The following is a 63,200-nucleotide window of genomic DNA, read 5'->3' on the forward strand; positions in this document are numbered from 1 at the left end:
GCAGCAATCGTGCATTTAAAGATACATACAAAAGCGGTCTCTTTTCATCAGGGTTGGTGTTCAAAAAAAGTTTATTACTGTTGAGTTACAACTTAGCCAGCGTTATACACGTGGTCAGTGGTCCATAGTTTATGTATTTAATGTGCCTGCAAAAACACTAATATTCCACCCAACGAAAGATGTTATGCTAAGGAATAACTGTGTCTCGTTGATTTGCGAGTAAGCAATCACTAGTTATGAACATGAAAAAATACGCATCCATATTCACTATACATTGTACAGGAGGTCACATCATATAATGGTTCATAGCTCCTACATAAAAACTCGCAAATAACTGTTATTTCACCTCGTGGAAGATGTCATGCTAAGGGCTAATGTAAGTCACGTCTCGTTGATGTGCGAGTTAAGCATGCATATTCACTTTAATGTGTATGTCACGTAATGGTTAATAGCACCTATATTTGTTTTTGTTCACATCGAATTTCTCAAGCATTGTCATAAGACTTGCTGTATATGCAACATATTGGGGCATCAACAAACATGCCATTTCTATATAAATTCTCTACATTTTAAAAAAACGTTTTGTTGTTTAGTTATAGGAAAATCATCAAGTTTTATAGCAAAACCTGGCTGCTCCTATTCTTCTTCCTCTTCCTCTTCCTCCTAGTAGTGTTGTTGTTGATTGATGCTTTTCTTGCTGTTCTTGTTCTTATCCCCATTCTTGTTTTGTATAAAAAATATACATTTCCTCACACTTTAACATTATAAACCACAGGAGGGACGCCCTGGCATCTGCAGTTCTTTAATGGGTGGAAGCGATATCAAAAGTATGCGCGCATATATATATATATATATATATATATATATATATATATATATATATATATATATATATATATATATATATAGACAGACAGACAGACAGACACACACATCAAGAATTAAGAATTAATGCATTTTGTCCATTTGCTGCAAAGGCACTGCATTATATTCGCTCGCGAGTTTGCACATTAAAACAAAAAATGATGCAGACTATGGCTTTTAGCTTCTATATTGCGTGTTCATAAAACGAGACTAATAACAATGCAACATGTCTGCATGAAGTGGCATTGTATTGCGAGTTTATATGTAGGAGCTATGAACCATTATATGACGTAACCGACTGTACAATGTATAGTAAATATGTACCCTTTTTTCGTGTTTATAACTAGAGATTGCTAACTCGCAAATCAGCGAGATGTATTAAAATGGATGTGCGTCTGGGTGGATATAGGATTCGGATTCGGCGCAAAAAGTAGGTATTCGAGCCGAATTCGAAGCAGAATCCTGGATTCGGAGCATCTCCATTCATAACTAGAGATCGCTTACTCACAAATCAACGCGACATGGCTTAAATTACTGCTTAGGATAACATCTTTCATTGGGTGAAATATTAATGTTTTGCGCGAATATAGAATATCCATCTGAATATGCAATATCCAATATCATCCTAACTTCACCGGGGTTGAATATATACCAAGGTTAATGAATAATAGCTAACCTTCAAAATTATCACGACAATTTAAAAACCGCTAATCATGCAACCATATGGATAATAATATAAAAAAAAAAAAAAAAAAAAAAAAAAAAGCATGACTATTACATCAGATTTTTCTATTGTTTTCACTAGGTAGGGCAAGGATAGACTGTATACTATTTCCAATTGGATGTGGAACCAAACACAAATATTATCAGTTGTCTGGCTTCCCAAACGTGCTAGATGTAACAGATTACACCCTTGCGATATTCCCAGATTCAAGGAATACAAACATCATTCTTTAACTGTGCAAGTTTTAAATGATGCTCTATGTATTATCACGGATGCAGTTTTAAATGATGCTCTATGTATTATCACGGATGCAGTTTTAAATGATGCTCTGTGTATTATCACGGATGTAGTTGCCAGGAACCTTGGCTCATAACATGACTCATTTATCGTGGAGACCAGCGCCTTGTTAAAAAAAAAAAAAAAAAAAAAAAAAAAAAAACGAACAGAGGCTTAAGTGGAGTTTGGCTCATTTTAGAATATATTAAATACATAATTACCACACATTACCATTTGAAAACATATGTAGCAAACGCATATTAATGTTTAACATTATTATTATTTTCACCAACATACATACACAGTCAGATATTGCATGTAAATATGAATATTGTACCAGAGAATACATCGTGATATTGAAATAAATTAAGGATTTTTTTTTCTAAAATAGGGTCACTACTGTTATTATTATTGTAGGGTCACAAAACAAAGTGCAGAAATGTCAGAGACACTCAATCCCCATCGATTGTTGCATCAAAGGTTTATTGCAGTGGTCATCAAAATACAAAGCGCTTCGGAGAATAACAGTCACTTCATCAGTAACTAGTGTATTCTGCCGGGGTAAAGCACATACATGGGTTATATATATTTCACACAAAATTCCTTGCTCCTATCAGGATTTGGCACGCAGTACACAATTCCTTTGTCCTTACCCCCTAAACCTGTCACCTCTCTCAGTTTAACCAATGGATAGCAACTATAGGGCTTGATTGCCCCCTCCATTGCATTTGTTATGTTCATCTCAGACTAGGTTTTATGATCTAGCAAGCATTTCATGGTTGAGCACACATTCCAATTCTCCTTCTACCCTCTTTACGGTCCCGGACATCTGACCCAACCTAATGGTGAACTGGAACATTTTGCCCTTCCCTCCTCCTTTCACAAATTCCTCACTAAACATTGCAAAACTGCACCCAATGATTGTTGGTTGATCCTGTTCGGTTCCTTCTATTATTATTGTTAGGCTTCCTAGCCAAAGGGTGGGAAGCCTATTGTTAGTTTAGTTTTTTTATCTCTTCCCAAAAGTTTAAACTGCTGTCGCTTCTCAGCTGTGTGCCTGATCAGGTTCTGACTTGGCAGGGATCAAGCTGAATTCATTGGCTGTCAGACGCTGAAAAAATGTTGCTGCTGCATCTTTGCAGTTGGCGCTGTGACACATTTTTTGATAAAGCCTTTTGAAATCTTATTCCTGGGAGCCGGTGAAGCGATTGATCTGAAACTTGGCATAGCATCAGCATCCAAACCCTCATCAAGTTTCTGCGATAATTGTCAAAATGTCTGCCACAAATCTTTTTACGATTTACTTGAGTAACTCAAAACTTCACAAGCATCATTCTTGACACTGTAGCAACACAACTGACTTAAACTCACGTTAAACAAGATGGCTGCCCGATGCATTTTTGAAAAAAAAAAAAAAATAATAATTTCAAAATCTTCTTCTGTGGAACAGTTGAAGTTGCTGATTTTAAACTTGGCACATTGAGAACAAAATAATAACTCTACAGGCGCGTACACACATCATTCAGGTGCAAATAGCACCCGTTTGCTGTTAAGGATGTGTTTCAGTAAGACTTGTGGCAGACAAAAACCTTTAGAAACTTTTTAAAAAGGACTGTTAAAACTTGTAAAAATTGCTATACAATTATTTTCCCAGTAAAACAATCTCAAAACTGGAATTTATTTTTTTTTTTTTCAAAAAAGGTAGAGTGCATTTTCCATTCCTAAGCAGATACAGCATCAACTGGTGCCGTGTATAATGTTTCTCTTCTAGGTCAGCAGCAATCTCCTGTAAAGGGATGACATCTGCAATAACATTGGAAATTTAAACAAAGCACTTTTTTTCCGTATTCAGTATTATTAGCATTACAGAAATGGGGATTTTGAACGTGATTTCTAACATGAAATTAATCTTTAACACAAAATAATAACTCTACAGGCGCGTACACACATATATTCAGGTGTATGTTGGTTTAAGAGTGGTGTTTTATTGAATTATTGACAAATCGTATTGTTAACTTTTAAAACGGCTTGTATAAGTAAAACTTTTTTCCCCACTCCAAGCAAAAAAAATAAAAAAAATGGAATGCCATTAACAGATTCCCAAGCCATTATTACAAAGATGCAACAAAATTAATAATGGCAATTATCATAAAATACTGGATTAATTATTAATATAAAATAATTACATTTACGCAAACTGCAGTAAGGCAGCGTCATCTGACATTCACACAAACACGGAGTAGGGAAGTCAAATGTTATTTTGAATAAAAATAACTTTAATTAATCTTAAATGAAGGTACATGTCACAAATTTTTTTTTTTTTTTTTTTTTTCAATGACGTGCAGCATTTTTGCCAAAGATTTTTTAAATAGTTAGTGAAAATAATGCATTTATACATGTACATATACAGGGACTTTTGGTACGTTGCACAAAAAATAATGCATTATTTTTATTTTACTTTGAATGTCAGACGATACAGTCATACTGCTGTTTGTGTTAATGTCCATACTTTATAATACTCCAGTATTTCACAATCGCCAACATTTATTTATTGCATCTTTGTAATAGTGGCTTGATGTGGTAATCTGTTAACTGCATATTCCATGTTTTTGTACCATAATAACTGCTGACTAATACAGAAACATTTATTTAATTTTATTTATTTAGCTTGGTGTGGAAAAAGAAAAGAAATAGCTTTGTACTTATACAGCCCATGTTTAAAGTTAATAATACTATTTTTCAATACAATTTAGTAAAACACCACTCTTACTCCAATGAACAATAAAAACTCAATCAGTCAATAATAAAACAATTTTCATAGGGCCTGTGAACAGGCTTGGCAGTAGTTTGGCCTTGTGCCCCTTTAAGAACGTGACTCAGAGATAAAACTTAGAATTTTCAGCGCTTACACGCTGTAATTCAAAATACAAAACAAAAACAAACAAACAAACCCCTAGCTTCCTCAGAGCACTAAGTAAACATACACAGGTCCCTGACTAACACGCAGGACAGCTAAGCTGTTTACCTGACATAGTCCAGACAATGACTGCAAATAACAAGAGTCGTAAGCAATGGGTGAATAGGAATTCGCTTTAGTAGCACCTGGGAGTGGTTCTTTCTGATCAGGGAGAGATCAGTAAGGCAGAATACCAGAAGGAAATAAACTACAACCACAGTAATATACAGGGCAATGAACATCGCTGTATTAAATACAGGTGAATAACTATATTTAACAGATAGGATACAAAGTCACGACATGGGGTTTGCACTATTCAATAAACAGCTAATTATAATTCAAGAACAAAGTGCAGTGCTACTCAATACGATCGCGGTGACGGTTATTACTAAGAACAACAATAAAACTTTATTTAATACTCCAAAAATTCTGATGGGCCAGCACTCCTTAAAAATCCACAATGCCTTTTAAGATAGTGCTACTTTACTCTAAAAATAATTCTAAAACATATTTGTTACAAGGGAGACAGGAAGCACAGCAGGAGAAAAAAAAACATTCCTAATTTGGCTGTTTCTTTTTTTACTTCCCAACCTTTCTTGAACACAAACAAGTCTTCATTAATGTGAGTGCTCCTACTGGCTGTGCGTCCAAGATCCACTCCAGACAAACCCTGGTTCACACCCATGACAATATCCAATCTCTCAAAAAGCTGTATTAAGGAATGCTTATATAAGGTCTTAGCTTCAACTCTGGGATATTGTTATCCATATGGTGGTCCAGGGCTTGTTAGCAAGGCATGTTTGAGAATCCAAGCAATTAATACATAACAAAATCTAGTAGGAAAATAGGTGCCAAGATAAACATGCTCTATACTTCAGCGACACAAAATCATGCAAATCCTTTATTAAAAAGTGACTTGTGGAAGGGGTGTGGGTAATTCACAATAAATACCTAACAAAACTTACTAGGAGGCTTATGTGAGGAGACAGACAGGTGTATAAATGAAAACACCACACAGGTGCCCAGTTTTATTTTTAGGACCAGTTCTTATTTTTTTCCGGCAGAGGGCACTGTTGAATGTTGACCGTGGGCTGCCTATCAACGATGATAGACAGCACCACGGAAATACCACAGCTGGTACACGAACAGCAAATGCACTCGCAGCTGTGCTCAAAGAAATAATAATGTTAGCCTGAAAACAGAAGGCGAAAAGAACAAGGGAAAAGCTCAAACACAGTACTTAGCCTAAAACTCTGAATAACAGATGCTGCACTCGGCAGTTGTTATCCCGGTCATTCGCTACTTTTGCAAGAGACCCGGATCAACGTCCTACTCTAGTCCAGCTAACAATGACTGCAAATAACAAGATACAATAAGCCGGGGTCTGCCCAAGAATTCCCGCTTTCTCTCTGTCTCGGAGTGGTTCTTTCTCTCAGGGCTGATTCCTAAGGCCTAATACCAGCTTTAAAAATCCGCACTCTCACAGTGCGTCTAACAGGGCAGACCTCGCTGTAAACAGCAGCAGCGTTATTTTATAGGACTAACAATCAGCCCACAGACAAGTCGCCTACAAAGCCATTCAGACAGGGGGAAAGTCCACACACACCCTTTCCCACCTCCAATCTCTCAACTGCCATGAAATCAGGAACATTTATATCAGGTGCTCAGCTTCTTCAAATTACCAATTGACACCTATAGGGGCTTTGAACAGGAGAGCAGCAACGTGCCCGTGGGATCCGTGCAAAATCTACAGAAAGAAAGGTGCCAAAAATAAACATGCTTTATACAAGCGATAAAATCAAAAAGAAATCATGAAATAAAAAGTGACTATATAAAAATAAACAGTGAGTGGCAGATTGAACATTGAGTGCAGCTCCTAAAGTGCCAAGAGAAGCGTACAACTATTTATTATTACAAATGAAGACTTATTGGACAACAAATATAAATATACAGAAATAATCGCGTCTAAGGAAATGTGCCAAAGGGCTTCTGTAATGACAGTATGTGGGAAACAGGAGCCAGGTATAAAGGTCTATCTGTATATCTGTGCACATCAGAAGTCCAATACCTATTAAACCTAAGCTGACACTGATTCTCTCATGTATAGGGGTCTCTCAGCTCACAAGGTCTACACACAGTGATACTCTCAGCTCTACACTAGTCTCAGACACACTGATACTCTCAGCTCTACACACAGTGATTCTCTCAGCTCTACACACAGTGATACTCTCAGCTCTACACACACTCACACAGTGATACTCTCAGCACACACACAGTGTGTCTCTCAGCTCTACACACACACTGGTACTCTCAGCTCTACACACACTGATTCTCTCAGCTCTACACACAGTGATACTCTCAGCTCTACACACAGTGATTCTCTCAGCTCTACACACACTGATACTCTCAGCTCTACACACAGTGATTCTCTCAGCTCTACACACACACAGTGATTCTCTCAGCTCTACACACAGTGATTCTCTCAGCTCTACACACACTGATTCTCTCAGCTCTACACACACTGATTCTCTCAGCTCTACACACAGTGATACTCTCAGCTCTACACACACTGATTCTCTCAGCTCTACACACACACTGATACTCTCAGCTCTACACACAGTGATACTCTCAGCTCTACACACAGTGATTCTCTCAGCTCTACACACACTGATTCTCTGACTGATACTCTCAGCTCTACACACAGTGATTCTCTCAGCTCTACACACACTGATTCTCTCAGCTCTACACACACTGATTCTCTCAGCTCTACACACACTGATTCTCTCAGCTCTACACACAGTGATACTCTCAGCTCTACACACACATGATACTCTGATGATCTCTCAGCTCTACACACAGTGATACTCTCAGCTCTACACACACTGATTCTCTCAGCTCTACACACACTGATTCTCTCAGCTCTACACACAGTGATACTCTCAGCTCTCTGATTCTCTCAGCTCTACACACACTGATTCTCTCAGCTCTACACACACTGATACTCTCAGCTCTACACACAGTGATACTCTCAGCTCTGACACACACAGTGATACTCTCTCAGCTCTACACACACTGATCTCTCTCAGCTCTACACACACAGTGACTCTCAGCTCTACACACAGGCGTGATTGGGCTCTCAGCTCTACACACACACTGATTCTCTCAGCTCTACACACAGTGATACTCTCAGCTCTACACACACACACTGATTCTCTCAGCTCTACACACACATCTAGTGATACTCTCAGCTCTACACACAGTGATACTCTCAGCTCTCTTACACACACTGATTCTCTGTTATTTTCACAGTTATCATGGATTTCACCCTTTCTGTGAAATCTTTTCATTGCTGTGTGATATGCAGTCCCCTGTGAAAATGTCTGAACGAAGTATACACGTGTTTTATCACTTAAAAATAAACACAGCTAACGTTTGCCTTATTGATGCAGTACCTGCTACACTGCATTTAGAAACCTGGCAGTCGGTTTAGTTTGCTTCTGGTAAATGATTAAACACGCACTGCACACAACTGCAGGATTTCTTTAAAATGTCTTCAGCTAAAAAGTCACCAGCTGCATCAAAGATCAGAAATATTTCTGCTATAGATCGCTGTGTCCAGTACAAGAAGGCAGCTTCACACGTCGTTATTTTACATGCATTTCTGTTTTTTTATTTGGTTTGATAATTCACTGCTTGTGAAAATGGAATGTCTTTGAAAGGAGGACATAAAAGCGATATATTCTTGAATTTATCATTTTCTGTTTCTCAGCTAAGCAATTCAATATTTGAGGGACATTTGTTGTATATAATTCTAGAGACAATTCTTCACTTCAATCGTGACAAAGCTATTTGTTCTACTTTAGCACCTCTTCAAATATGTTGTTTTATGCTGTGCAATACTGAGAAACAACTCTAATAACAACAAAATGTGATAATCAGACTTCCACCTGTCCTTGCTTTTGATATCAGGCATCCACCTATCTCTTGCAATTGGAGTATCTCTTTAATTTCCTTCCATGCACAGCTGTTTTCACATGTCTTCACCTCCTACACTGTCATACTGACAATATTCTTTTTCACACTTGAGCAAAGTTGATGTGGGACTTGTTAGTGCAGCCTCGCTCACACTACAAACTGATTGAACACAGTTATTTTACTCTTCAGTGTAGACACACTAGAGCTGGCGTGACTGCACTTCTTTGATATGCTTGTGTGTAACATCTTTACGCAGATGACACATGCATGATTAAAAAAGTAAGTTGCATTCTTTTTTAAGTGGCTTAGTTTCTTTTCACACGCTAATGCAGGCTAAAATAACTGGAATCTACCTCAGGAGTTGGATTAGTTAGTCCAGTAGTCAGCCACATCCAAAGACACATTGAGATAAGTGTGAACAGAACAGGTTGCGAGTCTTGCTTCAGTGCACATTCAACACTCTGAAGTGACAGTGTGAAAATGGGGTCATTTATCTGCACGATGGGGTCATTTTTCTGGCTGCTTATAAAATAAATGCAGTTTTCTTGGTAAAGTAACTGGGTTCAGATAATACACTAAACTGACATTTGACTAAATTGGACTAGATAATGTCTCATTACACTCAAATTGATAAATGTTAAAATTAACATAAAGAGAAATGCAAATGCTTTTTTATGGTGGGGGTATGGAATGGGCTACCTAGTCATGCTGTTGAGACAGAATCACTTGGATCCTTTAAGACCCGACTTAAGTTCTAATTTACAGTCGTGGCAGGGATGTATGTTACTGATATCTTATTTCTATCTTCTAGGAATCATCTCATCGTTGGAACAGAAGACTTCAATCAAAAGGGTTTCAGAAACACCAGCTAGGGCTGCTTATTGAATACATCCAAGAGAAGAAGAAATATGGGTGGCAGTGCTCCTAGTAAAGAGTACGTTAAAGTATATCATTGTTGCAGATGTGGCTGCCAAATCACTGGTGATTATGGCACGCATGGCAATGCAGTTTACTGCAGATCGTGTCATAACGCTGAAACAGCAGAAAGGGCCAGTGCAGAAGCGAAAAGACAAAATGAGCAAATGGAATTCCAAAAGCAACAACAAGCACGACAAAATGAGATGGAGGAAAGACAACGCATACAAGGAAAAGCGTGAAAGTGAAAGCAGTATAACGAAAAAGCAGCAATAATACCTTCTTCAGCTCAGCAGAGAGACACATGCATTATTCCTGCTATATGAACATACAGCTTGTTCTAATGTCTTGATAACCCACACAATTAAAATAAAGGATTACAGCCTTCTTGTGCTGTATTAAAGAATCTTATAAACTGTTTCATTAGAAGTTCACAATGAGTTAATACTAAGGCAGCACCTGTTTTTTTTTACTCTACACAGATAACCAAATATTTATTTTAAAAAGCTTCAACACATAACTCCTGCATACAAATAAAGAGCTCATCCATGCAGTTGTTTCTGGCTATTTTTGTAAGAGCATTGCTTTGACAACGGTGGACGGTTAGTGCTAAATGCATTGTGAATAGAGTTTGATGTGTTTTATTATCAGCATCACTGTCTTCATACTTATACTAATACATTGTTTCAGTAAAACGGTTCAGTTGTTCAAAGATTGTACACATTGCATACATTTCGTTTTCAAGAAATGAATTCTATGAAATGGTGCCAGGCTTCAGGCTGTCTTTGCTGTATTGGGGAACAACTACATAACTGCATACAGGGCTAAAACACAAGCTAGCACAACTACATAACTGCATACAGGGCTAGAACACAAGCTAGCACAACTACGTAACTGCATACAGGGCTAAAACACAAGCTAGCACAACTACATAACTGCATACAGGGCTAAAACACAAGCTAGCACTACTACATAACTGCATACAGGGCTAAAAGAAAAGCTAGGCTAAAAGAAAAGCTAGCACAACTACATAACTGCATACAGGGCTACAAGCTAGCACAACTACATAACTGCATACAGGGCTAAAAGCACTACATAAGCTAGGGCTAAAACACAACTAGCACATAATAACTGCATACAGGGCTAAAACACAAGCTAGCACAACTACATAACTGCATACAGGGCTAAAACACAAGCTAGCACAACTACATAACTGCATACAGGGCTAAAACAAAAGCTAGCACAACTACATAACTGCATACAGGGCTAAAACACAAGCTAGCACAACTACATAACTGCATACAGGGCTAAAACAAAAGCTAGCACTACTACATAACATACAGGGCTAATACAGGGCTAAAACAAAAGCTAAACTACATAACTGCATACAGGGCTAAAAGAAAAGCTAGCACAACTACATAACTGCATACAGGGCTAAAACACAAGCTAGCACAACTACATAACTGCATACAGGGCTAAAACACAAGCTAGCACAACTACATAACTGCATACAGGGCTAAAACACAAGCTAGCACAACTACATAACTGCATACAGGGCTAAAACACAAGCTAGCACAACTACATAACTGCATACAGGGCTAAAACACAAGCTAACAACTACATAACTGCATACAGGGCTAAAAGCACTACAGGGCTAACATAACTACATAACTTCATACAGGGCTAAAACACAAGCTAGCACAACTACATAACTGCATACAGGGCTAAAACACAAGCTAGCACAACTACATAACTGCATACAGGGCTAAAACACAAGCTAGCACAACTACATAACTGCATACAGGGCTAAAACACAAGCTAGCACAACTACATAACTACATACAGGGCTAAAACACAAGCTAGCACACGATTACTTTCAAAACTTCCAAAGACAAGGTAGTAATTGAAAGGACTAACTGGTTAAACAAAGCTTTACAATTAAGCACTTTCAATGTTGTTGCTTGTGTCTGCCAGCAAGCCTTCTCCTTTAACGCTGATCTGCCTGTCTTTTAAACAGCTCAGTCAATTCCCTTAAGGAATAGCAGCTGTAACTGACCAATCAGAGGTCCTCCTGGCTGATATTGTGCACTTGGCAAGTGGCAGGTCATTAGGTATCTAAGTCAAGGGCCACAGCTAACGCTTTCCTGGGTCCAGGTAACAGACAAAACCAAAATTAGCAGCTTACACCTTTCAGAAAATGATTTCAAGAGCTTTCTGCTCATTGCTAGCTAGTCCAGGTGTTCATTCTCTCTGGCTATTCTTTTCCCAGTAGAAGATGGTACAATACAATGTAATAGAGATGTAAACATATTTATACATATAGAGGAGGTCTGTGTTGGATTAGCTTAATGCACTCCCTGTTGTGTGTTAATGCTTACTTCATTGCATTAGCAAATACACATAAACATTTCAAACCAGGCAATCTCAAACCACACCAGTGCTGAACACACAGGCTTTGCTTTCTCTAAATAGCAGTTCATTGGCTTTATAGCTGAAATATATCTATTTAGTATACACAGCCTGTGTATATTTGTAATCAAACCACATGAGCTAGAAGCACAGTGGTGGGGTGGAGAGAACTAGATTGAGAGACTAGGCTTGCGTGCTGCAGCGCTCCCTCGATAGAACAGGTTAAAATAGTTTAGAGATGATTGTTAGACTGGGGACACAGCACAGGCATTCATTAAAGGGCATGACGAAGCTATACTGTTACCACTTATAGCAATGTTTTTCTATTAAAGAAGTCTGATTCTCCAATGCCATGCAAACTGAAAATAAAATATACACAACAGAGCATGCTATAGTAGCTATACTTCCCAAAGAAAGAAAATAACAGTGATTCCATGGGAATTAAACCGATGGTCAGTTCTTGCAGATTGAATTGTGTTGGCATATATAGGATTCATTTGAAGAATGATCGCACACCCAGGAATTCTTTCCTTTTATTTGTATTCAATTTATAAGCAAGATACAAATCCAACGTTTCGAGACTATATCAGTAACTTCAGCAGGACTAGCTATTACCATTTGATTGCACATCACATATATACTGGTACTTCTCAATTAACAAAACTAGATAACATTCATTCAAAACAGCAAGCGCAATCATTACACCAATCTTTTTTATTTTATTTTTAAGTCAAATTAAGAATTGTCAATCCCTATTTAGACCATTTCATTGGTAAGTAATTACTCCACACAAGTCATGTATTTATAAATAGCTAAAATGTTCGAAAATACAGACAAACAATTCAAATAGACCAATGCATGCACATATATCTTGCTTATTATACTGTCCATCAAAAAGACATCTCAAAATATACAATATGTTTTACAACACAACAAAGTCTTACAGCAAAGAAGCTTTATAACTATTCAATAAATTCAATTGATATAGCAAACATGTATAAGAAACACTACCCCTGGTGACTGATGATGGGTATGACAGGTGAGTGTTCCCATATTACCTGAGCACAAGACTGCATTGTTAATGTGTTTGGGGCAGGGTGAAAAGTCGTTTCTGAGCCTCCCTCTCTGTAATGTATAATGTTCTGTTTGCACAATATATGTAAGTACACAATGTTATGATGAACAGGTTAGGGTTAAGGATAGGGTTAGAGTTAGGGATAGGGTTAGGGTTATATTGTGCAAAAAGATTTACACATTAAGTACATTGTAACCATGCATAATAACATTGTAATTATGTGTAAGTACACATGTATTTTCCAAGTAAATACACAGTAATTAGAGGCACTTAATGTGAAGTGTTACCCTCATTAGATACACCAATAAATTATAAAGCAACAGGAGCAATAAAGGTGAAAATATGTGTGCTAAAACATAAAATAGATAATTACTGTACCTAACATCGTCTATCAGCAGCATTACTTCTCATTAAGTACTATTGAATAGTGGTAATAAAATAAAACATACGAATGAATATTTTTGGAAATCACAGCATAATTCTAGAAAGGACAATATTCACTGTCCAATTTTAGATTTAAAATGAAGAACCTTCAAATGAAGAACGCTGGGCTCCCAACAGTGCTTGAGGCATGTTTGTATAAACTGATATCACCACTGCAAGGAGACCTGTGTACTTCTCAATGTGAAACCAGCAGACTGGGGGGGTTAAAATAAGATAGAGCCATTTTCTATTGTCGGAAACAACCTTGTTAACCAGTTCTGTAGGAGCCTGTGCGAACACACTCAGTACAAACACAAAGCACACACACACACACACACACACACACACACACACACACACACACACACACACACACACACACACACACACACACACACATAGCACACACACACACACACACAGGTCCAGCACTTTTATTCTTTCATTTCTGAGCTTCAAGTTTTGGACTTTGTTACATCTTTAAAAAATTAATACACAGCAAGACGTTGCACAAAATATGCACCAGACAGTTCAGTTAAACCTGTTTTGTGAGTATCTATCTATTTGTAAATGTTTTGTCTGTTTTTGTATTTATATATGCAGATATACAGCAGAAGCTACTGATAATCATTAAAACATCTCTAAACAAGGCTTTGTTACATAGATCTTGAGGAAAGCTTAATGTGCTTTTAAAAAGATGCATTGTTAAATATTTAACAGATCATCGTCGTCATCATCATAATGATATGATTATGTGTTATTTGTCTTTCAGTATTTGCAGTTGGAGTTTGTAAAGGTATGTGTGGATGAGTTTATCTTATAATAAATATTGCACAGTATTGTTTTCAGGAATAACATCTTCTACGTGAATTGGTTGTTAAATGCCATGTTATTATTTTGGCTGAACACATCTCTCTGCTGGGTTTTAGATTGTTTTGTGAAAATGTAGTCTTCTAATAACATATTTCACCCACTTAGAAAAAGTGTCTTGTTACATTCTAGTATTCACACTCTTTGCAGAGCTGTTTCACCCAGCAAGCATCATTCTGATGCAGGAGACTGTGAACACTGGAGACAAAGTCACATTTTACTGTAAGATGCCACCAGACATCGAAGCTCACAGGACCTGGAACTTTTACCTGTGTAGAAACGGAGAGAGCATCATGCTACAAAAGTGGAGCAGAGCAGAGTCAGGGGTTACATTTGTGATTAGTAAAGTAACCAGCGCAGATAGTGGAAGCTACAGCTGTGTGTGCTCAGAACAGAAAGTGGAGCCCGGCATGAGGATAATGACCAGAGACAATGATTCGGTCAGCCTCCGAGTCACAGGTAAAGCTGTTGAAGTGTTTATTATTTACTTATGAATTCCGCTATTAAATTATATATTGAAGGGATTCGAATGAACAGTTTTGATAAACAATTTACAGTATTTCATAATAATTTTACATACTGATAAGTCTTACCATGAAGTGAAACTCAGATGTGGACGTGTGCTTACCCATTTCTACCAAACTAATGACTCTGGCAATACCTTCTGGACCTGGAATTAATGCTGAACTAAAACAGATATAAAGCAAAGAAGTGATAACACTTGGGATCAAGAACTCGTTTAAGGTTAACTTGCACTGGAAAATTATACTTCACCTCAGAATTCTGCTTCATTTCAAATTAAATAAAATGCATTTAGAGTATACCATTATCTCTGATGGTTTTAAACACTTATTTGTAAAACAATTTTACCAAAGTCAGAAAATTCATTATCAAAAAAGAAAAATACATAAATAAATAGATTAAAATAACATTATAGACTGGAACTGACAAGAATCAGGAAATGGCTCCGCACATACGATGCTGCTGTATCCAGGTAAGACTTTGTCATTGATTCTGAGATGTGTTTGAGAAGGGGAGCAGTGAACAATGCCACTGAAGCCAATGCACATGTGTTTCTCTGAAGTTTTGCCAGGACAACTTCATGAACACAAAGTTCACACAAACTCTTTTAAAACTTGAAATAACAAAATCATGACGAAGGGGATATTTATAGTCTATCAAATATATTAAACCTCTGCATTTAGCGTTTTAGATGCTGTTTTTGTTATACTGTTGTTATACAGTTTCTCCCTCAAAGAAATGTTATTATTTTGTAAGCATTAGGAGATAACTGCACTCTGTCCGAGGGTACAAAGAGTATATCCGTCTCTTTTTCAGCGTCTCTGTTTGTGGAGTATGCAATGCGGCACTTCCTCTCTGCAGTCATCAGCCTTGTGATTCTTGGACTGCTGTTCAAGGTCTGCAGGGCCCGAAGGCATGCACCAGGTATTTCAAATACAGTCTTTTGCTTTTGAATGCTGTGCTAATTGGGGTCTGTGAAACCAGTCGAAAGTGTTACAGAACACCCTGCAAAATGTAGAAGAAGTGCATAGCGGTACCATGGCTGGGCCCCGTGTGGTCTGTATCGTAGAGTTACATTGCTTTTCTGTTCCCACTCATTTCAATCAGAGCACCAGCATTGTTGCAGGAGGAAGCCTGACCTGGATAAACAGCGATGTTTATAAAATCAGTCTCTTTCTCCTGGTGAAAGCACCCAAGCAAAGGTTAAAAAACAGTATCTCCCTACTTTATTAAAAAAAATATATATAAAAAATGGGAATATGTTTTGCTGGGATATGGAGACCACAGGACACAGCAAAGGCAAAGCAGTGTGTTTCTTGAGCACTGCACAGGGTGTGTAACACTTTAAATGGATAATGAAATAAGTGTAACACTTCTGAAGACAATGTGGCTGCAGTGTTTAGAATTGTATTGCTATTATCCACACTAGAGAGCAGCCATTAAAACAAGGACTTTACCAGAAGGGCTTCCCAGCACTTGCAGACCACACACGCATTCAAACCCTATGATACTCCCTTTCACTTGAATTCTAATTCAGTGACATCTTTACATATTTCATTTCCCCAGGTAACATAGAAGAGGAACGGTAAGAAGAACAAGACAATGCATTAGACAATCACATCTCCACTTTGAATTTCACCACGATTGCAACACAGAATGATGATGAGAGAGACATTTTTTAAAAGCTGTGGTTAACAATTTACCGAAGCTGAATCATTTTGCCTATGAGCAATTTTTAAAGAGACACGTGCGTTTTTCATCTATGTTCATTATAAAACAGACATCCTACTACACTGGGTTAAAGGAAGTTTTCAGTTTGCTTGCCTTGCCTTCCAGGACGTCTGTTATTGATTCACTTCCTTGGTCATTTCCCCCCAGCAATGTCTTCTGGGTGAAAGCATGTTGTTGGCTGAAAGCATGTCAGTCAATTGGGGAAGCAGCTGATTAGTTATTGACAGGGTAGAAGTCAGTGAAGGGGGGGGGTAATTTCACTCTCCAGGTGAAATGATCCAGGACGTGGAAGGCAGTCTGGCTTGTGCAAACAGAGATTTCTTTAACATGGTGTATAACCAGATAGCATGTTTTCAAATGAAAATAGATCAGTGTGTTTCTTTCAAAACGTGTACAGTTACTTGAAACCAAGTTTAAAAAAAAAACAAAAACAAATAAAACATTTATAATATATTTTGGCCCGACTCTCTGGCACTCTCTCCCAGCCTTAGTGCGTGCAGCTCCCACAGTCCCTCGCTTCAAATCAACTCTCAGGACCCACTTGTTCTCTCTTGCTTTCAATGCTCTTTAAGCCTGATATCTGTTATTAGCTGTTGTCTAAATTGCTATTTCAGGTTTTTCACTCCATCTTATTCATATGATTCTGTATGAAACACACATCCACAATGTTTAGAATTCACATCCTAGCCTTGTACTTAATGTACTATGCCTGTATTTAATGTATTTGCATTATTTTATTATTATTTTATTACTGATTGTATTTAATGTACTATGCCCTGTATTTCACTGTATTTAACATATTATGCATTGTTCCTCATTATCTTGTAAAGCACTTTCTGATGGTTGTCCACTATGAAAGGCGCTATATAAAGTATATACAGTGCCTATAGAAAGTCTACAGCCCTGTGAGGCGAGAGTGTATTAAATGGAATGTCCAGACAGTAATTTATGTGTACAGAAATAAAATAATTTATTTTTATTCTCTATACACAACAAAATGATTAAATAACAAAAGAAAACAAAATGGTGTGAGGGAAGGAGTGCAGGGGTGAAATCCAAAACAAACCGTGATGATTCGTCTTTAATTGTCTTCGTGGCGACCCATACATAAACAAAAAAAGACCAAAGAAATGTTAGTGTTTTTTGTTTTAAAAATCCCGCTGCACCAAACCAGTCTCTCCCTCCACCCGTTACTCCTCCTATTTTACTTTCGGACCAACCCCGAACACAGTAGTACGTTCCCTTTAGTATGTAATGTCCCGCCTCTGTAGTCAGTGGAACACCAATCCTCAACTGACAAGTGTCCTTATCCTTCACTTGACTCCAGTGGCTGGAATTTACATACTCGTACTTCCGCCCCTCACCAAGGTGCCGCCCCTCAAAAGATGACTTTTGCCATGGTCACGAGATCTTGGTAAGGGAAGTCCTGGGTTGGTTTGATGCCATCTACTGTCGGCAGGCTGAATCACAGACCGAAAACCCTTTGACTCATCACAAGCCCCTTTCATAATTTTCATCTTTTGTTGCCTATAGCCTGGAATTAAAACTAGTTTTCTTTTTCAATTATCTGCACATCCTACCCCACAACTTCCAAGTGAAAAAAATATTCTATATACGGCATGCTTCACTGAAGAGCTATTTGGTGAACTACAAGGACCTACATTGTGCTTTTGTTCTTGTATTATGATGCACATGATACATGCCTCTATGATCATGTTACGAAAGTAAGAGGATTCATCAATACTCAATGAATCGTTTCAACCCTAGTCTAACGTCCCTCTTCAGTATGTATGAGTGTCTTGTATTTGATTTTACTCTTCTTGGTATCCCGCATTCCCATTTTTTGAAATTATTCTCATCCATTTATCATACTTACTATGTGCTGTTACTGGCCTTTACTCATATAAGCAAATATTTGTAGTATTAATGAACTGCTCTTAGTCGAACTCGCTCTCAAATGTAATCATTTACTATATTCTTTATTTTGCTTTTATTTAAATTTACTCTTTTTTGCTACTTTTATTGTACTTTTTAACTGCTCTTATCTGTATATGATATTTTACACTGTGATATTCTCTAATGTGATGCTTTGTACTGTGATATATTGTAGCAATTATAAGTCGCCCTGGATAAGGGTGCCTCCTAATAAATAAATAAATAAATAAATAAATAATAATGAGGTTTAATCGTTCCAACCCTAGTCTAACGTCCCTCTTCAGTATCATGCACACATTAGGAGGTGAACTGCCACTATCCAGCAGCAAAGAAGAAGCAAGCACTTTCACTCATGGACTCATTAGGGGTTGTACATGCATTTACACAAACTGAAAATGCAGGGGTGATACCAAGGTGATACAAAAGTGTATCGTTAACCAGGGCAGCAAAATCCAGCTAAGAGAAATACAATCTACATGTACACTGAGGCCAAACAACATATTACACTGCGGTTAACAGAGTGTGTGATTCACTGGACAGAGAACTGAAATCTATTGTGCATCAAGAGCCGGTGAGTGGCTTTTAATGACCAGTCAGACTCAGCTTGAATGATCAATCAGACTCAGCTTGAATGATCAATCAGACTCAACTGTTCTTGATATTTTGGCTGTCATGACTTGTCTACTTTTATTGTGTGACAATGATAGACACAATGGAAACTCTTGTTTCATTCTATCTTCAGGGGCTCGATTCCTTCCACTACTTTATATATCTTATATATATATATATATATATATATATATATATATATATATATATATATATATATATATAATAGGTAATATATATATATATTTGAAATTAACGTTGTAGTAGAAGTAGTAGAAGTAATATTTTTCATACGCACTTTTATTATTATTGAATTATTATTATTATTATTATTATTATTATTATTATTATTATTATTATTATTATTACTATAGGTCTGGCCAAAAGTTTTGCAATACCCAATAGAATGAACTACTTCTGCTTCATAAAGTTGAATGAGATCTGCTGAATAACGTCATGTAACATATTGCATTTCAGACCGCATTGTAGTTTACCTCATAGTTAATGAAAAACTGACAAAGAAATGATGCCTCAATCATAAAATTGTAGGTGATGCAACACATTTGGTCACAGCTCTAGACTATGATGCTATTATTGTTGTTTGCAGGTTTTGCAGTTGCAGAAGTTTTGTTGGTTTCCACAGGTGTGTGCGTCTGGAAGATACTGGAAGCTACACCTGTGTGTATGGAAAAGAGAAGCTTGTGAACTCAGCAAACAGCAAACGCAGTCCCCCAGTCTACCTTCATGTGACAGGTATTCCTCTTATCACTTTGTGGCACTTTATTTATTTAATAAATATTCAAGGTAAAAACCTCTCTATATTTACATTATATTTTCCATTGGCCCCGTGTATGGAACAATATATTTATCTTGCTAAGTTATATTCTTGTAAATTGCCAAAAGCAGAAACGTACTGTATATTTTGATGGCATGTTAGTTTGTTAACACTTTATATTAAGGTGCTGCTTATTAATGTTTTATAAAGATATAATATATGCTTAATAACTATGTTATAGAGTATTAATAAAGCATTATATATGGTTTATAACCATGCAATAGCCATAGACTGAATTATGTTTAAACATCCCAAAGTACAATAGGTGGCTAAAAACTGTCCCCTTTATAAAACTGCAATTCTGTCTGTGGCTATTGCATGATTATATACCACCTGTAATGCTTTATTAACACTATATAAAATAGTTCTTAAGCAGCTATTGTATATTCATAAAACATTAATAAGCAGCACCTTAATATAAAGTGTTACCGTTAGTTTATACTAAGATAATAAAAATGTTTTCAGTCATCCATACATAAGCTAGACAAACAGAATGCACTTGAATGAAAATAGGCAAAGATTTTCTTAATCTCTGTAAAAAATGGAAACTGTGTCGATTCACAAGCTGTTTCCAAAGGCTTACCCGGAATCATGTTCTCTGTATGTCTAGAATGTAGATTCAAAACATCATTCATAGATAATGTGTGGATCGCTGGTTGTGAAACTCACAGTTATTCTTTTAAGACCGCATCCTGTTATTTGAACCAATCTGTTTTTATTGAGGAGGTTATACTCAGGTAAATCAGTTCTGAAGGAAAGAAGATTGTATTTTCTCTTGATTAAAATAAAACAATACAATGAAATGTGACACGTGGGCTGAGCATATTTAGTACAGGTGAATATGAAAAATGTCGCTGCTTATGTTCCCACAGAATACACCACAATGCCAACCTTATCTGTCAAAACCCAATGGAACAGTTCGACAGGCCAGTGAGGTGTAATGTTAAATGAAATTAAATGTCATGGTTTGTTCAGTCTAATACAGGAGATTGCAATGGGATCCTCTCTGCTATTTCTAAGATTTTTGCAATTAGAAATACATTGAAGAGACAAACACGCAGATTTTTGGTTTTCATACCCTTGGTGAGTAAAATGCTGCTTCAAATGATCTAAATGGTGACTGTATTTAGATCCACCGCTTTGTATATCAATAGATCAGACCTCAGTGTTTGTTACACAGAAAGCTATGGACAAACGTTTAGCATTGCCTAGAATTTCAACATTGAGACATAAATATATATATATATATATATATATATATATATATATATATATATATATATATATATATATATATATATATATATATATATAATAAAACATATGAACATAATTGAGATATTTTATTTACATTGTGTAATCAAAGAAACAACACAATGATATCTCAAAATTTTACCGAAGCCATTATAGTAATACCAGTAATAATAGCATTTCAAAATGTCACGTTTTTCAATTGTTTTTTTAGATTTGGAAAACTACAACGTGGTACGTGATTCAATATGTTAATGTAACATTATTCAGTAGATCTCATTTAAGAGTTAATTCTATAGGCTAAAGCTAAATCTTTGGCCATAGCTATACAAGTCTGTTTAGATGAGTTGAATAGACCCAGGTGTTTCTTGCACACACATGCCTTCTTTATCCTCCTTCCTAGATTTTCAGCTACCTTGTGTTCATTGGTGTGTCTTCATCTTCAGGGTTTTTTTTATGACACATGTCTCTGAAATATAGCGATGGTTCATTCACTGCTTCTTTTAGAGATTAAAAAACAGTACAGTCATTTATGGAAATATTTCCGGGAGAAAATATTCCTTGTCACGATCTGGACACTTTATATATTTGAAATCAGGTTCACAATGAAATGAATCTGAATAAATGCCATGTTTCCATGCAAGTGTAGAAAGCATCACCCGTTTACAAAGAACCCTCATTGGGATAGACTCAGCTATTAACTGCATGCTGTTAGCAGGGCGTTTTTGTTGGAATTGAAGCAGCAATTTAAATTCTAAAATGAGTAAGAATAAATTTCAAGCCCATGGATACATTAAGATTGTCTGAGTCTGGTTTGGTATTTTAAAGCACGCATCATCTCAACACTCTTCAGGAGTTGTTTTTACTATTACAGATTTAATACAGTCATTCCCTTATATAATTCTCATTAATCAGATTTAATACAGATATTTCCTTATATACTGGTCATTAAAACAGATTTAATACATACATTTCCTGATATAATTCTCATTAATACAGATTTAATACAGATAGTTCCTTATATACTGGTCTAGTGTCCACACACCCTCTGTGGAGTCACTCAACTTTTTTTCTCCTCAATTCAGAGTCGTACGGGCTGGGGAATGACATCAGAATCTTCCTGTCCCTGGGGATCCTTCTTGTGCTCTCAGTTATTGTGGGGGGAAGACTGCAGTAGCAGACAGAGGAAGCACCGTGGGGATAGTAAGGAGGGTTTCATTTCTTCTTTTTTATGCATGTGGTTTGGTTACACTGAAAGATCTGCTAAATGGAGAACAAAAATGTGTTTCAGGACACATTTGGCTAGACTCAAACTCGCAGTTGTCAGAAAGAAATATAAGTAAGTATATATATATATATATATATATATATATATATATATATATATATATATAGAGAGAGAGAGAGAGAGAGAGAGAGAGAGAGAGAGAGAGAGAGAGAGAGAGAGAGAGAGAGAGAGAGAGAGAGAGATACTGGTATATATGTATATTACAGGAAGCTGTGAGTTGTAATGAGAGCAAGAAAGTGTTAAAGGGGTGAAGAGAATTTCATTCTCCACATAACGTGACCTATGAAATGTGAGAAATGCATTGTGAATGCAATTGCAGGATGAGTAACATTGATGGAATTATTTTATTTGCTTTAAACGCTTTAAATAAGTCTCAAACCCATGCTTAATAACTTGGACCATTTCAACTTTATGAAATAGATTTTCTATTGTCCTCTTCCAGACCCCTTTTGTTCAAGACAGCGCTGGATAATACATTGATTGGTGTTTCAGCGTTACTGTTTGATCTACAGATGGACTGGAAAGTGTTTGTAAGTCAATACTTGGAGTGTGAGGAGTGTCACATAGCAGCTTCTGTCGATGGCTGTGAACATGCTGGTCAACAAACTCTGTACTAACCAAATGTACTGGGTAGAAATGATGAGGAATGATTGGCAGATTTGTAAGGAAACCCAATTATTGATGTATTTGTGTGTGAGGGAGTGCATGCAATAGGGATTTAAGCAATATTTAACACATGTCCGTTATTGATTCCAATAATTAAGTTGCACACATATTGCTTAAGCATTATCATACCGATCTGCTTCTCGAACGCACCTCCGTGCCTGCTGTTTTAGTATGCAACCCTTTGTATGCAAAGCTCAGTTGTCTGTGTTTTTAATCTATTTTATTTCTGTATTTGTGTTTATGTATTTTAATATATTTTATTGTATTGCTGCTACCTTTCTTGGCTAGGTCTCACTTGCAAAAGAGATGCGATTTCCTAGTAAAATAAAGGTTTATTATTATTATTATTATTATTATTATTATTATTATTATTATTATTATTATTATTATTATTATTAATTAATATTATAATAATAATAATAATAATAATAATAATAATAATAATAATAATAATAATAATAATAATAATAATGTTTCACTATCCCATCATCAACCCAGTATCTCAGCAGGACAGACCAAGGATCCCAGCGAAAGAGAATAAAGACCAAGAAAATACTCCCTGTTTCCTGTTCTACCTGGCTGTGTAATGATGTTTGAATTCAGTTGGTTTAATAAAAGTTCTTAAACCAAGGAGTGGAGACTGGAGCTAATTCAAGAAACCAAATAATTATTTGCTGAAACTTTAATAGAAGTTGAGACTTTTTATTCAGGCCTTGGAGAAGTTGGTTTTATATTTTAAGCTTTTTTTTTTTTTTTTTTCGATACAAATACATCCTGGAACTAAAACACACACACACACACACACACACACACACACACACACACACACACACACACACACACACACACATATACACACACATATACATATATATATATATATATATATATATATATATATATATAGATATATAGATAGATAGATAGATAGATAGATAGATAGATAGATATGTTTATTTGATCCCTTCCTGCAAGAAATGATTTGTTCTGATATAATCATAGATATGAAATGAGATTGAACTTGTACTAACAGTTTTAACAGTGCTTGTATAACTATGAACACAACATGGCAATCTGTCCAGCAATGTTTTGTTTTTGTTACTGCTAGTTACTACTGTTAGTTTTCCCTTCCCTGTGTAATTTCAATAGTATTTCAGTGTTTGAAAAATGTCTTTATTATATTTGGAGCCCCTGGAGTAATGTTTTAATTGTAAATCCCTTCCTAACGTTCTGTGGTCTTCTTGTGATCATGTCTTGTATGGTAATGCATACGCATTCAAATACGGAATGTAACGTTTCTTTGCCTGTTTTTTTTTTTTTTTAACAAGACCCTGGACATTGAGACTCACTCAAAGAATGTGTTATTGAATTTACTCAATGGGTTTCTCAATTCACCACTCTTGAGTGTTTTATTGTTATGAGTGAAATTCCTAGACAAACTATTTCTTTAGAAATGTGTTCCACTCCTTATCACTAGGGGGAGTAGAGCCTCCCAGGTACATTATGTTTATACATCTCCCCTTGTCTTCCCAGCAAAATAAGCAACAACTACACCACAGATACTAAGAGGCCATCTGTCATCTTGCGCACTTTAGGACAGATTATACAGAATTAACAGAATAACACCCTTTGCCAATCTAATCTCCTATTTCTCCAGCTTTCTTTTTTTCTTTTCTTGTTACTTTTTTCACTGGGAAACCCCCCACCCGTACACCTGTAAGCCAGAACCCCAGCTGAAATTTCTCATTTTCAAAAGATTTGGGTAGCCCTTTACAGTAACACTTTATATGAAGGTGATGCTTATTAATGTTATATACATGTATAATAGATACATAATAAATATGTTATAGAGTGTTAATAAACCATTATAGATGGTTTATAACCATTCAATAGCCATAGACAGAATTATGTTTAAACATCCCAAAGTACAATAGGTGGCTAAAAACTGTCCCCTTTATAAAACTGCAATTCTGTTTATGACTATTGCATGGTTAACCCTTAGCAGTCCATTTATTCAGCGCTTGTTAGGCATTGAATCACAAAAGCACACTCAGTACTGTATCTCCAGCCAAGCCCCTCCCCTTGTTCACTGTATTTTTCACATACCTCTTTATGTCTGTGATATTCTTTGTGTGCTGGATGCAGAAGCAGCTATATCCTTTGTTTATTTCATCTCTGATGCATGGGGCTGTCGGATACACCCTTAACTGTTTAACTATGGCTCCCCCACTACAGGGTTATAAAGGGTGAGCACTGTATCAGAAAGGGTTAGGGTCGTTCAAAAATATTTCTACATTAAGTACATTGTAACTATGCATAATAACATTGTCATTATGTGTAAGTACAAATGTGTTTACTAAGTAACTACACTGTCAATACACAGTAATTAGAGACACTTCATGTACCATAACGTGTTACCAATCTTTGAGGTGGTGTTGGAGCCTTTATGTAATTCCTATACTGTATAACTGTAATGGACTTTCAAAACATCATTACTAGGTTTCTCAGAACAGCAGAATACACAGTGGTTTGTGGAAGGAAGTGCTGACTTTCAACAGTACAGGTTCTTGGCTTTTAGAGAGACATAAATTAAACCAGCTGCACTGTACTGGATAGAGGGATTAGGAATGTTGGTTTACAACAAGTATCGACTTTGATTAACTGGAGAACGACTTTAACAGACCATGGAGAATATTCAACTGATCAGAACAGCAGTGGATTTAAATACCAGCACTATCAAAAAATGAATAAAGGGAAAAAGTTTCATGTCAGTGTCTTTATTTCTTATTATGCGTGTAAAAATATTTAAATGAGTAAGACTCATGTTTTTAATGATTTAACTGGTGGTGGCATTGAGACCCACAGCTGCTTGCAGTATCTGGCATCCCATCAAGTAGAGAAATGGGTCCCATGAAGATGCCAAAATTGCACGCGATCCCATTGCTCTCAGACAGTACAGCACACTTTGAACCCCCAGAGTTGGGGCTCTTTTTTGGGTTGTACTGCTTCATTGCACTTTGCCTTTCAATGGCACAATTTGTTCATCTGCACAGAACATCTCATCCATTGGTGTTACTTTGAATTAATTTTTCTAAACATAGAAAATATAAAACAGTATTGCAATCCTGATCTATATGACACAGAGTGAATGATATGACAATGTAATGCTGAAAACCGTTGATATAATATTCAATATTACAGTATAATACTACAATACATGTTAGAACAATATTTTATTCATGATATTACAGTAATAATGATCATAATAATGATGGTGATAATAGGCTGGTTATTTTTAGAATATGACCACGTGTAAGCAAAAACAAGCTGGAAATTGAGATTCCATTGTGGCTCAGTGTTGCTTATTGCAATTCCATTGTGGTTCAGTGTTGCTTATTGAGATTCCATTGTGGCTCAGTGTTGCTTATTGCAATTCCATTGTGGCTCAGTGTTGCTTATTGAAATTCCATTGTGGTTCAATGTTGCTTATTGAGATTCCATTGTGAGACAGTGTGTACAGGGTTAGGGTTAGGGTTAGGGTTAGGGTTAGGGTTAGGATTATTGAGATCCCATTGTGAGAAAGTGTGTACAGGGTTAGGGTTATGGTTAGGGTTAATGTTAGGATTATTGAGATCCCATTGTGAGAAAGTGTGTAAAGGGCAGACATGTGATAACATAGCAGACATAACAACAGGGGAGTCCATGCTGTGCGTGCAGTGAAGCGGATCACATGGAAACCCATCAGAACCCGGGGGCTGGGACTCTTCAAGAGCATGAGCTAGTGCTGCTCATAGCCTGGCTGTGCGAGACGAGTACCGAGTTCATTTTAGCAAGCTTAGAAAGAGCTTAAAACACTGCTTCAGCAAACCACAGGATTTAAAATAGAAAAGTAAGCAGTGAGACATTTTAAATCCTGTGGTTTGCTCAAGCAGTGTTTTAAGCGCCCTTCTGAGCTTGCTAAAATGAACTCTGTACATGTGTTAGCCCCTGGAACTGTATGAAATTCTAATGTTTAAAATGCGCTTATAAAACGGGTTACTAGTTTTTATAGATTTATTTTTTCCTAAATATATTACTACACTAGGAAAAATAGTTCCAGTTAATGTAATAGTAGTTTCAATGAATTTAATAGATAAACAAAATATTTTTAATAATACATTAAATCAATTCAAATAAATTATATAAATTATCAGAATGTTTTCAGTATTTGTCTCATGAAGTTGACTGTACCAGGGAATGTAGTTTTCTATATTAAATGGCTGGTTACACAGTTGGACAGACTGTCCAGTAGGTGGCACTGTTTGGTGAGGAGGGGAGTTTGTTTCTGCCTTTTTGTTTACGAGTTGACGACGGTGCTGCAGAGAGGATGTAACTCCAGGACTTCCTGTCTTTCTCAGCTGGTGTCCAATAGCTTCTTAAACTACCTCATAAAATGAGTTGGAAGATATCTGTGTCCTGAGATACCAAAGCCTTTGTTTAAGTCTGTTTGGGATACAGCAGGGTGATGTTGTTTTCAGTTGAAATGAAGGGGCTGTTTGCCCTTTTAAAGTGGGTATCTAAAATCAGGTTTATAGATTGTCCCACTGTGGGAAGATTAAAAAAAAAAACGATTCAGGCCAGCTTGCAAGCTTGTGTCGCTGCTAACTGAATACTGTGTGCTAGCAGATGCTATCACTTAAGAACATAAGAACATAAGAAAGTTTACAAACGAGAGGAGGCCATTCGGCCCATCTTGCTCGTTTGGTTGTTAGTAGCTTATTGATCCCAAAATCTCATCAAGCAGCTTCTTGAAGGATCCCAGGGTGTCAGCTTCAACAACATTACTGGGGAGTTGATTCCAGACCCTCACAATTCTCTGTGTAAAAAAGTGTCTCCTATTTTCTGTTCTGAATGCCCCTTTTTCTAAACTCCATTTGTGACCCCTGGTCCTTGTTTCTTTTTTCAGGCTGAAAAAGTCCCTTGGGTCGACACTGTCAATACCTTTTAGAATTTTGAATGCTTGAATTAGGTCGCCACGTAGTCTTCTTTGTTCAAGACTGAACAGATTCAATTCTTTTAGCCTGTCTGCATATGACATGCCTTTTAAGCCCGGAATAATTCTGGTCGCTCTTCTTTGCACTCTTTCTAGAGCAGCAATATCTTTTTTATAGCGAGGTGACCAGAACTGAACACAATATTCAAGATGAGGTCTTACTAGTGCATTGTACAGTTTTAACATTACTTCCCTTGATTTAAATTCAACACTTTTCACAATGTATCCGAGCATCTTGTTAGCCTTTTTTATAGCTTCCCCACATTGTCTAGATGAAGACATTTCTGAGTCAACAAAAACTCCTAGGTCTTTTTCATAGATTCCTTCTCCAATTTCAATATCTCCCATATGATATTTATAATGTACATTTTTATTTCCTGCGTGCAGTACCTTACACTTTTCTCTATTAAATGTCATTTGCCATGTGTCTGCCCAGTTCTGAATCTTGTCTAGATCATTTTGAATGACCTTTGCTGCTGCAACAGTGTTTGCCACTCCTCCTACTTTTGTGTCGTCTGCAAATTTAACAAGTTTGCTTACTATACCAGAATCTAAATCATTAATGTAGATTAGGAATAGCAGAGGACCTAATACTGATCCCTGTGGTACACCGCTGGTTACCACACTCCATTCTGAGGTTTTTCCTCTAATCAGTACTTTCTGTTTTCTACATGTTAACCACTCCCTAATCCATGTACATGTGTTTCCTTGAATCCCAACTGCGTTCAGTTTGAGAATTAATCTTTTGTGCGGGACTTTGTCAAAAGCTTTCTGGAAATCTAAATAAACCATGTCATATGCTTTGCAATTATCCATTATCGATGTTGCATCCTCAAAAAAATCAAGCAAGTTAGTTAGGCACGATCTCCCTTTCCTAAAACCATGTTGACTGTCTCCCAGTACCCTGTTACCATATAGGTAATTTTCCATTTTGGATCTTATTATAGTTTCCATAAGTTTGCATATAATAGAAGTCAGGCTTACTGGTCTGTAGTTACCTGGTTCAGTTTTGTTTCCCTTTTTGTGGATCGGTATTACGTTTGCAATTTTCCAGTCTGTCGGTACCACCCCTGTGTCAAGAGACTGCTGCATGATCTTGGTTAGCGGTTTGTAAATTACTTCTTTCATTTCTTTGAGTACTACTGGGAGGATCTCATCCGGCCCAGGGGATTTGTTTATTTTAAGAGCTCCTAGTCCCTTCTGCCTCAGTTATGCTAAAGTTATTTAAAACTGGATAGGAACTGGATGACATGTGGGGCATGTTGTCAGTATCTTCCTTTGTAAAAACTTGTGAAAAGTAATCATTTAACATATTTGCTATTTTTTTTTCTTCATCTACGATTTTGCCATTTGTATCTCTTAAACATTTAATCTCCTCTTTGAATGTTCTCTTGCTGTTGTAATATTGGAAAAACATTTTGGAATTGGTTTTAGCTCCCTTAGCAATGTTTATTTCTATTTCTCTCTTGGCCTTTCTAACTTCAGCAAGGACACTTCTTAAAACTGTTTATTTCAGTCTTAGCTACAGTTTTTCAGTCCATATTATGTTTGGTTTGTGCTGACCAATCATTAAAAGCTGACACAGCCCAAGCGGTTGCTTGTTAGTATTCCACTCTTCTTTATTGGCTTTAGTTATATTGATTTCAGCAGTACTGAGGGAGAACTGTCTTGTACTGCGCATGGTTTCATTTTTTCCTGACCTTTTTTTTATTGCTGCCGGTTCTGTTCCCAAACTGTTTTGGTCTAAATCCTCCAGGAATGTGTGGACATTGGAGTCAACAAACAAGTTCAAATGTACATGGAGGAGGTCTGACATTGTATTATTATTGTTTTTATTGGGGAAAAAAATGGAGACCAATTCAAAATAATGTTGATAAACATTCAGAGCAGTAATATTTGTTTGTAAAAAAAATCTTAGTTGCTGGGACTTGATTTTACCCGTTGGTTGTACTGTAATAATTCAATGGCTTGGAATGCCTATCAGCCAATCCCAACCCATTTTATAAGAGGCCATCAACACACATCATGGCATATACATGGTATATAGGACAGGAGGTGAGTGTAACTGTGGGGACACTGTGTGTTTTGGACTGAATTAGTGATGGATATTGCCCAGCCTCAGCAGTTGTGTTTATGTGTGAACTGTTTGTTTTGGCCCTTGTGCCCTGCTTATTTGTTTGGTGTGTTAATTAAAAGTGCACAAGAGCTTCCAGTGTCTGAGTCTTCCTCCTGCCGCTGCGCTCCGCTGGCTTCTCATCTCCACATCCATCCGCTGGTTAAGGGCTTTAAGCAGGGCTGCTACAGTGCTGGGGTCCATCCTCCATTCCGCAGTTCCACTCTGACACCATATGTGACAGGATAGTGCCCAGGCTGGTTACCAGCAAGGGGAAGATGTACACACAGGTTTTAAATGATTATTTATTATTTTTTATTTCAGAATGTTTCAGACAAAAGCTCTTCTTCTTCTTCTTCTTCTTCTTCTTCTTCTTCTTCTTCTTCTTCTTCTTCTTCTTCTTCTTCTTCTTCTTCTTCTTCTTCTTCTTCTTCTTCTTCTCCCATACAAGCAGCCAAAGGAACCAGACAACAGAAGCAACTGCAGAAAGGTAAGACATAGAACATGCAACTCTAGAGTCATCCATCATCCTGATCCTCCGGTGCTGTGGCAATGGATATACATGCACACTTCAACACATCCACACCCACTTCAGGCTGCAGAACTGCACCAACTTTACAAAAATAGAACTATATTTGCAGCCCACGTCTGGTATGAAGAGATAATGGCTGCCAAGTGCACTTTGAGGATCGTCAACCGTAGGCCCAACTGGGAGGGACCAGTAATCCAGGACAGGGGGTCTAGCTCCGTGCCCTGACACCAAATGAAAAATCTCTTCAATTTGAAGGCGTAGCGCTAGTGGGTTGACTGTTTTAGAAAGGTCTGAACGACATGCAGATATTATTCTTTTTCCCCTTCAATTCTTCCCAGAAGGTCTTTAAGCATGTTCCTCCTACCCACCCACCATTTTTATAACTTTCATTAGATTGTTCTTCATCCAAATGGGCATGTCTACTTACTACTTTTGAGATTGCTGCTAATCGGTCACTCAGTTTTATACTCTTACTGTACATCTGTAAACAAGAAGGCTGCCGTTACTGTAAATTGTGTGAGTCAGTGCAGTGATTTCTAATAATGTGATGAGGCTCCAACTGCCCATATCCATCCAACACAGACAGCTGGAACCTTCCTCAACCAATTTAAAATAAAGTAAAATAAAGTAAAATAAAGTAAACCCGCTGATAGGAAAAAGTATTTAATTTTAACTCAGTACTCATTCACACAACACACAAATAGCATTAACTAAAGTTACTGTACTCAACTAAAAGGTGAGGTTCCTGTATTACAGACACTAAAATAAACAAAATGCACACTTGCTATATTTATAAAATTAATTGTTAGCAAAGTGATATTTAATTCATACGCTTTACAAATGATACACCTTCTGTTAAATAATAAGCAATTGTTACACACACTCATTAAACTACTGCACTATAGTGGGCCCACACACACACACACACACACACACACACACACACACACGCACACACACACGCACACACACTCACACACACACACACACACACACACGCTCAGTAATAATATACAGATAAACGATGCAGGCCTGAATCGATGGTTGGTTACGCAGTGGCAATAGAAAAATATAAATAAATGCCCCTTCACTTATTTAGGTAAAATAAGCAAAAATAAAAAAAAATATTTTTTCAACTAAACTGTTCTTTTTTTCCCCGAATGTACGGTACTCACGCCCAGGCAACCAACAAAAGGATGTATTCTTCCTTCACTAGCCGATCAAATGCAGTTTCGTAGATGCCACAAAACACACAGCACGTGTAGTAATCTTCTTGTCCCATGTTGCCAGAGGTTCTTACCCAAAGTGCAGTCTGGGGCTCGGTCTCATCTCCATACCCAGCAGCAGAATTATTTAATTGTGTTGTTTTGCTTTTTTTTAACTAAACTCTAAAATGCCAAATGATAAGTTTTACTCTTTATCTTGAGCAAACGTTTTGTTTACATAGTAATATTAGCTTCGTAGGGAATGCTAACGGCAGTACAACATATATCGTTTTGATGATATTTATTTAGAAACAAACTTTTAACCTTTTCTCTCTAGCACCTACATCTCTCCCTTCACTCTCTTAGCTCAACCTCTTCAAATCCCACTAAGTCTTCTACCCCAATTCCACTATATGACATCTAATTGGTTCAGAGATGAGCTCAGTCCAATAGTGTTCCATTTATGTGCATCAGGCTTTCCACTGTGAGTGTGGTGCATCCTAACTATATTACAACAAAAATAATCATCTATATTTAAAGTGATAGCACACTTATATATATAATATATACACTATATATATACTTTAAATATAGATGATTAATTTCAGGTCAGTGCAAAATAACTGTGAAATCAAAGTAATCGCATCAACAATAAAAAAAGGTAGATTGTTTTTAATGTATTTTGTTTCATATGGATTCATGAATAAAAAACTCAAAAGTATTTGACAATACAAAGTTAGATAAATCAATCAATCAATCTTTATTTTATATAAAGCTTTTCATAGTGGACCACCATCACAAAGCACAAAGAAGCAGTCACAACAAGAAAATCCTCACTTTAAATACAGAGAAATGCACAACACATGATATACATAAAAAGCATAATACAATTGTGAAAAATGCATAATACATGATATAGTAGCATAGTACATGAAATAGTAGCAGCAGCACAGCAGCACACCAGCTAGTAACAGAGCTTAAAGAGCACTGAATGCAAGAGAGAAGATGGGTCTTGAGAATTGATTTAAAGCGAGCAGCACCTCTACCAGCAGCACCTGCATGTATAGGAAAGGAGAGTAAGAGAGGCTGGCAGAGCTGACAGGTAACCTGCCAGATTCTTTGCATCTCCAATGGGCTGTCAGTTCTGGAACCAGCACTAACATGGCTCAGACTGATCTGTCTCTTCATTCTGATTGGTGGGTCTGCAGAAAGTGCTTTTATTAAATGGAAAGATCATTTTGGTTTACAGTGAATATGAGGTGGTTTACTATTAACCACAAAAAGGAAGCAAGTCATTTCCCCTCCAGTGGATTTCTCACCAACAGTCAGCATCTGGAAGTTTTAACTGTTGCGTATTCTACATCATTTCCATCAGATTCTGATATATCTGTTTTCTTGGGGACAGGGAGAGTGTGTGTCTCTGGATCAGGGATTGTATTGTCATGTTGCTGTGGAGACTGATTCATCTTATTCTGCAATAAATAAAAGAGACCAATCAGCTTTTAGGAAGCAGACAAGCTTTAGATGAGCTGAAGGGTCTCCTCTCATTCATACTTTTCTTCTGTCCTTATACAAGATCATGTCACAGGTCAGGAAGGCTGAACTGTGAATAGCAAACTGTTTTACAACTAGATTTGATTCAGCACTTTATTAAAATAAGGGGCGGGGGGGGGGGGAGTAAAACAGACAAGACTCTTAACAAAAAAGAACACTGTTTTACAAATGAAGGCCTTATAACTGGTTGTAAATATAGACCGGTAGTAATATCTGATTTCTGGCAATGCAATGCTTTAATCTTAACTGTTGAGTAATAAACCACCCCCCCCCCCACCCCCGATGTTTCTTGTGCATGCTTATTTACTTATGCATGCACCTTTATACATATGTTTTGCACACGTAAAAATTGGCCCACAAAGATAAATACTGAAAATATGCATCATTCACAACTGATGGTGGGAAACATTTTTGCTGGACAAGTGTTTTAAGAATGCTAAATCAGGGACATTTCTGGATTTAAATATTATAGAACCTGTATATGTGTCAGTAAATTGTTTCAGGACTTACCACCGTGGTGTACACAGGTTCAAGCTGGACAGCAGGGTCTGGAATGGCATTGGATCAAATAGATTAGTTTCCTAATTTGAATGGAGGTGAAAACAAATAGTATGCATCAGTAACACTAAAATATGTCTTTGCACCAAAGGCTGAGCAATAGAAGACTGCAGAAAACACTCACCCAGGAATCAATAGAATTGAACATGATTGAGGGGCACAATACATTGACACAGCGAGATGAAGAAGTGCCCATCAGTTAAACAAACTTCATTTGTATCCATTGTGGTGAAGAATGCTGTGCCCTACCTCGTTTGGATTGCAGACACTTCAGCACTCCTCCTATCAGCAGTAACAGCAGCACAAGGAGCCCAGATCCTACCCCTGCACCCAGGAACAGAGCTGGAACAGAACATGGGGGGATCAACATACAGATATGATAACTAGTATATGTACATGTATAAACTAATTAGAACAATTGCAACACAAACACAATGCCATATACAGCACTTTCACTAGAAGAGCTCAGTTCCAAGTGTGCGTTTGCCTGGGTAAAACTGTCAGTGTATTTAAAAGGGCCAGTATAGAGGACTTTCAATGTAATTATGACTCTACTTAGTTTCATTTTTAAATAAAAACACCAGTTACCTTGTGATAAACAGAGAACGAATCAATGCTGTAAATCTCCCTCCTGACCAGAAAGGGCGCTGTGTAAGGTTGATAGTACACTTTCCCATAGATGGGTCGAATTGACGATGGGCGGAAACAGGAAGTCAGCCATCTTGGAGGAAGAGCGTAGCTGCGCGTACTTGAAACGATTCCCATGTGATCAGCTTCGGGCCAGGCAGCGATTGGTTACACCGGGGCACCGGGCTGATTGCAGGGAGGAGCTGGGTAGTACGATTGGGACGCAGCTACGTGAGTACACCCCCTCACGCTGAGTGATTTACTAAGCAGCCCGAGCCTGCATTTGGTTTGTTTTTGTTGTGTTCACAGTAGCAGAAGAGGACAGCGGAGGCCAGAACTGCAGCTCCTGAGCCAGCGAATCACCGTATCACTGCCCAGCACAGCCCAGCACAGCACTGAAAACCACCTGCTTTTCATAAACACGTGCCCCGAGACCACAGTTTCGTGCACCGAGGAATTGTGGTCATTGTAGTGCTTTATTTTTATTTATTTTTATTTTTTCTTAGGTTTGGGAAACCTGCCGTGCCATTGCTGGTATAGGGGCGACCTGCTTTATTTTTGAGAGTTCATTTTTGTGTTCATTGTGAAATGTAATGAAACGCAGACAGTTTGGGAATGAAACCTGAGTGTGGACATTGTATTATTGCACACCTTTGCACGTCCTTGTCAAATACCTGTATATAAAAGCAGCTTTTTGCAACTGCTGTCAACTCTTGAAAAGTAATTTGGAACAATCCATTTATTTTCTCTTTCATGGAGTGTTTGGTTTATTGTATCCTAGTGGGCTGTTTTTTATACTTTAACAAATTCTAAAATCTTGCACCTTGGTGGATAGGACCTGTTTAATGTCTCGGCTTCTTATGCTGGAAAGACGTATTGGTCTATTTAATACACACTTCCTACATTAAGCAAGTTCAATTTAAAAGTGTAAGATTGGTCTCGTTAAAATAACAGTTTTTATTGAGTGTAAGAAAGCGTATTCACACATGCCTGTTGAATTGCTTTGTTGGGTCTTGGCAGATGTGGTTGGACGTGTCAGGCATTCTGTGGGGAAATAAACAATGTCATTCACAGAACTGTCAACATGTGCAGACAATAGGGACTATTCTAATGATGTAAACAGTGGCAGATCTGAACATTCCCTTCTTAAAATTACAAACCCGATTCTTTGTGGACCTCATTCTATGAATTTTTTATTGTTCTTTAAAGAGTGGCAGTATTTGGATCCACATAATTTTCAATCATTAAAATAGACCCACTGGGTCTATTGCAACAAACAAAAAGCTATGGCTGATCTCGTGGTTAGGACTTGAGGACTAGACTAAACTAGTACGCTAGTCAGCACCAATTGCAATGAACCAAGAACTTCCAGTTAGTCTCCCAGTGCGGATTAAAAATGTTCCCAATAGCAGCAAACTCCAGATGATGACTGCTGCCCCCTATCTGATAATCAGGACTAAATTGAACCAACAAGCTCTTTAGACTAAGCAGAAGAGTTACCATACTAGTTAAAATAAGAAGCCTCATTAAAGCCACATTTTCTGAAATTAAACCATTAATACATCGGATATCAATGGCACAGAATACAGAATAGTTTTCTAACATTTAGCAGAGCTTTAAAATTTTTATATGGCATGGCATATAATTAAATAAAACCTGATAATGATACGCTTGTATTATGCACTCTAAGGTTGCTAAATTGAAATCTTGGAGGTGGAGATTGTCTTTAGCCTATGTGTCAATTGTATATTAAGATGTCTCCTTCATAGATGTGCCTCATTGCTCCTGTAATTCGATAGGTGAAAAGCTGTTAGGCGACTACAGTTATGTTTTGTATGCTCAAAGAGTATGGCCAGATATCCAGATATTAAGTCTGTTTACAAAATCCATGCATACAGTGAACAGGAGTTTAAAAGGCAATAGCATTTATCCAAGGCGGCAGTCAGAAGACTGATAGAGTTGCTGGAACCATGGCTGCACACTAAAAGACGAGGAGGCATCCTATTGACCCCGTACTTCAGGTGTGAATAACTCTGTGATTTTATGCTACTGGATGCTTCTTGCATGTTGGGGAGGGATCTGATCAACATCCACGAAAGCAGCGTTTGCCGTGTTGTTCACAGGATCTCGAAGCTCATTTGGAACTTCATCAATGCAAAGTTGTCATGCCCAATGAAGAAGAGCAACAAGATATTTGCACCATATTTTATTCTGGAATACCTGGAGTTATTGGGGCCATAGACTGCACACACATCCATATTTGTTTTCACAGACAATATAAGGATCCAAGCTTCATCAACAGGCATAGGTACATGTCAATCAATTGCCAAATGGTATGTGACCATCATCTCCAAATATGCAACGTGGTAGCATGATGGGCAGGCAGTACACATGATGAGCAGAGTTCCTGGTCTCTCTTCAGAAAACGCAGCATTAGTCTGCTTGCAGTTTCATGCCAGATATTTGAGGGTTGCAGAGTTACTGTGGCATGTTTGCTGCCATCTTCCACTGTTTTAATGTCATTATTACGCACTCAACAAAATAAAGTTTCTGCTCCGTTGAGTAATACTGTGCATGAACGCCAGCCATGATTTTGTTTGGTATGAATATTACACCCTTATATACTTGGATGACTCGATTTGCATAGCTGATTACATGTACAGCTTTGATAAATTATTGCTCTGATTAGTGGTCTTTGTTAATTAAATTATGCGGATAAACACGTTTTGTATGTACCACGCAAAACTATTAGGCAAATTAAAATATATTATCTTCATGTTTTACATATACATGTTTTTTATTGTTAAAATATGTTTAATCACATAAATTCTTTGAACTATAACAAACTGGAATCAATCAGTTTGTGACGCACACTGCACTTGAGGTTTGGAGATAGTCTTGATCCTCTGCTGTGTACTAAACATGAGGATCAGCTGATCCCCTACTGGTTTGTTGGTTGCAATTGGAACTAACTTTATCCACAGCTGGTGCTGATCCTCAGGAAAGTATCATACTATCTAGTCTGTTACTTACTACTAGCTAGTCTGTAACTTGATGTGTCCTAACTAAATGTTCAATGCAATTGACCTAACGTGTCTTTAAAATGTCTGACCAAAGTGGCTGCTCTTACATTCAAGAGCAAAATGCTATCATGCAAGTGTTTGAACCACTGTTTCAGTACAATTCCTTGGGTTTACATCTGGGACCCCTTAAGCATTTTGTCCTGAGATGGTAGCCAAATAAGAGAGAGGTTATTGGAGTTTAACATCGAAAGCATGGCTGATTCAGTTTATCTGATGATGTCAGAGTACTGCAACTAGAACTGCCCCTGTATTGTAAATGTCTTATACAAATGCTTTAGAAGCCAGAACAGCAGTAATGCACACTTTCAGAACATTCAATGAATGTGTAAATTAATCCACCAGTGTAGAGTATTTAACAACTTCAATGCAGGTGGATGAGCCCATACATTTACTACAGCAATCCAAAGCAGTTAGCACTGGACCTGGCTCATACTGATAGCAATGCGTACTATACTAAACATGCCAGTCTAGTCCTTGTTTTCTTTTCTTTGTTTTTATGTATTAATTAAAAAGATATTTTAATTTAAAAAAATGCAGAGATAATGTTTAGCAGATTTATCATTACATAATGATATGAAAGTTTGGTTTTTATAGCTGATAATAACATGCATTTAATTATGGCAGGGTTATATTATAGACAAGGGTCTACAGTACCTGGTGTGGTCGTGTCAGAACAGGTTTATTTCAATTCAGAGGCGATGTCCTACTATCATAATTCAGAATAACTGCAAAGTTAGTAGTGAATTAGTCTTTTAAAGCTATTTTTCTACTTTAAGTAAGAAAACTGAACTGAAAACATACTTGCCTGCTCTGTTTGGTTGAGTTGGTGATGGCATATTTCCTGTGGGAGTTTAAGAAGCATCATTTAATAACTTAGATGACAAGTTTCTTTTTTATTATTCAAATCAACAGCTTTTAACACAAGAATTCAAATGATCTCTTCCGATTTAAGAGCAGCATGGAAACTAGTATTAGCCAAATATCTGATCAAACTCTAACAAAGATACAATAAGAGAGATACAATCATTAGTCTTTCATGAAGCAACAAGATAATAAATTAGTTCAGATCTGTGTATTTATACACAGAAAATGCATTTGTTTTCACTTCCATCCCCCATATACTCGTACACTCTGGTTATATGCTGGTTTTCACAGAATCATGTTTAGATCAATTGAATCAACCCCACTGTGACACAAAGTATTCAGCTCAGTCCTTACCTGTCACATGAAGGTAGACTGGGCCACTGCGTTTGCTGTTTGCTGAGTTCACGAGCGTCTCTTTTCCATACACACAGGTGTAATTTCCAGTGTCACTCCTCTGAACCTTTTTAATGGAAAACGTTACACCTGGTACGCCTTTGGGAATGGCTTGTGAATCGACATGGCTGCCATTTTTATATAGATGGAAATATCCTTCTTTTCCTGCTGCATCTCTGAGTTCAGCTGGTATCATACATTTAAATAATACGTCCATTCCTTCAACTGTGCTCTGTTTGTCTACATGAAGTGTGAGCTGATAGTCGGACTCTGAAAACACAGTTTAAGTTGTTAAAAATATGCCTTCAGAACATACCTAAAAATATGCAATATCAAACAATAGACTCTTACAAATATAAACCCTGTTCACATTAGTGGTTTGATCGTAATCGACCATATTCAAAACAACTTATTTAGTTTTATGCGATAGTTTTAAAGTTATAGTTGATGATAAATCTGTCATAACCATTTCAATAAAACATTCCATAACATTCCAAACATCACATAGTTTTAATATTATAAAACTTCACCTGATACCAGCAAGCATTTTATTACCCTACCTCAGTTTGGATTAGTGAGAGACTAGGGTATGGTAAATTTAGTTTATGAAATTTGAATACAATGTCAAAAATAATTTGAACATCAAAGTCACCAATTGACTGATTATTTATATATGCTACACATTTGTAAAATAACATAAGTTGAATGATTTAGGATTTAAAAGTAGTAACAAAAATATTTAAAAAGTAATCCACCTTCTCAGAAAGGAGACATCCACCCAAAGATTTTAAAAATACAATTCTTTATTGCATTTGTCCATGATGAAATGTAATATACTTTGCCCATGAGCTGGCAGAACTGTGATGCAATGACTAATGATTGCTGACAGCTGTAGCCAATGAGCACTCTGGGCCACCTGCCCCCGCCCCATGAGCTGGCAGAACTGTGATGTAATGACTATGATTGATGACATCTATAAGCAGCAGGCAGACATCGAGTTCCCCTGGACAAGGCATGCTGCAAGGTGGAGGCAGGGGGGAGGAACAATCAAAGAAATGACAGAGAGGCATTGGCGATAGGGCTGTTTATGAGAACAGATTGATTAGATATGTGATTAGAGGGAGGATCTAGAAACACAACATAGTTACCCATTACAGAGCCAAGCATTTTCAAATGTGTTTTTTTTATATTCAAAACAGAAACAAAAAAGTTACATTCAGGTGTTTCCTCATTGTTTGGGGCTGTACTTACCTTCTACATTGAGATAAACTGAAGAGCCATGGCTGATGTTTTTCACATCTCCTGGATTCTCGTTCCCATACATGCAGGTATAGCTTCCATTGTCATTCTTTGTGATGTCTTGTTTTATAAATGTGACAGCTCCCATTCCTCCAGGCTCCGGCAGTGAGCTGATCTTCTCTCTGTTTTTATATAAATGGAACCAATTCCTCTCCTTGTTCTCTGCTTGTTCTCCGTGCTCAGCTGATATCACACATTTGAATGCAACCTTCTCCCCTTCCACTACAGATGTTTTCACTATTTGAAGTATTGCTGCACGGAGTGGCTCTGTGATCATTTGGGTAACACATGGAAAGAAATACACGTAAGAGGGAGCAATCTGTTAAGCAAATATAATTTTAGCATATATTATAGATGTGATTAGCAATCATAACAATAATAATACCTGTGGATGTGTTCAACCTGTATTGAACATGCTGATATCAAAACCCTAAATAGCACACATGACTTGAAATGATTGATCCAATAAGAATATTCAATACATTTTCACCTTCTTATTTGTACTGTTAACACTGACTTTCACAAACACAGGTGTACATAGATCATGTTATTTAATATACATTGGAAAAATCTGTGTATTTCATTGATAGGCTCTGATGAGGATTATTCTATATTTCTGTAGTGTATATCTCTTTTAAAAAAATTTAAAGGCATTTACCATTTTAATAAAAAAGCACAACATTTCAAAACAATGTTTATTCAAAAAATAATTGTTTAAATAATGATATTAACCAGGTTTCTGTAGTTAAAAAAAAGTACATTTTTAAGTAACCACATTTATGTATTTTAATTTTCCTGACGAAGGATTCAAACTCAACTTGAAGTTATTTGAGTAAAGACCAGTGTCTTTATCAGTATGATATGAAGATACGAGCCAAAGCATTTGTCTTCTTGACTTTGTTTCTCCATAGTTTCATCTTTATGACAGAAACTAAATATTAAAAGGTCTAGATGGTAACGTGGGGTATGTTATTTGGAAGATTTTTAGGGTCGATTGCAGCGTACCAAAGTTAGTCCACTTGATGTGTCTAACTAGCGGATTAAGCAGGTTTAGTCCACTTGTTTGGACTAAAGATAGTACACTTGTTAATCCCGATTTCAGCGTACCAGAAGATAATCACCACAGATAGATCATCTGCTAAATCGGACTAAACAAGATCCTGATTACAGCACCAAATCGGACGTGAGATGATCCTGTTCAGGAGGACTAACATAGAACTATGAAGTATAAGACTAGCTTAGTACGCTTGCTCGTCCTACGTTTGTACACCACATTTTAAGACGAAGACAGCGCCTTTATTCTCTGAAATGACATCTAAAAACTAGTGAAGCAAAAAGTGAACCCTTCTGAACCTCAATCTGAACTCTTTGCAGTATTTAATTCAGTAAGCTTCGGTTGTCGTGTCACAGAACTATCCTTAATAAAATTGACAATTACACTCTGTAATGATATAATGTACCTTAATATATCGTTGATACACTATATTAAGCAATTCTTCATTTTCTTAGGTAGACAGGGAATGTATCCGATAGTTTAAATACACTACCAGACCAATGAGGCACCCTTTTCCTTTTTGTCTAATTTATTATGGTTGAGGAACAAAGTGTTCTGAAGAGATTGGACTGTTTTTTTCATTAAAATATTGTACAAACTTGAATAAAGTGCTGCACAATAAGATCCTGTGTATTTAAATAATAAAAAGCATGTTTGATGTATTCAATTTAAACTGATATGTCAGTGTAATGTGTATTATATATAAACAACACATTTAGAACTTCACGCTCAATGTCAAGCTGCAATAGGTTACCGGCAAGTTCAAATGCAAGTATGATCCATGTGTGGAATGTGCATACAAAGACATGTAGAGGCTACAATTATATTATGAATATAGGTGTACTTTTACTTAAATGTCTTTGCCCGAATCATGCCTAATGTAATAAAAATGCTTTTACCATTTTATCATTAATATATAAATGATTAGCTTTTTTCATACCTTTGCATATTTCTGACTTTTTTGCCGGTTCCATACCTTCAATGGATTTCTTTCCTTTGTTTTAATCACATGCTAGTAATGACAATGTACACGGAAATGTCTGAGTTTGTCTTTGCACTTTAAATTGTGGATTCCAATCTGCATTTGTAATGTTTGTTATGGGTTAGTCCTCATTATAGCTCTAACTTGTTACACTTGCTCATGTCAGCTAAACCAGTTTTCAGGATTAGCTGTTTGGCATGCAGCAATCAGGACTATCTTAGTACAGATCTGCACGATTTGCTAGACTGCATTTTAGTCCACTTGATGTGGACTAAGTCACTGGTACACTGCAATCGACCCCAAAGTTTTTAATCCAAATGATCACTTGCATTTTTTTTTTTCTGAAAAGAGAAAGGCATCCCTTAATGTGTGTGTTTATTCTTGTAGGACAAATGGTGAGAAAGATACTTCAGAGTAAACGGCCTTGTGAATTTCACCCTAAATGTTCATTTCTACTGTAATCAGGCATTAACTATTAATCATTGTAATCTGTAATCAAGCATTAATCATTGTGTCTTAATATGTGAGCGTGTCAGAGACACACTTACTTGTGGAAACCAGCAGCACGTCTCCAAGTGCAAAAACTGAAAAACAAATTCATCATTTTACAAACAAGAAAATGAACATCACATTTACACACATAAAAAAGTCATCAAAGAAAACATGCCTACATAGCATGCTTAATTTCACATTCCAAGTCATTTTAAAATGCTGTTCAATTAATTTCTGAAACTAACAATATACAGCTCATCTATCTATAACACAACTAAATGTGCACACTATGAGATTCTAATACAGCAATGGAAACTCATGCATGATAGAAATGTGTGCTTCCATATACACATGTAATAATCAAATGACTATCTAAAATCATGAAAAACAAAAGATTATTTAAAAAAAATAGGAAAAGTGTATGCACTGTACACACATAACAAAAAAGCAAAACAAACAAAAAAAAAAACTTTGAATAAAATTATACTTACACAGCACTATTAACTTAAATTTGCAAGTCATTTTTGCAAACTGTCCAGTAACGACTTTGAATATAAATGTCATCTATTTGTAACACAACTAAAGAACACAGTAATGGAAATACCACAGCCTCCTGAATAGATAGAGGGAGATAATACTGAGCCAGTGTTTCCGTTCCATGTGTATATAGCTGTTTGCAATAAACTGTTTTTAGCAGTTCTGATAGTGTCTGTGTGACAGGCGTTTTTTCATCTTTTTACATTCATCTGTTGCAACCCACACTCCAGGCTATAAAACTGATGATTCTCCTTCCTGCTTTCAGTGCCACGCTTTCAGTCAAATGAAGCTCTAACTGTATAAGAGTAGTAAGCAGCCATACAATGCACATAACAGGATCCCTTCACTTATAACTCCACGGTTTATAGTAGGCCATGAACTAACAGCATCATTTCAAACCAGATATTCCTTGAAAAAAGGATGTTGCCCAGATAGACCAGACAGATGGTCCATGAATCATTTCATCAGATGCTGGAGTTTCAGCTGCATTGTATAAACCAAAGCTGAGTCGATTCAGTTTATTTCATTCATGAAACCAAGTGCAGAGTTTGGGATCTATTTCCAGCAGTTTTGGCAGGGTTGAGGATCAAGATCCATTGTACAACAGCAAGGTGTCATCACTCCTTGGAAGGGGGTGGCATCTTTTAACAGTGGAATTACCAAGGTGGTCATTTTGACCATTTTTGGAATTTAAATTGCTGTGTGTGTGCTTAAGATAAGGAGTTGTGTTTTCCTGACTTTTCCTAAATATATGTACTAATTACCCTGACAAAGAAAGAATCGTGTAGCTGCAAAAATTAACAAGATAAAATACTGTCGTACCTATTCCAACCAGGCGTGGTCAAATTGACTGATCTATATATAAACCATATTATAACAATTAAATACTTTTGCAATTTGCGTTCATCAGTCTTGACTTGCAGCCGTATTGAGTCTCTATCAGTCTGCATTCATCAAGTGAGTTGACATTGATTCAATAATAATGATAATAGTAATAATAATAATAATATCTCTATATAGCACCTTTCACAATGGGCCTCCATCACAAAGCGCTTTACAGATGTATGCTGTGAACTGGGCATTATATGCAGAGTCACTTGCGATAGAACATTGATTTAACATGTCATTCGTAGGATGGAGCACAAGGAGGGTAAGTGACTTGCTCAGGGTCACACAATGAGTCAGTGGCAGAGGTGGGTTTCTGGTTACAAGCCCTGAACTTTAACCACTGGAACACACTGCCTCCTAATGAACCTTTGATAGCTCATCAATCAATCTTGACAGCTCATGCCGCCAGGCTGTCTGCACTGGATACTATAAGTCACATGTTTTTCTAAGAAATTCAGTGTTACCCCAATACACATTGCAAATGGATTGCTGAAGAAGCAGGACAGAAAAGAGTGTTTGGAATTACTGAATATGTTACCAAACAAGATTATGATGCAGCAGAGACGGACAATGCGGTAAGTGCATTGCATATTTTGAAAAGCAGTATCTGTGTGATTTGTGCCAGCACTTAGACTTTGTAAACGATTGTAAATGAAGCCCATTCTGTTCAAATGTTTATTGATTCATGTCATTTTGATTATAGTATCTGTGTATAAACACATAGCTTCGGTTGCGCTTTGTCATGTAGGCAATATAAACCAATTGATAAAAAATAAAAAAAGATACTTACGTTGTTTCAGTTGTACAGTTTTTTATGTACTGTATATACTGTAAATGTTTGTTCATTTCATTTTTACTGTTGTGATGGCTTTATGCATGAGGTGTTAATTGTGTTATTAATTAAAAGTTTTGCACTGTGTGTATGTGTGTGTTTTTCATAGTTAAGTTGTTTTTAATCATGATGTTTAAGTTGTGTGTGGCTGTGTTGTTTATAGTCGTTTTAATGTGCTTTCCCTTTAATATGCTATTGTATGACTTTGTAATGCAGTTTTGTCCAAGCTTAGAATTCTCACATTACATCAAAGTAGCAGGTGGCGGACCATAAGGTGAGAGAGCACTGCCCTCTTTCCCACAGAGGAAGTATGTGGTAGGCTTGCTGTGTGTGATGAGACTACCTCAATTATTAGACAGAAACCTGTCAGGTTGAAAGGGAGTCAACAGTTGTTTACAAAGGTATGAATATCAAGTCTTGTAAAAGTGTGTTAGTCTTTTCATCTCTTTTGAATTGACTCCATGGATATCTTTGCTTTCTGATACAAACATGTGTACTGAGGCCTTGTGCAAAGTCAGTTTGAATCTCATGCTATATGATTGTATTGGAGGTATACCATTCTTGTGTATAAAGTGTTTTTGATTCAAAAAACATTTTTCAGCTTCATTTTTTCACTACATTACCATTTTCTGAGGATTCACATTATGTAATATGTCTGTATATAAACACATTTCTATTGAAATGTCTGTTTGTTTACAATGTTTCGGTTGTGTAGATGCTTTATATGACATTCCTGAATAAAACTATGACTTATATTCAATTGTTTGTCCTTTCATTATAATATTTATGTTGTTTTTAATACGACTGTCAAATTGACTGGTCATGGTTGTTCTAGTTATGTCTATAAACACGGTCGTTCTGGTGTTAACTGCATCTTTATTCAGGCTGCAGTACTCCACACAGAATATTATACCTCCATCCTTCTGTATCAGTATGACTGGTGCAGCCCCTAGACAAATTGATGCCACGGGGCATTGCTGAACACCCTCCAGAAATGCAGAGACACTCGAAAGGGTGCCATCTTAACTGGCTTGGCTAAACTTCCAGTTGATGGTATACCAGCATGTTAGCTTGTCTACATTTATCTGAGGTGAGAGTAAGAACATTGTTACAGCTCCCCGCTCAGAACCCTGACCAGTAGATGACCTGCACCTTCCAACAAGATAGCTTGGTGTATTCTTTTAAGGTGTTTCTACAATGTTCCTCACTGCAGTTCCTGCTGTGTATGTCCCCACTCCAATCCCATTAATTGTAATAGTAACAGTGGCTACTCTAACCAGTGCACTGCCTACTGAGCAGCCAGGCCAGTAAATAGTGATGCCTATCTAGGAGGGAACCAGTATTCCTTTAACCTGACCCTGAGTAATAAACAGACCAGGGTGGAATAATCATACCCGCTCTATATTGACCTGTAAATTCTGTTCACATACAGAGGAAAGTCTTCACAATCAAAAAGCACTTTTATATATAATGTTTAGCACTGAAACATAGTTAACAAAAAAGAAAAAAAGATTCCAGCACAAGGTTATCAAAGTCAGATGCTATGATAAATACATGGGAGCCAGTATCAATTGCACATTGACACCTCCCATCTTGTTAAATATATCTGGTTCCCTATAAACCATTTCCAGGACGGATCTGAAAGAAACAGCAGGACACACCCACACTCCCAGCAGGACACACTCACACTCCCAGCAGGACACACCCACACTCCCAGCAGGACACATCCACACTACCAGCAAGTTGTACCACATTCCAGTTTCTGGCTGAAGGGGGCACTCTTTTCAGAAACACATTTAACCCTCCTATTAGGTTTCGGGCCTATTTGACCCGACTCTAGTTTCCAATTAGCTTAAATTATATTTTTCTTTTCATTTTCTGTATAATATTTTATGTCTTTTCCTACTAACTTATATACAGAAAACAGAACCTTTGAGTTTTTTTTTTAGAACAGGTCATGTGTACAAATAAGTTTTAGTTCACTGTGACCCGTGGCATTTATCTATGTAGATTTGTGTGCAGGAATAAAACAAACTGTTTCAATTTGTTATTTTATTATTATTATGCTTGTATTATTATCTCTGGCAATGGCTGCACCTGTCTGGAGATATTTGTAAACTAAAAAAACAAACAATATATATCTACAAGGCAGAGCCTAATTTTCACTGTCAGTATTGCAACAGCATCTCACTGGTAAAGACACTCCAGAATGAGGAGCTCCCAGGCTGGCAGTCAAAGAAGTTTTATCACAGCTCCTGGACTAAAAGAGCATAAAAGAGTAAAACCTTTGCAAATAAAACATTTAATCAATTTAAGGCTGTTTAAATTAGTTTGAAATTGCATCGGGTCAATATGACCCAAAACATAACAGATGTACCTAAATTCTGAACATAATAGGAGGGTTAAAATTAAACTAAAGTCTCTCCTGCTCTCTTGACACAACCTTTGGGCTTTTAAACAAGTTCAGGTTTGGCATAGAATTCTATTGTGCTCGCCGCGGATGGGAAGAACTGCGCAAATTGACACAGAAGTCTTTTAGTCCGCATATCATCTAATGCTGGTTTACAATCTAGGGAAATTATCCCAGCATCGGTGTGAGAACAGCCTCTGAAATTATTGGTCAGCTTCTCTTGAAGACCGCAAAGCCTGTATAGGATCATTTCTTACAAAAAAAACCCCCAAAAAATCCAGAAGCCCCTCCCTCGAGTGCCAAGGCAGTGCAGTGCAGTGTTAGGCTGTTTCATGAATCCTCCCTCAGATGTGGGAAATCAGTCTGCTTTCAATTCACAAATGCCATTCCATCTCGAAAAATATTACTGTAAATGACACTGTTCAATGTAATGTTTATGGCAAATTAAAAAAAAAAAATAATATATATATATATATATATATATATATATATATATATATATATATATGTTACAATCAAACAGTCTTCAGGGACTATTTTTTCTCAGTGGAAGGATACATAATATATATTCTTTTTTTCCTTAAAAAAGCTAGTTTGTGTAATGCTTAAAAAAAAAAGTAGCCATTTTATAAGTAAGTTTCAGTTCAATATGTAAGAAATGACCCACTCCAGGATGTGCGGCAAGACAATTCATACCACACTTCCAGGGTTAAGAATTGTCTTACCGCACACCCTGTCGTGGGTTATTTCTTACACACTGAACTGGAACATGTCTAATGATATTGAAACATGAACACTTAACTACACTTCAGACACACATTCCTTTCAATGTCTTTACTTATTTACTTCTGTTGTAAAGGTAACAAATGCAAATGTTTGGCTAGTGGATACAATCCAATGTTCCATTCTTGTGTCTATAACAATCCTTTGTCACTAGGTTTAGCTGCAGGACAATGACCTCCAGGACTTAGTGACAGTTTGAGGAACAGGCGGATCACAACAGTTAGGTACACGCTGTGCATGCAGCTCAGCACACAGCAATGAGACCAGATGCAGGGTTCAGCACCCCTGACTCTGAAACAACAAAGCAGGCAATGCATGGCTGAGGTGAAATAGACGTGACTAATACACTAACAGAAATGAATTATTTTTAGACGTTAGACAGAAGAATGAGAAAGCCAATGCTACTCACAGCCTCATTGTGCAAGGCTTATGCAGTGTTTAATTTTAGCATGTGCAGCGAGGTGACAAGAATGATAGAGAACCTTGCTTAAGCAAACCACAGTATTTTAAACAGAAATGATAAAAGACCATCAATACAAAACATGTCTGGTGGTGGTGGCCTTGATGAAAAAAAAAACAGTGAGCTGAGATCATAGATAAGAGACAACACAACCACACAAATACATATTGTGCACTTTATAACAATGAAGTTAAATACATACAGAGCAATGCTGAAGGGGCTGTAGCTCAGAGATGTGGTTGATTGATTAGACTCACATTAGCACCAATCATGGACTACCTGTGTCCCTTAGGTAAGATAATCTAGCAGTGCTGCTAACTGGGGTCTGTGTAACCCACTGCTGGTTATTAAAATAAATGTAATTGTTTTACAGTATGAACAGAAACCACATGAAAAACATGAAATAAGAATTACTACTGACTTTCATTCATAATACAACAGATTAGGTTCTCAAAGCTTTTATCAAGTTATTTTGAAAGGAAAGAATAAACATATTCTGAACAATTTACACACTGAACTTTCAGTCCTGGGCCTCTCTCAAGCACACTAAACTTCACATATGTGTTCTAACCTGACACACACTGAATATAAAATGATAGACCAGGAATCATTCAAGACCTTCTTTCAACAGTTTTAAAAAGTTAATAATAGTTGCACTTTAATTTTGCAGTTTCCAGTTATTTTCCCATTCCTATGAAAGCAGAGAGTATGTAGATAAAAGGGAAAGACCATTTTAATGCAATGACTATTCAGGTATTTTTCAAACACTCAAGCAGTTTTTTCCCAGTGGTTCTCAGTATCTGGCAGTTTTAACTGTTGCGTATGTTACATTGTCTTCAGGTTCAGATCTGGGTTTCTTCTTGGTGACACGGGCAGTGTTTATTTCTGAGTAGGTGAGGGTGTCGTCCTGTTGCTTTGAAGGCTGCTTGGACTTATTCTACAATAAATCAACAGATTGGAGAGAGAGATCAGGATGGCTAAACTGTACTAAACAAATTGTACATATAAATTTAAATATATCCCAGTAGTTGCACAATATCTTATTGTTATACCCTACTTAAAACAATACCTAAACAATGTGTAATGTGTTGAAACCATGTCATTATCATTCACTTTGTTCACAGTCGTGTTTTCAGTGTGTGATTCTCATGCATTGTTTGGGTTGTGTGAATGAGGTGTTAGACACTCTCAACATTCCTCTACTCCATACCTGCTGCAACTTTCCAACACAATTCATAGACTCCTCAACTGAGAGTTATTACCTACAGACCTACAGCCTGTTTACAGGGGAAGTGTATATTTACATCTGTCCATTGACTAATGGCTACACTTCCCCTGTAAACAGGCTGTAGGTCTGTAGGTAATAACTCTCAGCTGAGGAAAGATGTAAATATACCCTTTCCTGGAGCAAATTCAAATCACTCAACTCATTACATACGGTCTGTATTAACTTTCCAAACAGTCATAGTAACAGTCAATGTTTTATGTGTGTTTGTAACTTTGCATGAGCTTATAAACCGATATTGTTCACACATCAATGTTAAATACTGAAAAACATGTATCAGTCAGCCTGGTTTGCAGAATGTGTGTGGTCAGAATTGATGTCTCTTCAGCAGTATATTTTGCTAAACAAGAATGATAAATAATGGCAATGTATCCATTTAAATCCGAAAGAACCTGTATGTGTGCAAGCAAATCGTTTGAGAGACATATAACATGTAGGACTTACCACTGTGGCATACATAGGTTCAATCTGGACAGCAGGGTCTGGAATGGCATTGGATCAAATAGGTTAGTTTCCTAGTTGAATGGGATGGAAACAGCTAGTGACACACTATGCATCAGTAACATCAAGATATGTTTTTCCACCAAAGGCTGAGCAATGGAAGACTGCAGTAAACACTCACCCAGGAATCAATAGAATTGAACATGATTGAGGGGCACAATACATTGACACAGCGAGATGAAGAAGTGCCCATCATTTAAACAAACTTCATTTGTATCCATTGTGGTGAAGAATGCTGTGCCCTACCTCGTTTGGATTGCAGACACTTCAGCACTCCTCCTATCAACAGTAACAGCAGCACAAGGAGCCCAGATCCTACCCCTGCACCCAGGTACAGAGCTGGAACAGAACCTGGGGGATCCACATACAAATGGGATTCATTGTAAGATCCAGTTAAATATGTGTAAACAGATACTATAACCCACTAATAACCTATTGACATAAAAGTGTGATCAAATGTAATCCAATCCTGTTAATACAGTGTCTTGATCTTGCAGTATGTGAATAGAGTGCATACAGTGGACAACATTGTTGGTTTTTGAGCAGGTGCACCAAACACACAATAATCACGCTTTACAGAAAGCCTAGTTTTTGGAGTTGGTTTAATCTGGTATGAAATTGTCCATGTGCAGCAGCAATAATCAGAGCTGTGACCATTCTGATTCAAATATAATTGCTGATACAGTATAGAAATCAATTAGTGCCTTTATTATTAACAACTTAAGAACGTACTTTGCATTCTAAAATTTGGACTACTTTAAATAAGCGATTAAGGTCAAGGAAACTTATATAAACACAGTTATTCACACTTGCCTGTCCCATCTCTGTGTTGGGTCTTGGTAGATGTGTTTGGAGTTGTCATTTCTCCTGTGGGAACAGAAACAACATTATAAAGAAAATTATCACCATTAGTCTAAAGGTAGCCAGCTGTTTAATAATGTTATTAATTCAGACCAACATTAGTTCTTTGTAATGCTGTGGATAGTGGGAGATATCAATACCCCTCCTATAATGTATAAACCTGATCTTGTGCAGACCTCATTCCACTGATTATCTGTACTCATGTTAAAAAGGGTTTCAATGAATCAAGCAGGGGGAAACGTCAGAGGCAGTCATTGTGAGTGTTTGCATGAATTAAAATGGACCACAATCTGTCTTGAAGATGTCTGCATTTCTATTCATTGCTAATATTGCCCTTCTGTTGTAGCCTTATTGTGTTTCAGGGGCAGGAGCGAAAGCTGGGACTCCTCCCACTGTCAAGCAGCTAGCTGTGTAAACCCTGTTCACCCCCCTTGTTTCCTTCTCTTAGTCACGCCACCTCTGCAACTGTGTTCTATCTGTGAGCAATCGAAGCTCGCTTCCCAGCCTTGGAGCTCCGGCAGCTTCACTGCTCTCCACTGAGACTGAGAAGAGCTCTTCATTCAAGCTTATTTCACCCATTCTCTCCCACTCTGGGGTAAACGAAGGTCGTTCCCCAGCCGGAGGTCTGACTGCTCTGGCCTCACCTCAGAGAGGGAGAGATAGTCTACCTCCTCCCAGCCTTCTCTCCCATTGCGCCTGTCCCATGAATCAGGATAGTTAATGGCATGGCATGTTACTTAAGGGTGCTATATTTCTTTTTCACATATTTTTCTTATGCTGGTGTATCAATAAAGGAGAGAAGTTATTTAAATGAGTCTGGAGTTCTACTTCTATCTAATCTTTTCATCACACCTTCAATTGAAAATATTTAGCCTTAAAATCACACCACAAAGCAATTGCTTTCTAGAGTTCTTCACCAATTAAAATAACAAATATAGGGATGGTTGGATCATACTAATTACTGTTAGAACTGAGAACATATACAAACAAATTATTCATGTTCAGGCGAATGATTTCTATAAATATTCTGTTACTATTAACTTTCTAGTTAGATTTGTCCTATGAAATAAAGCACTAAAACTAGCTGTGTTCTTTGTTTTAACTGCCTTAACTGCACAGCGTCGCCTCTGGGCAACAAAATCTATGACTGATAAGAAGGGGGTGAATACTTAAAAAAAAAAAAAAAAAAACTATTCAGAATGTCTTAAATAAAAAGAGAAAAAATGCCTTTTTTTTCTTCTCAGAAACAGAAAGTCATGCAGGGCTCACCTGGAGTTCTCTCTGCTTCGCTTCTCCCACACTGCTCCGCTCATTCCACTGGCTCCAGATCACGGCTTGCATCCAGTTCAAGACTTGTACTCGCCTACCGATGCCTTGACCAGACTGCACCCAGCTACCTCCAGACCCTCATCTCTCCCTACACCCCCACCCGACCTCTCCGCTCCGCCTGCACTAGAAGACTGGCTGTACCTCCTCTATGCTCCCCTGCCTCCAGAGCCCGCTTCTTCTCCACCCTCGCCCCGCAGTGGTGGAACAACCTTCCCATGGATGTCAGGACTGTCCAGTCCCTCACCACCTTCCAGCACCTCCTCAAGACACACCTCTTTAAAAAACACCTGGAAAACTCAACTCTCCCATTCAGGTCTATGCAGCTCTCTGTCTTTAATGCACTTTAACCTGCACTGATCTGCTCCCTATTTTACTGTATTTAATCCTGCACTGAACCCAATCCGTAGTATTTTGCATTTCACCTGCACTGTATCTAAACCTGATGTAATTATCAACACTGTTATCTGCTCTTGGACTGCCCCAATATCAAATTGTGCTGTGATTTGTGTTTGCTCTTGTTAGGACTGAAGTCATAGTATTTTGTATGTTGCTCTTAATTGTACTGTAATTCTTGATGTGTATTTTTATTTTTTATATAACTGTTTCGCCCTGGGTAAGGACATCTGCTAAGAAATAAATAATAATAATAACAATAAACAGAAAACATAATTGAAAATGAAACAAATAGAGACTTGCCTGTCAGTTTCTGTTGGGATGGAGTTGTCATATATTCTGTGGGGATATAAACAACACCAATGAGAAACTAAAGCTGAGGTGGCAGTTTCTCTTCTAAATAATTCAGACCGACAATTATTACACGAGGGATTCTGATGATCTCTTCAGATTCATGAACTGCATGGGAATTGATCTTTGCAACACTTCAAAGCAGTGTCATGTCTAATTGAAACTACTTGAGAGACACATTAGATAACGTGTCATCAAGCAGACAAACATTAAAGGAGATTCAGTTCAGTCTTCCACCCCCATACCAGCTTTAGAATACATCATAGTAATCTTAATGATGGTCTTTGCAGACGTGTGGCAAATATTGAAACAAGTAAATAATAATAAAATGTTATACAGTAATGAGTAAGTAACAGGAGAAGGGTCATTATCTTTAAAGGCTGTGTTGTGCTATTTTGCTTTTCTATATTGCCAACCATATTGTATTATATTTAGTTTACTATACCATATGCCCCAAATACATTATTATTTATTTTATTTTAATCTTGACCATTGTAGTATACCCCCACGTTGGACAGTTGTTGTTAGTTTCACCTTACTCACAATTACTGTAAAGAAGACTCACAAACCTTTACAGGTGTTGGTTTTCACAAAGACCCTCCGCTGATGACCAAAAGTAGAGCAGTATGTGCCACTTAAATCAACTGAATAGACCCCACTGTCACAAATATAAAGTTTTCAATAATAATAATAATAATAAACACATATATAAATACACAACTTAATCAGGTCTATTCAATTTATCTAAACTGTGGCAAATCTAAATACCGAGCTCATTTGAATATTGTGAAATGTGCTAAACCTGAACACAGTTCACGCTAAAGGGACTCTCTCTCTCTCTCTCTCTCTCTCTCTCTCTCTCTCTCTCTCTCTCTCTCTCTCTCACTCACACACACACACACACACACACACACACACACACACACGCACACTGATTTCACAGAGTTCCACTACTGTTTAGATCAGTTCAATTAATCCCACTCTGTCACAAAGTATTCAGCTCAGTCCTTACCTGTCACATGAAGGTAGACTGGGTGACTGCGTTTGCTGTTTGCTGAGTTCACAAGCTTCTCTTTTCCATACACACAGGTGTAGTTTCCAGTATCACTCCACTTAACATTTTTAATGGAAAACGTGACACCTGGTACACCTTTGGGTCGGGGTTGTAAATCAACACGGCTGCCATTTTTATATAGATGGAAAAAACCCTCTTTTCCTGCTGCATCTCTGAGTTCAGCTGGTATCATACATTTAAATGATACATCCATTCCTTCCATTGGGTTGTGTTTGTCTAGCTGAAGTGTGAGCTGATAGCTTAACTCTGAAAATGCAGTTTATCTTGTTAAAAACATGGCTTCAGAACACAGCTAAAATATGAAATAACAAAAAGTAGATTCTTTCAAATCCAAACCTGTAGTCTTATGTTTGATATTTTTTTTTAAGTTATAGTTGATGATAAATCAGAACCATTTGAATAAAACATTCAGAGGTAGCTATTTTATACATTCTCACATAATTATAAGATTGAACTTTCTCCAGCAGATATCAGCAAGCATCTTAGCATGGTTCGGATTAGTGAGAGTCTTGTGCATGGATATTTTAATACAACTTCAAGACTAATTAAAAAAAAATCATGCTTGATAACATACTTGTACAATAAAAAAATTCCAAACTCTTAGGGCCTCATTTACTAAACAGGTGTAATTTGGTCAGAATTGCAGGAGGAAAATTGAGATGACTGTGCATGGTATTTCCCAAAGTGTCAAGCCCTATTTACTAACTAATTAGAAGCAAAAATACTGGTCGGAAAAATTCTAATTAGCATACAAATTGTAGATGGCAACAGGTCTGAAGTTGCACACAGTATTTATTCTATTGACAGCAGGTGAAGAAGCACACTTACTGGTGGAGGCAGGGATACAAATATGAGAGACAGATAAAAGAAAATATGCTGAAATAATTAAAAGACTATTGTATTATCTACGCATCCTACAACAATGTGAATCTCACAAAGCTTCAGCATGGCTTGTTTTGTATTACATGTAGAACAGACTAAAAAAAGCCTGCTAGGTATTAATTTGATGTTACTACTGTACTGTTTAACCCTATTGTACATGAGTATATTTGCACATAATGTCATGTGTACAAACACGTTAATGTTATGTTAATATCCCCTCATATGTATTAGGATATTCATTTCTTCTTTTTTTTTCCTTCTAAAATACATACATCGATTGAAAATGTATGAATTAATGTTGACATAAATATAGATACAAATATATGAATAACGAACTAAGTAAAATAAAATGGGATCAGCGAAAGTAATGTAGAAACAATTTAAAAGTGTGGTGTGTGTGTGTGTGTGTGTGTGTGTGTGTGTGTGTGTGTGGGGGGGTGGAGGGTGTATGTTTTGTCTCCAGTAAAATCACTGTATAAATAGGTACCAGAATTTAACTGTTTGACACAATGTTACAAGATTCATCAAGAGTACAACGTAACCTCACAACTTTGTTAAAGCCAGAAAGAACCTACAGAAATATATTGTAAAATGTGCTAAATCTTCACTCTAAAGAGACTCACACACACACACACACACACACACACACACACACACACACACACACACACACACACACACACACACACTGATTTCACAAAGTCTCACCACTGTTTGGATCAATTGAATCAATCCCACTGTGACACAAAGTATTCAGCTCAGTCCTTACCTGTCACACGAAGGTAGACTGGGCGACTGCGTTTGCTGTTTGCTGAGTTCACCAGCTTCTCTTTTCCATACAAACAGGTGTAGTTTCCAGTATCACTCCTCTTAACATTTTCAATGGAAAACGTGACACCTGGTACCTCTTTGGGATCGGCTTGTGAATCGACACGGCTTCCATCTTTATATAGATGGAAATATCTTTCTTTTCCTGCTGCTTCTCTGAGCTCAGCTGGTATCATACATTTAAATGATACATCCATTCCTTCTATTGGGTTGTGTTTGTCTAGCTGAAGTGTGAGCTGATAGCTTAACTCTGAAAATACAGTTTAACATGTTAAAAACAAGCCTTCAGAACACAGCTAAAATATGAAATAACAAACAGTAGATTCATTCAAATCCAAACCTGTTCAGATTGATCAGATTGATTCAGAGACATGTTATACATGAGACTATTTTATACATTCTCACATAATTATAAGACTGAACTTTCTCCAGCTGATATCAGCAAGCATTTAATTATCATTGCAAGGTTCCGATTAGTGGAAGTCTTTTGCATGGGGATTGTAATACATTTTCAAGACTAATTTAAAAAAAAAACTGACTGAAGGAGTATTCTATTATGTAAATGCTACACATTTGTAAAATAACGTTAGCTAAATGATTTAAGATCTAAAAGTAGTTTTTGTTATTTTTTTATGTTAGTTAATTGCCTTCACAAAGCTTATATTCCGGTGTTTCATCATTGTTTGGTTTTGTACTTACCTCTTACACTGAGATAAACTGAAGAGCCATGGCTGATGTTTTTCACATCTCCTGGATTCTCATTCCCATACATGCAGGTATAGTTTCCAGCATCATTCTTTGTGATGTCTTGTTTTATAAATGTGACAGCTCCCATTCCTCCAGGCTCCGGCAGTGAGCTGATCTTCTCTCTGTTTTTATAGAAATGGAACCAATTCCTCTCCTTGTTGTCTGGTTGTTCTCTGTGCACAGTTGATATCACACATCTGAATTCAATGGTCTCCACTTCCACTGCAGTCGGTTTGCGAATTTTAATCATTGCTGTACGAAGTGGCTCTGCAATTATTTATTAAAAAATTAAAAACTGACACGAGAGAGAACAATTTGTTAAGCAAATAAGAACGTGGTCTGATTGAAGTATCTTTCAGAAATAATGGTGTTGAAGGCACTTCAGAGTAAGCAGCCTTGTGCATTTCACCCTCAGTATTATTCATTTCTAATGTAATCAAGCATTAAATCATTGTATCTTATTGTGTGAGCGTGTCAGAGACGCACATACCTGTGGAAACCAGCAGCACGTCTCCAAGTGCAAAAACTGAAAAACAAATTCATCATTTTACAAAGAAGAAAATTAAAATGCCACATTCACTGACATAAAAAATATATATATCAAAGAAATAATACTTACATAGTATGACAGATTTTACATTCCAAGGCATTTTAGAATGCTGTTCATTTAATCTCTGAAACTAACCCTGTGCAGCTCCTCTGTCTGTGACACAACTAACTTTGCACACTATGAGATTCTAACACAGCAATGGAAACTCATGCACAATAGAAATGTGTGTTTCCGTTACGCATAATCAGACAGATGCCAAAGTGGCAACAAAAGATCAGACTGATAAACAAATGGTTTGTGCCCTTCACACTCTCTCATTGGTGTCAGATAAGCATTGGAACTAAAAATATTGTTCATGTCTAATAAAAGGCAGTGAAACTATTCCAGTGCACACATTTGTAAGCACACATGTGGCAATCAGTAGTCCTGGATTTGCACAATGTGAGGGTGATTGATCTTAACTCAAGGTGCTGTGATGTGTAATTTAAATCTTATGTTTGACTTTTTATTTAGACATCTTTTCTAATAAGGCTGTATCAGGTGGGGGGGGGAGAGGTAGATGTATTAACATATTTATGAATGTTAATGTGAATGAATTCATGTCAGTAGTTTAATATTGATGTCATGTTATTTAGTAATAATAAATATAAAAAAAGAAAGATGACGGGCAGCAATGGTGTGTAAACAGGATCAGTAAACTCAGATACTGATATCACCCATCGAGAGGCAGCATCCTCACACAGTGCCTTGTGATATAGGGTTAGGGTTAGGCAGCAACGGTGCCTTGGGATATAAGAACATAAGAACATAAGAAAGTTTACAAGAGAGGAGGCCATTTGGCCCATCTTCCTTGTTTGGTTCTTAGTAGCTTATTGTTCCCAAAATCTCATCAAGCAGCTTCTTGAAGGATCCCAGAGTGTCAGCTTCAACAACATTACTGGGGAGTTGATTCCAGACCCTCACAATTCTCTGTGTAAAAAAGTGCCTCCTATTTTCTGTTCTGAATGCCCCTTTGTCTAATCTTCATTTGTGACCCTTGGTCCTTGTTTCTTTTTTCAGGTCGAAAAAGTCCCTGGTTCTGGGATCAATAAGCTACTAACAAACAAACGAGTAAGATGGACCGACTGGTCTCCTCTTGTTTGTAAACTTTCTTATGTTCTTATGTTCTAAACTCTGATACTGATATCACCCATCGAGAGGCAGCATCCTCACACAGTGTCTTGTGATATAGGGTTAGGGTTAGGCAGCAACGGTGTGTAAACAGGATCAGTAAACTCTGATACTGATATCACCCATCGAGAGGCAGCATCCTCACACAGTGCCTTGTGTTATGAAGTGTGTGCGCCTTTCCGAGTGGACCTGATAGAAGAACTGCCACCTCCCAAAGACTCAAACGTGCACGCCATAAAAACCAACATTAAAATCAGAATAACTGTAAAGCCACCAATCCAGTCAAATTCTAACCACCAGAGGGAATTGAGTCAGCAGAGATTGCTATCTCAGTGCTGAGTACTGTAGCTGTAGCTTTTACAGTTGTTCCTCCAGATCTGCTGAAAAATGACGTTATCATTGAGATTGTACATTGGACATATTAAAGTTTTAACCTCTCTTATCTTTTGAATCCTATTGAAAGAATGTTTAAAGATTTAAAGAGACAATGTAACATAGTGTTCAGGTTTGAAAGGATGTCACTCTACCCCCTACCACTGTCGAGATATTAATGGTTGGAAATTGGAGTTTAAAAAAGGAATGACGTTGAAACCACATGGCCACTAGGGGCTGTAGAGCAACAGAATCCAGCTGTGTGACTCTCCCCAGGTTTAGACAGTGTTTGATGCTTTGATGTGTGTATTTATAACGAATGCGCTCTACAGAAGCTCCTGTGTATGTTTCTAGAGGGAATGCAAAACATAATTTAATAAGATAATTAAGATAAATTCTACAGAAAAACAGGGTGCTATTTTTCTTTTGTATTTATGTAATCCAATGTTTTTTTTGTGTTGTTTACAGAAATACTTTATCTTGTATCATTGGTTTTTCTTCAGTTTGTCACAGCACTTGGTTTTGGTTTTGTTTGTTTAATAATATCAGCCTGCTGTCTCAGCTTCATTGTCAGTGTGCAATATCATTGTGTGGATCTGTACCAGCCTTTGGGATAGATGTAACCTTGCACTACTGGATCTTACTGATCACTGCAATGTATTTAAAGTTGCACTACTGGATCTTATTGATTGTAATACATTTAAATTCACATAACTGGATACATGTATTGCGTCTAAATTTAGATACAGCGTTAAATATATTTGCCTACTTTATTGTCTTGCATGATTGGATACCATTTCATTCTTAAAACCATTTTGTAACTTTAAGTGTTTTGTATCAATAGTTTTAAAGGCATTAACTTTGTCAACTCCATTTTTTTGTTGTTGTTGTTGTTTAATTAAACTCATGACTCACAATTAGCACATTCTGAGTGGGCCTGAGTGCTGGTTCTCTCTGGCATTTTACACTAACATACTTGTACATGTTTTTAGTACCAAAAAATTTTTTTCACAAAAACTTTTTGTAACCACATGTCCGGTTACACCAATGACAAGTCGAATAATAATAATAATAATAATAATAATAATAATAATAATAATAATAATAATAATAATAATAATAATAATACTTAGATCAAAATATTTTATTATGCAAAACTAAATAAACACAACCAAAAGAAAAGCCCTTTTCATCTACATAATGAAGAGTGTGTTTGACCAGTGAAGCTAACAGTAACCCTGCAATGGCAGCAGCACTCTGCAGCTCTGTGCTGTAAGTTCAGTGTGCCAGATGGAAATCATAATACATCTCTGACATTGTTGTGTGAATTATGAATCACCCTGCAGTGTATCAAGTTCATGCCCCCTCTTGTAAAATTGCTAATTTCCTGTTCCCACAACTCGCTACTCATTCAGAGCACCAGCTTTGTTACAAGCAGGAGGCTGATCTGGAAAAACTGTGACGATTTTAAGAGAAATGATCTTCTCCTGATAAACATTCCTGAGAAATGTATTTCCATGAGGTGTGAAAAATAACGTGAATAAATTGAAGAAGGCATGTGAAATAGATAGAGCAGAAGCAAAGCATTGTGTTTCTTGTGCACACTGCAGGGTGTTCAGTAACACTTTATACAATCAGCACTGTTGAATTCAGAAACTTGTTAAAAAAACAACTAAGTACATGTTATCAGAAAACACAAGATAGCAGTGCTTTTACTTCGCGTTCACAAAGTGGTGCTTTTTGTAGATCTCTCCTCTTCCTCGCAGGATATTTCTTTGTAACTTGTGAGTTGTCTTGTGTCGTATTACAAGACGTGTTACACCTGCACTGCAGATCAAAGGACAGCGTTGAAGGACGGCTCGGATTATTGTCCATTGGTGTCTGTAAGAGAGCAGCATTGTATTAGGTACAAACAGCCTTTAGAACCATCTTCAGCAAACCAGCTAATTGCATCCACATGGTTCTTTCTTTCCTTTTAAAAACTCATTGGCAGTGCACAGCAATGAGCTCATTTAACGCAGTTTTGATGTGTTTGGGAATGCAGATGGTGCTTGTAATCTGTAATAGTGGGGTGGACTTCATATTGAAGGTTGATTCAGTGAGTACAAATCAGGATGGTAAAAATGCCTTGATTGCTGGTAGACTGAAGTGGTCTTTAATCACGGTTCCACTGTATATTGGAATGTATTTAAAAATACAGTCTAATATATGGATTAAACAGTATATTACTATATATTTTGGATCACCAAATATATTACAAATAATGAATATTATCATATTTTTAATATGCCCCAGAATCCATTGCACTGCAGCCCATCTGTTATTCTTTATATTACAGGACTCCTGTTCTTGAAAGAATAACCCCCAGTTCAGGAAGATATCGCACACCTGCCTTGTAACTGTTTAAACTAGATGACCATTACATCGAGCTACAGGTGTAATGCAATAACTGTGTATTTCTGCAATACTAATAATCTTTGCTAATCCTTTGCTAATCCTTGAATAATATAAATTTAATAAATATGTAATAAAAAACAATTATATTTGCTCCATAAGGGAAGCTCCCTTACCATTCCCACGGTCCTTCCTCTGTCTGCTACTGCAGTCTTCCCCCACAATAACTGAGAGCACAAGAAGGATCCCCAGGGATAGGAAGATTCTGATGTCATTCCCCAGCCCGTACGACTCTGAATTGAAAACAGAACCAGTGGTTGGTTATACAGGCTGTGTGGGGACACAAGACAGGGAATATATACACTGAACAAAAATATAAACGCAACATGCAACAATTTCAAAGATTTTACTGTGTTACAGTTCATATAAGGAAATCAGTCAATTGAAATAAATTCATTAGGCCCTAATCTATGGATTTCACATGACTGGGAATACAGATATGCATCTGTTGGTCACAGATACCTTAAAAAAAAGGTAGGGGCATGGATCAGAAAACCAGTCAGTATCTGATGTGACCACCATTTGCCTCATGCTGCGCGACACACCTCCTTCGCATAGAGTTGATCAGGCTGTTGATTGTGGCCTGTGGAATGTTGTCCCACTCCTCTTCAATGGCTGTGCGAAGTTGCTGGATATTGGTGGGAACTGGAACACGCTGTTGTACACGTCGATCCAGAGCATCCCAAACATGCTCATGGGTGACATGTCACAACCCCACCGCCACCATGGGGCACTCTGTTCACAACGTTGACATCAGCAAACCGCTCGCCCACACGACGCCATACACGCTGTCTGCCATCTGCCCGGTATAGTTGAAACCGAGATTCATCCTTGAAGAGCACACTTCTCCAGCGTGCCAGTGGCCATCGAAGGTGAGCATTTGCCCACTGAAGTCAGTTACGATGCTGAACTGCAGTCAGGTCAAGACCCCGGTGAGGAAGATGAGCACGCAGATGAGCTTCACTGAGACGGTTTCTGACAGTTTGTGCAGAAATTCTTCGGTTGTGCAAACCCACAGTTTCATCAGCTGTCCGAGTGGCTGGTCTAAGACGATCCCGCAGGTGAAGAATCCGGATGTGGAGGTCCTGGGCTGGCGTGGTTAGATGTGGTCTGCGGTTGTGAGGCTGGTTGAATGTACTTGTGAAGGTGCACCTGTGTAATGATCATGCTGTTTAATCAGCTTCTTGATATGCCACCCCTGTCAGGTGGATGGATTATCTTGGCAAAGGAGAAATGCTCACTAACAGGGATGTAAACAATTTTGTGCACAAAATTTGAGAGAAATAAGATTTTTGTGTGTATTGAAAATTTCTGGGATCTTTTATTTCGGCTCATGAAACTTGGGACCAACACTTTACATGTTGCTTTATATTTTTGTTC

General features: G+C 37.3%; 1 protein-coding gene and 2 long non-coding RNA genes across 3 annotated transcripts; all 3 read right to left on the reverse strand.

Moving 5' to 3' along the window:
- Positions 1-33,168: 33,168 nt before the first annotated feature.
- On the reverse strand, positions 33,169-34,657 carry LOC121306050. Its single transcript, XR_005948159.1, has 3 exons — positions 34,568-34,657; positions 34,271-34,308; positions 33,169-33,678 (listed from the first exon to the last, which is right to left on the reverse strand). It is a non-coding gene; the product is annotated as an uncharacterized LOC121306050 (long non-coding RNA).
- Positions 34,658-48,955: 14,298 nt separating this feature from the next.
- Positions 48,956-51,152, reverse strand: LOC121306049. The gene is made up of 3 exons (XR_005948158.1): positions 51,055-51,152; positions 50,752-50,789; positions 48,956-49,959 (listed from the first exon to the last, which is right to left on the reverse strand). It is a non-coding gene; the product is annotated as an uncharacterized LOC121306049 (long non-coding RNA).
- A 459-nt stretch (positions 51,153-51,611) lies between these two features.
- On the reverse strand, positions 51,612-57,534 carry LOC121306095 (inactive tyrosine-protein kinase 7-like). Its single transcript, XM_041237799.1, has 4 exons — positions 57,227-57,534; positions 56,469-56,777; positions 53,691-53,730; positions 51,612-51,675 (listed from the first exon to the last, which is right to left on the reverse strand). The coding sequence occupies exons 1-4, from the start codon at positions 57,522-57,524 to the stop codon at positions 51,612-51,614; spliced, it is 711 nt and encodes a 236-aa protein (XP_041093733.1). The 5' UTR covers positions 57,525-57,534.
- Positions 57,535-63,200: the final 5,666 nt, after the last annotated feature.

Source organism: Polyodon spathula, chromosome 46 (genome assembly GCF_017654505.1).
Source record: "Polyodon spathula isolate WHYD16114869_AA chromosome 46, ASM1765450v1, whole genome shotgun sequence".
NCBI classification, from domain to species: Eukaryota; Metazoa; Chordata; class Actinopteri; order Acipenseriformes; family Polyodontidae; genus Polyodon; species Polyodon spathula.

Bases quoted from the DNA above. Each gene is read 5' to 3' on its own strand.
- LOC121306095 (XM_041237799.1), bottom strand. From the start codon at position 57,524: ATGATTAAAATTCGCAAACCGACTGCAGTGGAAGTGGAGACCATTGAA. The intron at 53,731-56,468 runs GTAAGGACTGAG...ATATCCCCACAG, and splicing joins AGTCTACCTTCGTGTGACAG to AATATATGACAACTCCATCC. The intron at 51,676-53,690 runs GTCTCTATTTGT...CTGTTCCCACAG, and splicing joins CAACAGAAACTGACAGGCAA to GAGAAATGACAACTCCAAAC.